The sequence below is a fragment of the Emys orbicularis genome, chromosome 4, assembly GCF_028017835.1.
Source record: "Emys orbicularis isolate rEmyOrb1 chromosome 4, rEmyOrb1.hap1, whole genome shotgun sequence".
NCBI lineage: Eukaryota > Metazoa > Chordata > Testudines > Emydidae > Emys > Emys orbicularis.
Window position 1 is genome coordinate 22,412,866 of NC_088686.1, and position 72,089 is coordinate 22,484,954.

Below are 72,089 nucleotides of genomic sequence, written 5' to 3' on the forward strand. Positions count from 1 at the left end.
GGCGGTGCTGACCAGAGCTGCTGCGACCCAGTGCCTTACATTCTGCAACCTAGTAATGGGTCGCAACCCAGAGTTTGAAAACCACTGATGTAGGATATGGTTCTACCCATATCTCTACAAGCAGAGGCAAGGTGGGGACTATACAATAGGCCGAAGAAAGTGAAAAGGAAATGGGAGGAGGACAGAGAGAACGAGGGGAATGGAGAAAATGGGAGGTCAGGAGATAGAAGAGCTAATTGCAATTTGAGAAGTTTGCATGGTTGACAAAAATGACATGTTTTACCCCTCACTGTTGGTAATCACAATAATTCCCATTATCATTCAATTGAAACTCAAATGTGAATGAGCAACAATATAACTTGTATGATTTTGAGAGAGCATGTAACTTTGTGTGGACTATCTAAATTTGTTACAATATTTCCAACATGCCAGTAGGGTATGTCTCTGCTTTTCTTTTGGTTTCAACTTTAGAACTCAAAAATGCAGTAACTTTTTTGAGGAAAAAATAATTTACATTTTTTGGAAATTCAAGGCACACTCTCTCCCTTCAGTATCCTCCTGGGGAGGCAGTTTCATATGAATGCATGAAAACCCATCTTAATTGGTTCTACTCTGTCTGTCTGGTGACTATGCTATTGTTTTGATGTCAGACTAAACACTAATTTCCTACTTTATTTTACTTGTGACTCATCAGGTGGAAGTTGGGATTTTATAAAAATCCAAAGCAAAGAATCGTGTGGGAGAAGGTGGTAAATGTTGTAACAATAATGTGATACAGGTCTATCAGCTACATGTATGCATGGAGCCCTACCCAGTCATCATATAAATGAATACAAAGGAGGTGAAAGATTACATTTTTACTCTGTAAGCAAGCTCCAGCCATTCAAATTCCAATCCACACCTCGTTTTTAAAAATATGATTTCCTACTTAGATTTATTTTTCCTTTAATAACAGACAGTTTAGCATTTCATAGTTTTGCATTCTACACTCTTATACACACTGTCCTTGTATTAGCATTAAAACACAAAAGACATAGCAAGACCTCCAAACACAAATAAATACCAAAAAACACAGTATACAACAAACTGAAGTACAACATATAATAATGCTATTGGAAAATTAAGACATGTTGCTTCATTATTATTATTATTAACAACATGGTTATTGCTGAGCAATAAATTAGACATTTTTAAAGTCTGTCTCTCCCCCCCCCTCTCCCCCCCCCTTAAAAAAAAAAGTACGAATACCACTGGTTACCAGATCACTTGCACTGTATCCTTACAGCTATTGATAATTAAGACAGGCAGAATATACACAATCAAATGAGGTTGGCCTTCTTTGGTCTTTGTTTTTGGATCGTAAAACTGAACGTAACAGGTGTACCATTCACTGAAGAGTATGAGATAAAATGTAAGTTACACAAGTTTTATAAACATTAATTTGTACACTCTTCTTGATTACTCATGTATTTTCCACAGATATTTCTTAAGAGAATTTCTTGGAAATGTCAGCTTTTAGCTTTTCCAATTTGTATGTTGTTTCGTGTGTTTTAAAGGTTATCCTACTTGTCTGAGAAGAATGGACCTACTTACAGCCCATCGCTTCTGAATGGGATATTAACATCCCCTAGTCACCACTAAATTATTGGAGCTTTATATCTCATAAGAAATCCTGAATTTCCCCCTTTATTCCCCTATAAAACTGAAAAGTTATATAACCCCTAACACAACAGCTACAAGGAAAATAAATGTGTGGATCATATGGTGCATCAGCAATGATGGAAGCCTGAACTTTTCCATTCCACAAGTGCAGATTATACAACTCGCTGCCAGTGAGACAGGTCATAGTTGGAAAATGTGTCCTTTCAAAAGTGAGCTACAACTGAATTTAAAGCTCAGAACACTCTATGCAGGAGAATGACCTTTACGTATGGCAATGCTGGTTTATCTCAGTAACCCTTAGACAGAGTCAAATTTTCTCACTGCGCATCCCACTGCTAGCAATGGTGCGAGTGGACACTGGCATTGCTAAGAAGTTAAAAAGTCCTGGTGGAACTGGCAACCAAATTAACAGTTTAGTTCCAAAGGACCAAAAGGTAAAAAAACACCACGAACAACAAACCCTTGCTTAAGTGGGTTGATGAACCAAAACCACAGAGTTGGGATCCAGATCTGAATTTACATAAATCCTGGGATATTGGATCAGGCGTATCTCTGTGACATTTAGATGTTATTTGAACCCTAAGGAACTAATCCTAACTTGGAGAAAATGTGGCCTAATATAGACACTAAGATCATGAAATGGAAGACAAAAGCTACAGTCTTGCTAATAAATTAGATGAGAAATAGGATTAAACAGATCCCTTGTGTGCTGTCTCTCTCAACTCTTCCAAAATTTAAGGGATGCCTCTGAATTTGCACCTAAAATTTCTCCTTGACCTTCCCCCATTTGGCACTGTCTTGAAGACTCAGATTAAAAGGCAGGAAGTACAGTTAAACCCTCAATTTTGTTGCTCAGCTAAACTGATTAAGAAAGGGTCACAGTAAAGGTTGACAGAACCAAAATAAATCCACTTAAACTGTTTTTGGTCCCCCTGCCTACTTGAGCCCTTAAAATCTATTCCCCAAAATGAGGGCACCATAAAAACAACAACTGAAAAGGACCGTGTTTGGTGACATGTGGGCTGTCACATGCATGCCCCCAAATCATGACAGCTCGTATGTTTAATTCTAGCCCTTACAGTCTTGACTGTGGGTCTTTAAAATATGTCACTTCATTTGTTTTTCAGTTCCTTTAAGGGATTAGCACATGAAAAGGTGAGGTCCAGTGGTCTGAACATAGTACTAGGAGACAGGAACCTCTAATCTAACCTTGGCTCCAATACAGGCTCCTTTTGTGGCTCTGGGCAAAGTCATTTAACCTCTCTACCTCAGTTTTCCTGTCTATAAATTGTGAATGCGTCTTGTGAGGATTAGTTCTTGTTTGTAAAATGCTTTGTAAATGAAAAGCACTACGTATTATACAGTAAGCACTAAGAATCACTATCAAATAGACCAAAGTCCAGGGTAGACTTTTTTTTGAAGTTACCATGATTTCTAGGTCAACAGAAGTTGAGAGGTATTGATTGAAGTAAACTACAGGAATCCCAGGAAGAGGTGGGCAGAGGACTAGCTGTTTTTCCATTTTCTTACCTTCCCGAATAAAAAAACCAATAATCTTTCGCCCCACCTCTTCATTCTGAGCTGCCCAGCACCAACTTTTTTTTTTTAAAAAACCCTGAATCTCCTGATTAGCTGAGTGAAAGGAAGGATGTGTGAACTAGACGCCACTCCATGGAGCATCCATATAAAGTTTTCAGAAGGATCCAGCAAGCTACCCACTTCCCACGAGACAAAGCAGATTTTGTGTGCAGTGTGCTGAGTCTTCATACCTGGAATGTGGGAATCCAGGGCTTGCTGCTATACAAGAGTCTCCCTTAACAGCAGCAAAAAATATTTGCATCAGTCAACGAAGACTGATTTGGGGGCTGGGGTTATTTTGACAACTTCTATATGGTCAAACAATTCTTTGCCTGATGACAAACCCGGAATATTTATAGAACACTGTAACAGTGAAAACTAAGGTACTAGGTTTGTAACTAAAATTCATTCGCTAAGATTTTTTTTCTCCCTCCACCTATTAATATATTTGCATAGTTAAACATCAAGGCATCAAGACTGCAGTAACATTTGATATAGTCAGGAGGTGCAGAATACTTCTCCACATTGCCTACAGGCTTTTCTGTCTTGCACCACAGAGCACCAATGTTATTAGAAACTGCATTGTTGGTGAAATGCCTATTCAGCATGATGGACTACAGTTAACAAATAGGTGGGTTTTAAACTCAGTCGCAGCATGCCACAATCAGGGCAAGTTGGTAGCAACTTGAGCAGTACAATCGTACCCTAACATTCATGGGTTCAGTACTTTAAAACTACAACTAACACAGTTCTCCATTACCTTGCATTTGAGAGATTCATCAGGCACATTTCATATCTTCAACTTTCCTTTTCCAAATAGGAAAACCAATTTGGAAGAGGAATTAAACTGCATCTTATCTTTATTTTTTTAAGATAACTAGCATGTTACCCATTACATTTCATTATCACTGAAGTTGAGCTACCCTTTTCTGTTTTCCTATTGCACATTCTCTTTGAGAAGAACAAATTTACAGTAAAAGGCTGAAATCAACATTGCATATAAAAAGTCAGCAGTTGACTTAAATTGTGAAGGCGTACATGTAGACAATAGCTAAACAAGATCCCTTTAAGATCAACAGAGAAGTAATGCAAACGCGGTCATGTATAAGGATCACAGATTGGTCTTTAAACGCTGAAATAGATTCATCCTGTTTGGAATTTGAGACTTTTTTTTTTTTAATAACAAATGCATACGTACTGTATGTATAGTGTACAACAGACAGAAAACTTCTGGTAGATGTCAATCTTTTTGCTAGATGTACCAACGGAAGTGGGAGATGCATATACATACAGTTAGAAGGTCACTACTGTGGAACAAACAGCAAGAGCATCTGGCTGTGCACGGCTAATGAATACTAAACAGCAATGACAAGATTCCATTATGAAGAAATTCTGTTTATGGTAATGATTAGCACTGTAACTCAAATACCATGGGCCCTCCACTGCATTCATGCAACTCCACTGAGGCTCATGGGGCTTCAAGGGTGTGATCTGAGGGCAGAATATAGCCCTATGAGTCATTTTTACAGATAGTCCCCAGAAAACTTCTGAAATATCTGGGAGGAAAAAAACCTGAATGTTCAGGGGAAAAATAAATGTTTAATAACCTTACTGGACCCACAGGGCAGTAAAGCACAAGGAATCGTTACCCTAAATTTGGATGACATTTCATGACCTTATTTCTCTAACTGCTACATACTTTCATTGCTGGGAAGCTGAAGGAACCCACTTACATATACAGCAAAAATCTCACAGTCCAGGGATATCTGGTGATTTCTTCAGATATAGGGATATTATAATTGATGTACTCCACAGCAGGATATAGTTACATTTTGCATAAGATTGTTGGATTCTGCAGAATTAAGGGGAGCAAACTGGAAATTCTGTGACAGCTTCACATCATTTTAAAAAATGAAAATACAGCTTCCATGTTGATTATCTTGATATTAAAATCAATGTATGCGTCAAAAGATTTTTGTATTGACAATACATTACTGCATTACAGAAGCTGTCAGAATGAAGCTGGAGGTTTTGGCAGCTGGGACTTCTGGCATCTGAGTAAGCATGGAATGAAGTTTGGAGAACTATGGATTAAATACACTAGCTGATGTTTCTGGTAAAATAACCAGCAAACAATTATTGTTGACATTTAAATTTTCATCAAGAGGTTTCAGAGTTAACATCACACTGAGATGAACTGGTGATTCAGACATCCCAGAACTATTATTAAGCTGTATGCAGACTCAAGAAGACTACACTATAAATTTACACTTGTTCCTGTTTCATTTTTTGTTTAAGAGCTTGAATTCAGGAGCATAATTCTGCTGCAAGACTTGTAGCCTGCATCTACAAAATTGCAAAACACACAGGGGCCTGATTATAATACAACTCTCACCTAAATCAGTCCCAGATTCAAACAGGATAGAAACTGTTCTTATGTGACCATACATTTTCATTTAAATTTCACAATACATATATTAGCAATGGGAGCAGAGCCCTTTGGACATTTCCACTTGGGAATCCTGTTTTCAGTAAAATTCTGTGATGCACATACACAAAAGCTCAGCTGCCTACATTCATGACTATTAGAATGGTATGCAAGTTGAGTGAACCTTTGCTCTAAAGCATAAGTGATGGGTTTACTTAGGCTGCCTGCATAAAACTGCAAGTGCCATATAGATCTTCTGCAGGAAGTCCTCCTTCTGTGCCGAAAGTGAAACATTAGCACAATAGCTTGCACCTGTTGTCACCTATGTACCATAAAAGGAATATAGTACCTAGACAGTGGAAGGCAAGAACAGGAAGACTGATTGTTATGGAATGTTTTGGATGCCAAGAAGCAGGCAGTATTCTAGCAGGTGCCTGGAAAACCCATGAAGACAACTTAGCATGCACTGTATATTTGTAACAGGAAAGTACTTCTTGCAGGCACAGTTTGTGAAGGCACAGCCATAAAAGACAATGGCAACAGAGACAAGCTGAACTACAAAGGCATGAATTCAACTAAGCCCTAGGTAAATATTGTGGCTACGCCCCCAAAAGTGGAAAACGGAATGGGTACAACCCTGACAGTCAAGACGACCGGCACAATTCCCTCTCATGTGCACAAAGGTGTACTAATTAGCTTCTCCCATTAGCTCTAAGCAGCGCTCAGATTTTAAAGTAGCACCCAGATGGCTGGTATATAGTTAAGTTATGCCATTGGACTTTCTATTTCCAGACTAACAAGCAGAAGTAGATAAACACAGTGGGTTGTAATCAGCACGTTTCAGGGCTGGGAAATGCTTGCTGCTGAAGTTCAGGCAGTTATAACAAAGAAACCCGGGCATTGAGCGTATACATTAATAGCCACTCAGAATTCTCAGATTAGTCAATTTAAAGTGCTGCCACCTTCCATGCACAGGATTGGGAGGAAGCACGACATCTTCCTTCATGTTAGCGTAGGGGCACTGTCAAAGTCCAAGCTCCATAGGAGCAGTGTGCATACAAATTTGGCACTTGAACATGATGGATTCCACAGAAGCTCTCGCAGCCAAACCTGGACTTTGGCTTCTATTCTGCATGTTGCAAATTATCTAAGGGCTCTGAAGACAAGGCTACACATTTTGCCTGAAGTCCAGTTAAAACTACCATTTCGGGTATTATAATTAATCTAAATACCAAGCTATGGTTTATAAGCAGCACATCACATTTAAGGCACATGTATGCATGCAAGCCACCATCATCTTTCCATTGCTTTCTGATCATATACCCTTAATAAGATGCAATGATCGCTAGTATAGAATGAACTTAGAGGATCATGACTGGCTGTTTTTCAGCACTAATCCTCTCCCCCCACACTGAAAATATTAGGTGTTGCACATTTATGCTGTCAGCAATATATATAGCTTGATTGGAAAGCATGAGGCAGAACTTTAAAAGCGTACAGGATTCCGTTTAGAACTCCAAAGTTCAACAAATGCCCTATTTTAGGGTGAAAACAATTATAAATCTGATAATGATGCACAGCATCCATGAGTGATTTTTCCTTAATTTTGAAATAGTGTCATTAACTACGACATATATTGTAGGTTTACATTTCTAAAGAGAAATAACATCAATAGTTGAATAAATTTCTTTTTTTATCACAAGTGATAACCAGTGTTTGATATCTTCTATTTTTCTTCCAAGAAATATCAGTCTATCAACAGCTTTAAAATAAAATGTTTTCTGTAACAATTATTAATAGAACTTTAAATAAAAATATGATTCTGATTTAGATACTTTCAAGAAGACCTGGATATTTTTCAAGGTCTTCTGACAAAGTAATTATTAAAACAGAGACCAGATGAGGCCTTAAAAAGACAATATACTATATTTCAGACACGATTGCACTTAGTTTTTCAAAATAATTATATCATAGTTGCAACATTACTTCATCATTTCTTCTTTTACTTAACATGCTGACAGTTTCCAGCTAACCCACATGTGAACTTTTTTGTATTCTAGTCTAAATGAAGAAAAGTCAGGTAATTTATTCAGCACATACTTTACATGTCTTTTCACCTCCAATTGACTAGATTAATAAGTTAAATAAAAAAGCCTCTCTGACTGTAATCATTATCCTCATGAGGGATAAATAATTCTTCAGAGTTTAAGTGTTACTAGTTCTATTAGAAAATATACCATGGTATGATTTCTTAATGTGTTGCTACTTTCGCCATTGGACCCTATGAAGTTATGCCTTCAAACTCTTCCTTCTGTTCCACAAGGTGGTCCTTTGTGCTTTAGGACCTCTGATTGAAGACAAACTGATAGAAAACCCCCAAATGGAGTTGTCTTCTGTTTAACTGCCTCCCCATTTATATGTCAGGGGTCTGGTAGATCCGAAGTATCCACTATGACTTTAATAAAAATAGTATCATCTTTAATATACGTTCCATTTTCTAGAACTGTTTGAGCCACAAAGACTGGGCAGCCAGATGCAATGTTCATTTCTCCAGTAGGCTTCTTGAAACTACTGCTGTTTGGATCTGGCTTGAAAGCATCTCCTAAGTGACGTCGAGAAGCTCCCTGATCCATTAGCATCAGAGTCACTTTCTGTTTAAATGGCCAAGGAAGTAAGGCATCATATTCTCCACGCATTATGACGAAAAACAATGACAAGTGCGTCCCTTTTCCCATGCCATCTCCATTAAGGTAAACTCTGGCACACATCTTATAGCCAAAGTATCCAGTATAGAAAGGCTGGCTGTACAAGGACAGAGTCTTCCCCATGACGGCCTCTTGTTTCCGACGTTTATAATCTCGAATTTTCCAAATTAATACTCCATTGTAACTGGCAGTTTCTAACACCTGGAATCGGAGGTCCATGTCAGCCAACCGAATATCATGAACACTCAGCATTTGATCGTGTCTACTTAGCTGTGTCTCTAGTACGGCTAGAAGAAAATGGAGAGGGGGTTTGTGAGAAAAAAATAATTTAACTTTTTTAAAAAATATATAGAATTAATAATCAATAGCACAACATTAATAAATAAATCTCACAATACTATAATAGTATAGAGTAAAATAGTATAAAGTTAAGAACCAACTCACATTTAGCCACATACAGTAATTTCCACTGCCAGCAAGCAATGATATTAATTGGCTCTTTTATAAAGCTGATATTTTACTGTATTATAGAGGAAGTTGGGAACTGCACTACACTTGGTAGAAATGTCAAGCACTCAAAACATCCAGCATAAATATAGTTCAAATCACAACGCAATATTGCTATAGCTAAAAAACAAAATTTGACATTTTTGCCTAATCAGCTGTTTGCCAAGAGTCTAATAATATTAACTATAGATTTATCATTGTGGAAACCTTTGAAAATGATGACAGAACTCATGTGATCCCATTTAAATGAAGAAGAACCGTGGGCTGTTTCAGAATCTTCATCTTTGCCTGATCCTTCACTGGGGATCAGCAGCAAATGTATTATGAGTAAAAGTTGAAAATTCAAGCTATGTCCTATTACTGATAAACAGTTTTCTGCACTACATGGTACTAAGTACTGCCATCTCCCCAATGTTTTGTTGTTTGTTCATTTTTTAATGGGTCCTTTCTTCCCCTCTCGTGGAAGATAATAGTCATCACTTTATTCCTTTGTATTTTACACTCTGGCAACGATAACAAAAATAGGCAGTGTGGATTAGCAGAGGTACTTACATGAGGCAGTTTTTTGCTAAAATTATCTTTACATAGTAATTTGTCTTTGAACCAAACAATATTGCCTGAACCCTTAAGAATGGTCTACACTGTACTGCTAACTTGTGGTTTTCATCACCTTGTTCAATGTGTGAGGCAATGACCTTATTATTCAAATAGATCTCATTGTGTTCTTCACATCAAACATTCCTCTGTACTAGACATAAAAGACTGTACATCGACATCTGGAAGCATATTTTCAAGTGAATAAAAATAAAAATAACTGATCTGTTCACTGAGACAATATTACTCCAAAAATACTTGTCAATACACTGAAAATATTTTATAAAGAAGCTACTGGAATCTATTAGCTTTCTAAGACCAGCTGAGAAAATATTTGCAATTAACTTTCAGTGTAATCAATACTATGTTCAAGAGAACAAAGTAAGATAGGAATGAAGTCTAAGGTACAACCGGGAAGGAAAATGTCATGCCTTTAACAAAAAGATTACACACCTAATTTCCTTTTCAATAAACTGAAGGATCAGTGTTACTGATGTTTTCAAAGGAAAATCACAATGGGAGTTACACTCAAAATACCTCATTTGGCTTTTTTACAGTAGCTGCTGGGTGGTACTTTACTCCATTGTGCTTACACTCACCTGTATTTCGAGCTCCTTGTCCTGCAGTTTTATCAACGCTTTCCAGTTCACTCACTCTATTCTGAAGGGACTCCACACTGCTCTTCATGATGTCTGCCTCCTCCCAATTCTGTCGGAATGGGCGGATCTCTTTGTCCAGTTCTTTCAATTTCTCTGCTTGATTGTCTATCACTCGCTTTATGAAACAGTAAAATTTAGTTAAAAGACAACCACCAGGAAAAGCTGGAAATAATGAAGATTATACAAGGATTGTGTCTGTGACAAAAACCATTTAAAATAAACTCACATCTCTTAAATGAACCTTAGTGGTAGCATAATCTAAAGGAACGAGGATGGGACTAAAACAGGAACAGTTTTACTACTGGTTCTGCCCCACTGATCTCCTGGGTGGCTTTGGTTATGACACTTAACCTCTCAGTTTCCACGAAGTGTGAAACAGAGATAACTACTTCAGAAGGGTGTTGTGACAAATGAACGTCTGAACAGCACTTTGAAATAAGAAAGTCGTCTGTATGTGCTGCTATTATTAGAGTACTGTCAGGATATCCAGTAAAAATAAGATTTAAGAACAAGTTAGAAAATTAGTATTTTGGCCTTTGATTACAGAAGTTGGTTTCAATAGAAGGTCTTATAATGAAGGTTTTATTCATTGTTGAGTTTAATTTGGGTGGGATTTTCAAAAGCATCTAAGTGATTTAAGAGACAAAAGTCAGTAGAACTCATGCTTCTGGTCACTCAAGCACCCTTTGCTCCTAAATTTAAACAGGCCATGCATCCTGAAGGTGCTCCCTGGTTCAGCTTTATGTTTACAGTTATTCATAATTTTAAAAAGCCATGAGGTTTTTTGTTCAAGAGAAGTGCAGAAAATCTTCTCATCTCTGAAGCAGGCACACTCATTTCATTTCTCACTACTCTATTTTAATAAAAAAATTAAGCAAGGAAGGAAGAGCACACCCACCAGATTGCTTCAAATCTAATACAAAAAATATGGAACGCTTTATACTGTCACAGCTAATTTAGAACAGCAGGAATTTTAGCCAGAACCATGTATTCAATTATAGAGTTAAAATGATAGTGAAAGTATTTGAAACAAGAAACTGCGTTGGCTACCAGCTACAGTTAAATTCCAGATCTGAGTTGATGGTTTCATATAATCTATCAGAGTTTATTAAACAGCCCCAGCAAATTTCAAAATGTTTCACTTCTACATTTTTTGTTTTGCATTTTAATACAAAGACAAGTTCAGTTTATTTTGTGTCTGCCTTCTGGGCAGATAACCAAGCATTCAATGTTCTTTGTGGGGATAACCCTAATGTCCCACACTTCATTCACTTCCCCTTTTGGATGTCTATTTTAACCATTCAGTTTCGGTACATACTGGAAATCTGTAATAATTAAATGAAGGCTTCAAATTTGAGAGTCTGCTGGTAGAATTATTATATTCTAGAGGTGTGTTTTATCTTGCTATATCTAAGAAATACTAAGCTATGTGGTATGTTTCAAGAATAACCGTTACATATTTTGAAGCATCAATGTAAAAAAAGAAAAAAAAAAAAGTATGTATGAATCTTGAAATGACGACTATGTGAAGCAAAGCTCTGTACTAAATCAAATGTGTGGATTTGTGCTTCCATCAAATAGATTAATGTCACTGTGTGTAGTGATGCTAATCACAAACTACGAAGACAAAAAACTTTATTTCACCACAAAAGACCACAGAGGGGAATAAAACAGAGAACAGCCTTGAGCTGTATATGTAAAAGGGAGCACACCATGAGATGGCCTAACCCAATTGTATAAGAGCATATCAACAAACTTAGACCAGGAGTTCACAAATTCAGAATCACACATAAATTTAAAATATACCCATAAGTTGACTCTTGACTTGTATTCATGGCACTAGAGTTAGACTGCACGCTCACTGGGACAGTGGCCATCTTTTTGTTATATGTTGTACAGTGCCTCACACAATGGGGCCCTGGTCTCTGACTGGGGCCAACAGACAATACAAAGAAAAATAATTTTCATATGAACCAGGCAGTGCCACTATGGGAAAAATACAGAAAAAGTATAGGCAAGGTTTTTCCTGGGAACAATGGCGCTAATATGGGAGAAAATTATCGGACTATTGTTTTTTTAGGAACAACTTTTTCTCCACCAAGCCATATTTAATATGGTATCCTTGACCACAATGCATCCAGGTTTTACGAAGAGAGTTTTGTTTATTGCCAGAGTGTGTTATATTTTATCCCTCAAAATTGTTCAGGATAATTCCAAATACATGGAAATAGGTTTGTAATCTATTGAAAAGGAGGCTCTGGGATCTTTTGCCTCTTCCCCTGCAGGCAGGCAGAGGATTTTCACACTGGGAATACTGAAATCTGAATTTAATGCAGCAGTGGAGAATTATATTTTCTCTAATTATGTCATTAGTCAGCATGCAGATGTCGCACATTGTACTCATAAATTTTCAAGCAGATATGAATTTTCTATATATGACTTTCTATTTCAACCACTAACTTCTCCAAATTATTAGCACACCCAGCTCTATGCCTGCATTAAGCCATACATGCCTTTTCTGAACACTGAAGTTGATGATTTTTAATTTTCTGTAGGTAGATACTCATTTGTTATAGATATTTTATCCATTTATAAAAATCTTATACATTATTTCTGGACCAGTCCTGACTAAAACTAAGCATGCTTCAGAACTTAGACCAGGGGCGGGCAAACTTTTTGGCCTGACGGCCGCATCGGATTCGGAAATTGTATGGAGAGCCGGTTAGGGGAGGGGAGCATGGCCCGGGACACCCCCCCCGCCCAATATGTGCCCCCCCCCGGGGCCCCTGCCCCATCCAAACAACCCTGTTCCCTGACGGCCCCCCAGGACCCCTCCCCCATCCACCTCCCTCACCCGCTCCCTGTCCCGACTGTCTCTGGAACCCCTGGCCCTGACTGCTCCCCGCCGCCCCATCCAACCCCTCCCTCCTTCCTGACTGCACCCCCGGGACCCCTGCCCCCATTCAACCCCCCTAGCAAAATTACGAATTTAAGCTCCCAGTCAATCATATCAAGAAGCAATAACTGGTTCCTTCATGGTAATTGTTCTTTTCCTTCTCAGCTTTACCATACACTATGCTAAAAGATACTACAGCAGTTCCTCTATAGAAAAAAAGTGTAAATCAATAAAGTACACCTCTACCCCGATATAACGCAACCCGATATAACACGAATTCGGATATAACACAGTAAAGCAGCGCTCCGGGGGGGCGGGGCTGCGCACTCCGGCAGATCAAAGCAAGTTCGATATAACGCGGTAAGATTTTTTGGCTCCCAAGGACAGAGTTATATTGGGGTAGAGGTGTAGTGCCTATGCACTGAACAAGTAGGATTTAATGTTTCCTAAAAAATATTTCAGGAGGCCAGTGAAATTGCCCAACTTCTTCTCTTATTCTCTGGCTATTACAACGCAGCCATATTGATATGGGATGCCAGGCCTGGAGATATAAGTTTCAGATTCTTGTCCTTTAATGAAAAGTATTGTCTGCCAAGTGACTCCACATACGAACAATTGCACTTGGAAAAAAACAACACCACTTGTGCCAGGAATAATGTGCAATGAAACTAAGAGGAAGTTACTCACCTTGTGCAGCAACAATGATTCTTTGAGATGTGTCCCCCTATGAGTGGTCCACTCTAGGTGTGTTTGTGGCCCCGTGCCTCTGATTGGAGATTTTTAGATAGTGTCTGTTCCGCTTGCACATGTGCCCTCCCTCCCTCGTGGTCTGCCTCGAGGCTAACTAGCACTGTGCGGGTGAATCACCCTCGGTTCCTTCTCTACTGTGGAGCCCTTATTGAGAACTCCGAAGTATAGGGGAAGAGGGCAGGTTGTGGAGCACCCATAGACACACACAGCTCAAACAACCATTGTTACTGCTCAAAGTGAGTAACTACTTCTTCAAGAAGCATCCCTATGGGTACTCCACTGTAGATGAATCCCGAGCAGCATTCCCAATGGAAGTCTGGGGTTTTGGAGTCAAGACTGTTATGGATAACAATACCGTGGAGCCAAAGATGGCATTGGAAGCTGAGTCTCTAGTAATCGCATATTGTTCTGCCAAAGTATGAGGAAACGCCCAAGTCACTGCCCTGCAGATTTCTGGGATGAGAACATTCTTAAGGAAGACAACAGAGGTGGAAACCGATCCCATAGAATGTATGTGGATTCCGGATGGAGGTATCAAATTACAAGCATGATAGCAAGAGTTAATATAGTTCGAGACCCATTTGGAAAGTCTCAGTGATATCACTGCGCCTTTTGACCAGTCCGCAATTGAGAAGAAGAGCTCAGTAGATTTCCTAAAGGACTTTGTCATGTCCAAATAAAAGGCCAAGGCTCTTCTAACATCATGTGTATGCAGTACAGCCTACCTGTTGTCACGGTGAGGCTTTGGGTAAAACGTGGGAAGGTGAATGAACCGGTTCATGTGGAAAGATGAGGTCACCTCGGGGAGGAACTTTGGGTGCAGCCTCAGCACGACATTGTCTTTAGAGTCCTGTGCAGATACAAAATTTGTATGTGCATCCGATCCGCAAACATGGTCTGCGGATATCCACATCCACGGATGCAGATATCTGTGGACATAAAGCAGATATCCGCAGACTTCCAGGCTCTAGTTATCTTTAAAGAAAATTGTGAAGTGGTGGTGTGCCATTAATGCCGCTATTTCCCCTATTCTCTATGCTGAGGTGATGGCTACTAGGAACGCTATCTTCATTGATAGATGCGTAAGAGAACGAGTGACCACAGATTCGAAGGGCTGTCTAGTTAGGCTCTTTAGAATTCGATTTAGGTCCCATGTGGGGTGCCTGGTGTATGGGAATAGGTTTCCTATGCCATTGAGAAATCGGTCACTGGATGGACGAAAATCAAGTATCCATCTATTTGTTGGTGGCAGGCCGTTACGGCTGCCAGATGTGCCTTGAGGTAGCTTAGAGACAGTAGGCCTCAAGAGGAGGGGGCGATGTAGTCCAGCACAAAGGGGAGGGAGGAAGATACTAGGACAATTTGTTTGGAATTACATCAAACGTGGAATTTTTTTCCATTTTTGTAAGCGAGTGTGGCAGGTAGCTGACTTTCTACTGTGTAATAACACTTCTTTCACCTTTTCAGAGCAGCAATTCTGTGTGTGTCAGAACCATGAAGGAGCCAAGAATTGAGCCACAGGATCTGTAGGTTGGGATGGAGGATTTGTCCATCATTCTGTGAAAGGAGGTGAGGAGTGGGCTGAAGAGGGATTGGTGGACACAGTGTTAGCTGTGCCAGGTATTGGTACCATGTCTGTCTCAGCCAGGTGGGAGCAATCAGTATAACTTTTGCTTTTTCTCTCTTCATTTTTTAAACAAGATTTTCAGCATCAGAGGAAATGGAGGAAATGTGTATAGAAGGTCGCTGTCCCATGGGAGAAGAAGAGCGTCTCCTAATGAGTGTTTCCCAAGACTGGCCTTGGAGCAATAGAGTGGGCATTTCCTGTTCAGGTAAGTGGCAATCAAGTCTATTGTTTGCGTTCCCCAGTGATAAAATATGCAGTGGAGTACTGTTGGGTTTATTTCCCACTCATGGTCATGTGAGAATTTGCGGCTGAGGCGATCTGCTGTTATAGTCTGTACTCCTGACAGGTAAGTGGCAGATATGAAAACATTGTGATGAATGCACCAATTCCATAGCTTTAGTGCTTCCGTGCACAGGGAGGATGATCTAGTGCCCCCTTGTCGATTTATATAAAACATGCACACTATGTTGTCTGTCATGATTTTCATGCAAGTGTCCTTTATTAGTGGAAGAAAGTGTGCACAAGCATTTCTGACTCCTCTTAGTTCTAAAAGGTTGATATGGAGAGTCGATTCAATAGGGGACCATTTGCCCTGAACTTTGTGGTTGTTCAAATGGGCTCCCCAATCTATTAGGGATGTGTCCATTGTCAAAAGTAATGTTGGGGGGGAAGGAGGGGGGTGGAAGGGCTGCGCGAATAAGATCCCCGTAAAGACGTTTGTTGGGTCTTTCTGCCATTCCAGTGAGTATTTGACCCTGCAGGGGTCTGTCTCTGTTTGGTGTGTAGACAGACCTCAGCCATACCTGTAGACACCTCACATGTAGTCTTGTGTGAGATATCATGAACGTGCATGTCACCATGTGCCCGAGAAGCTGGGGGCAATGTCTGGCTGGCGTTTGTGGGCTGGCTTGAACTGTCTCTATGAGAATGGCCAGGGTGTGAAATCTGTGTTGCGGGAGGAACGCTTTCGCTTGTACTGATTCGAGATTGGTCCCTATAAACTCCAACCGCTGTACTGGAGTCAAGATCAATCTTTGGCATTGATTTGCAAACTCAATTGTGGCCCATAGGGTGTTGAAGGAGCAGTCTCTGAGGAGACAGTTGTCCAAGTAAGGGTAAATCATGATCCCCACGGTGCATAGATGAGCTGCTACTACAGAAAGGACCTTGGAGAATACTCTGGGTGCGGATGAGAGGCCGAAGGGAAGTACTCTGTACTGGTAATGGTCCTGACCAAGGGTAAACCTGAGGAATCGTCTGTGGATGGCTGGCTCGATATATGGAAGTAGGCGTCCTGGAGGTCAAGGGTCAAGAACCAATCTCCCTGCTCTAGAGATGGAATAATTGCTGCTAGTGTGACCATCTTGAATTTTTGAGCCTTTAGGTAACTAGTTTAGTGTTCTTAGATCTAGTATGGCTCTCCAACCTCCTTTTCTCTTGGGAATCAGAAAATACTGGAAATAAAAGCCTTTGCCTCTGAGGTGTACAGGAATGGGTTCTATGGCTCCTAAGCATAGTAGATGATCTATTTCCTCTCTTTACAGTCTGGTGACGTGGATAGAGTAACCTTGGAAATGATCTCCAAGACCGATCTGTTGGAAGTTAAGTATTCCCAGTGTTGGAGGAAAAGATCGAGGTGACATCCAAAGGGATGTGAAAGGTCTATAGGTTGCAGCTGATGTGGGGAATGGTCTCTTGGGGCCTCAACCAAGGCATTCAAACTGGTGTTTTGAGGTCTAGGGCTGAGATTGTAAGGATTGAGTGGCGATGGTTTATGCCTTTGAATTCTAGGCTTCTTTCTCTATGGCTCATAATAATGCTGTGGTGGCAGGTATTGGGGTAGTTGGGATGTATGGGATGACGGAGGACTGAATTTCCATTTCTGTCCTGGTGTGTAGATCCCTAGTGAGTGCAGTGTGGCCTAGAGTCCTTAAGAATATGGAGCGAGGCATCGGTCTTGTCTTTAAAAAGTTTGGAGCCCACAAAAGGGAGGTCCTCGACTGTTGTTTGTACCTCTTTCGGCAGTCCTGAGAAGTGTAACCACGATGCCCATCACATCACCACCACTGTCGATACCAAGCAAGCTGCTGTTTCCGCAGCATCTGGTGTGTCTGGTGCACTGTTCTTCCTAACTGACCCTCATGTATGTTTGCTTGAAACTGTTCCCATTGTGCTTCTAGCAAATGGTCAATAAATGTATTAAGTTTAGCATAGTCCATGTGGTCGTACTTCCCCATTAAGGCTTGATAATTTGCAATCCTGAATTGCAAAGTTGTTGAGGAGTATGCCTTCCTACCAAATAAATCAACTCTTTTCCAGTCCCTGTCATAATGGGTGGATTTAATATGATGCTGTTGGCCATGGGAATTCACAATATCCACAACGATGGAGTTAGGTGGAGGGTGTGAAAAAAGGAATTCTGCATCCTTGGAGGACATATTGTACTTTTTATTGGCCCTTTTATATGTTGGTGCGATAGAGACTGGCATTTGGCAAATGACCGTAGCAGGATCTAGAAGTGCCTCATTGACTGGGAGGATGAGTCTTGAGGAGGAAAATGAGGGGTGCAGTATATCCACTAACTTGTAGTGGGTATCTTTCACTTCCACCAGCGGAATCTGTAGTGTGTCTGCCACACTTTTTGTGAGATCCTGAAATAGTTTAAAATCATCCACCATGGATGGTGGAGGAGGCATCACCACCTCGTTTGGTGAGAAGGAGGAGATATTCATTGGTGGTGTAACTTCCTCCTCTAAGTCTGGCCTCTTGCTCCCCAAAAGTTTCCTGAGGTTCTGGGGCTCTAGATACCGAAGCTGAAGGAGACAGTCTTACTGATTCTTGGTAGGAAACACCAAATGTCTGAGAAGAATGATGCCTGTGGGCTGCCCATGGGTCCCAGTATGGCCACTGGGGTGATGGAAAGGGCATGGGTGGTGGTACCCATGGGCGGCCATACCAAGAGGATTGAGGCTCGGAACAAGAGTGTAATGGGGAGTGCCCTGGTTGATGTAGAGATGGGCCATGGTGTGAGGGCTGTGAGAGGATACCATTCAGGTCACTATCTGAGACCTCGCTGTAAAGCGGTGGAGGAGACAAGGAGACTGGAAGTGAATGCCCCAGCACTGGTGGTGATTCCAGGGACCAAGATGGGCTCAGTACCGGGGCCCTGGTACCAAGCAGCAGGGACTCTGGAGTCTCAGCCACCATGCCATCACTAGAAAAATGAAACTCTCATGGTACCGCAGTGATTGGTACTGACAGGGCTTGTCCGTGTTGACTCGCTGGTGCTGACTTGCCAGTACTGAGGAAACTGGCGGAGATCTTGTGCGAGATGATCGGTCCGATGGGGGTTGTTTGGAAGTAGTCAGTACCGTAGGTTTCCACTTTTGTACCGTCTTCACAGAGACGGTATGGTCTTTGCTCTTGCCTTTGACGGGCAGTACTGCCACTACAGAGCCTGCGCCCTTCAGGTCTTTAGGCTTATAGGCAGTGTCTGCACCAGAGGACCCATCTGACCTATGGTACCATGTTTCGGAGCTGTTGGTGCTGCCAGTGCAGAGGTGACCAATCACGCCGTGAATCTCCTCTGGCTGGTCAGGAGCTCAGTTTGAGGGCTTGCAGCCCTCTTTTTGGAAACTTTGCGAGGGTAGTCAGATTTCCTCCTTGGCTCTCTCTCAGAAGTTGAAGGGTCCGGGGACGATCTTTACCATGGAGGGGATTCAGGACTGGGGTCAGATGTCAATTTAAGAGTACCCTCCAGGAGGAGGAGTTTCAACTTTAATTCCCAGTTCTTTTGGGATCTAACCTTCAATTGTTGGCAGAAGGTGCACTTCTGCGGAATGTATCAGTTTGTAACCGGTACTGCTCCCTGCAGGAGAGGCATCGCTTAAACACAGGAGAGCTGGGCATGCCTCTTACTGGGGACAATTCCCAGTCAGGGGGAAAAGGGGAAAAACAGGGATAAGGAAAAATGTATTTATTTTTTTAAATGGGGGGAAAAAAACTAACAGAAACCCTAAAAGCGAAGAAAAAAAACAACAATGGAAAGTCTAGTAGGAGCTAGGAAAGTGAACTCTAAAACTCTGAGGAAAAGAGAAAGTGGACTGCTATGTGCTCTGTCTCTGACCATGGGGGGTTGAGAAGGAACTGAGGGGTGGTTCGCCCCTGCAGCACTAGTTAGCCTCGAGGGAGAGTGCATGTATGGGCCAAACAGACACTGCTATCTAAAATCTCCTATCAAAGGTGCAGGGACGCAGACAGACCTACAGTGGAGCACCCATATGGACACTACTCAAAGAAATAGTTTAAAGTTCTAGAAAGACTTGGCTTTTCTAGAGCATTACTATCCATTGATGATGGAGATTTAACACTACATGCACAGGCTGCTTCCATGAAATGGTGGCTGAGAAAATAGTTTGTGACTCCTTTGCAAGCTGATGAAACCGAACCAAAGAAAGTATTAAAATTTACCTTGGAGACCAGTACAGAGAAAATTAGTCTGAATCAAAAAGTCCTAAGTCCTGAGGTTCCTGCCAGCATCCAGATGCCTTTTGATGCTTCTATGCTCAGAAGAACTGTTAAGAATGCTATTGCCGAAGTGTCTTGCAGAGCAGACAACAATACCAATTGTAATCAATGAAACACAGCTGTTCCCAATACTAAGGAAGTTTGCATATCAACTAATACTGATACAGTAACTCCTTGCTTAACATTGAAGTTATGTTCCTGAAAAATGTGACTTTAAGCGAAATGATGTTAAGCGAATCCAATTTCCCCATGGATAAATAGGGGGGATTAGGTTCCAGGGAAATTTTTTTCACCAGACAAAAAACTATATTTAGATAGACAGATAGACAGATAGATAGACAGAGTATAAGTTTTAAAACAAAATTTAATACTGTACACAGCAATGATGATTGTGAAGCTTGGTTGAGGTGGTGAAGTTAGAGGGTGGAAGAAGGTGGGGTATTTCCCAGGGAATGCCTTACTGCTAAACGATGAACCAGCATTCGGCTGAGCCCTAAAGTTAACATACTGTTGTTAATGTAGCCTCACACCCTACAAGGCAGCACGAATGGAGGGAGGGGCGACAGCATGGCAGACAGAGACACACACCCTGTGTGTGGGAGAGAGAGAGAGAGAGAGAGAGATGCACATTGCCCCTTTAAGTATGCTGACCCCACTCTAAGTACACTGCCTTTTTAAGTGGATCAGGAAGTTGAGACAGCAGCTGCAGCCAGCAAGCTCCCTCCGTCCTGAGCCCTGTGGTGTCCCCACCCTGCTCTATATGGAGACGGCGTAAGCAGGGGGGAGGGGGAAACCCGGACATTAGTCCCCCTTTCCCCTCCCCCCCCCCCCCGCACAGCAAGCAGGAGGCTCCCGGGAGCAGCTCCAAGGCAGAGGGCAGGAGCAGCACATGGCAGTGGGAGGAGGGACAGCTGAACTGCCGGCAATTGATAGCCTGCTGGGCGGCAGCCACATGGGGGAACTTAGGAGAGTGGGGAGCTGATAGGGGGCTGCCGGTCCACCCTGGTTCCAAGCCCCCACCAGCTAGCTGCAACGGTCTGCTCTTCCTGCAAGCAGTGGACAAAGCAGGCGGCTGCCAAACAATATTATAAGGGAGCATTGCGTAACTTTAAACAAGCATGTTCCCTAACTGATCAGCAACGTAACAACATTAACTGGGACGACTTTAAGTGAGGAGTTACTGTATCATACTGAAAGTTATCAGTACACATAGGACTTACATGCTGAACAATTAATGCCTGTCCAAACGCAGATTGTATAGCACTAAACTAGAAGTATTTGTGGCTTTGGTACTTCAATGGCTGCTCAACACTGTCTGGAAAAACAATAGCTCACAACAGGTAATTAATGGTTTCAGCTCCTATTGGATGACAGACACTGACCAAAGAGTTCACAGGAAATCAAACTAGGATATATTCATAGACTGCCCTTGCAGATTTGATGGAGACCAGGATTTCAGCACGTGGGAGAAATCAGACTGAAGTAACATTAAGGCACTATTTGGCTTGGAATAATGTACGTAGGAGATGGGGACAAATAAAGGGGGGGGGGGGAGAAACTCTTCGATCCCCATCTACCTCCAAAGGGCCATCTATTTGATTCTGATTAAAATTGATTTCTTTAAAACACAACCCCTTCTAAATAGAACCAGACCAGTGCCATGGCTTAAGCAAGTTTGAAAAATTACAATAAGTTGCCAAGACCTCATTAAACATTGCTATACCTTTCCCTAGATTTCGTCTCTCATCATTACCCATTAAGAGAGAGAACTGCATATAAAAAGAAGACTTTCAAGATAACTTACCTCATGCTAGAGTCATTCAGCAATGAATACAGAGGCACATAAATTTAAAGCACACCAATAAGTTGACTCTTCACGTTTATTCACGGCACTAGAGTTATAATCATAATTTTCCGATGCACCAGGAAGTGCCAAGATAGGAAAAATATAGAAAAAGTATGCCAGACCCTGAATTACTTCCACGGTGTTGGAATGCAATACTGCAAGCATGCCACCATATCTTAGACTACCACCTAAGCAGAGTTAGGCGGCATCACTACTTGAACAGGAGAGGCCAAGACATAGGTACTGTGGGAGGTAGTGCCGATGTTTCAAACAGATGGGACTTCTAGATGGTACTGAAGCAATGGCCCCAGCATGGTGGTTTAGGGACACTGTCCTGTTGGACATGCCAACTTTTGGAAGAGACATAAAACTGAACCTCAGCCACATTCTGCCTACAATACCTACATTTCTCCTGCAACATCAACTGGATATGATACTTTTACCTACATTATTTTGAAAACTGATGTATACTACTGCAGTGTGCAGTTAAAGCTGCTATGTTCCACTCTAGAGGTGGATGTATCAGAATCTTGTTTGCAATGATGCCTTTATAACAATAGCTTATAAAGGGATTCTTGGGGGTAAAAAGTGCTATATAAACATAAGGTACTGTTTTCTCTGAAAGGATCATGTATGAAGTCACTAGATATATGGGAGAAAACCATCTACTCAAATGCAGTGCAGAGACTTGTGCTGACTCTGTATAGGGGTGAATTTCACCCATGATGAATATCTTCTTAAGTTTCAATAAGGAGAAAGGAAATACAGAGTGAGCATAGGACAGTTTAAAGGGATTTAACTGGCCTTTGCTTCGAGTTTGGCAGTGGTCTGTTAAGCAGATTTTTGATTTACACAGCAGCAAAAAGTAATTAAATTCGTAGGATTACAATTGCTTCTCTGACTAAGTGTAATTTAGCTTTAAACTATTTTTTTAAAATTAGCTTTTCAGGTAATGCATTTTTTTTTTAAATGTGGGTTAGTCAAATTAACGTTTTAGTGAAAACTTTATAAACCCATCAAGAGATTTACATATGAAAAACCAGCTACTGAGCAGGAAAAAAGGTATATTTCAAAATTTTATTTTATAATAAATGTAAATGCCTCCTTTTGAGTGAAATAGTTTTTTTTTGTAAATTAGAACACCTCACTTTGCAAGTGTAAAGGCACAGAACAGAAACTACTGTAATTTTTGTTTTAACGGGGAGAGTCTAAAATTCTTACCTGTAAATGATGTATTTTAGATTCATTATTCCGCAGCATTTCCTTCTGTCTTTCAATTTCTATTTCAAAGCTACAAATCTGATTATGTAAAGTTTGTATACTCTTGTTCTTTTCCAAACTTTCATTCTGGAGCATGGCCACCTGGAAAAAATTCTACAATTACTCCTGCCAAAACTTGTGAAAAATACCTGCAACTTCATTTTTTAAAACTGTCCTAGAGTTTTCCCCTTAAGCTCAGAAGAGAGATCCTAGCAAAATCTCTCTCCACGTCTAGAAGACTACCAGAAAAATCTGAAGTTTCTAATAATTTCCCCCCCGCTCCCACAGTGTTGTACTGACACAACCTGACCTAATAAATGAGAAAAAGTGATATGCAAAAGTAGCAATAAATCTTACTTATAAACACAACTGTTTATTTGGGTCACTATTTAATAGGTCAGTGTCCAGGATTTCGACTCACTCCCTGACATGGAGGTGGTTAGCTATTCACAGGAAGCAGCCTATTTAGTTCCAGATTGGGGTTGGTGATGCTAATATTGCTTAAAAAGAAATGCCAAAGAAAAGAAGCACTGAAAAGGCCTATGTAGGAAGGAGAAAGATTTAGTAAATACTACTCTCTCAATCTAAGTCATTTAATTGAGCTCACCAAGTATGGTAATTGTCTGGGAATGGATGGCTGTGTACTAAAGAAAGGTAGTCAAAGCAGCTCAACTAATATTACTGTAGATGGAATCTGTGCAGTCCAGAGCAAATCCAAAAGCGTCTACTAGCACCCAAAGAGACAAAGAGGATGCACAGAGTGTTAGTGATGATATTCTTTTTCTGTCTGTGAACACCTTTTCATAAATCTTATTTGTTTGTGACTGGTTTTCATTTTAAACCATCAGCCATGTTGTTGGAATGCTATGGGGAACATCTAACAGGCGCCGCAAGGGGCGTATAAAAGAGAGTAAGCAATCTATTCATCACTAGTTTTGTTGCTTGTATGTGCTACACTTTTACACAATTTCCTTCTTGCAAGAAGTGTGCATGATCTATAGAAGAGACACAAGGTGGGTGAGGTAATATCCTGGGACCAACATGGCTACAATTACACTGCATATATTATCTGTAGGTTATTCAACAAGAAAACTAAAAGTATCTGACATCTAGACAATGTTTGACTCATTACATCTCAGCATTGCTTCTGATAGACAGACGATACAAAACACCATTTTTGATCCAATTAAACAAATGTGAAAGTTCCTCTTTCAGACTAATTATTTTACACCACATTCAAACAATAAAACTAAACAACCCCAAGACAACCTCTAGTGCTTCTCAGGTTCAGACACCTTTGACTTATATCATAAGGTGGGCACGACTCTTGGTGCACCACCACTTCTGCTGTTTTAAAACCTTGTTTCAGTATTTTCTGCTGTTGTCACTTTACTGCCAGGCCCAGAGTCAAGAACTAGATCTTTACAAGGCAAGATAAGAAAAAATGATTTCCATTCCCGCAAAAGTCGCTGAAGACCCATACAAATTAACAGTGCTGAAATCTTAAGGGGACAAGATCCCACCTAAAAGTTATGGATGTTGGAACAAGATCCTGTACCTCAATTCTACAAGGATACAAGAGGGCCTAGTAGAAATAAGACATGAAGCTGATTTTTTCCCCTTGCATTAAAGAGAGAGAGAGAACTGCCAGTCACGGAAGGAAAGCAAGCCTAGTGTATTGGGGATATTTTTCAAGAAGAGTTTAACCATGTGAAAGTTTGCCTACCATATAAATCAGACCACCTGGGTAGCTACTCTAATTTGTGCATCCAACTTTTCCATAATGAATCAGAGTTCTTTACTTATCAGTGACATTTCCATTCCCTTTCTTTCATTATTTCCTCTCCATACCCCCAGATCACAAGCCAGTTGCACTTGTGCTGCTGGTATTATATTTCCATTTTTATGTAAGGTACAGTATATGGCCGGTCTTGTATTGAGATTTTCCATGCAGTTTACAGGGCCATATCCTGCGGTCCTTAGTCAGACAAACCTCTCATTACACCAAATGTAATCTGAAAGTAACTCATGCATGAATAGAGATAAATAAATATACAGGATTTAAATTTCATTTGGCTTGTGCCTTTTGAATTTGAGTACATCAATTTTAAAATAAGGGAGCACAAAAAGAAACAAAACTATTATCAGTATTTTATGTACTGTACCTGAAATCAAGAATAATGAATTTCTTCACTTACTAGTCATATTTCAATGTTACAGTGGATGCTATTTTGCTGTCTTCCAAAAGCATTTAATCAATTAAGGTATTATTTTACTATTTCAGAATTCTATTATGGGAAACCAATTCACACGCCCAAATAAGAAATGAAAACATTTCTCATCCCCTACAAGATTGGATTAAATAGTTATCTCCACATTTATATCACATGACATGGCTTTTGTATTTAAACATACATAGCAGGATTTATTAGAGAAGCTACAAAATTTGGATTGAGTCACGATTCCCCGCATCCCAAAATTCCAGGGTATTTGGATTCAGGCTTCTAGTTTGTCCCCACTACAAAGAAAGACTCAGGTCATGAAATTCAGATTCCCCACTACCCAAACTTTTGATTTGATTCATCGCTCTGCTTTTTGTCAACAGCAATATTCACTTACTGAGGTTATCATTTAGCACATGCTTTGGAAGGGACAATATACAGCAAGCCTGAAGGCTTTCAGTTTGTACACCATTTAGGTGTTCTGTGTCATCAAAGAATCATCCTGAATGGGAGCAGTTAACTTCTTTTATTTCCTTCCATTCAAATCCAATTAAGTACATAGGATGAAATTCTGGCCTCACTGAACTCAGTGGACGAAACTTCCATTGGCTTCAGTGAGGCCAGGATTTCACCTATATTCTTCAGCAGAAGTTCTCTCTCTGCCCTAACGCATTCAGTGCCATGAGTTACTTTAACTGGAAGGAGAGGACACTAAGTCACAATCCATTTTATTACACCTCTTGACAATAAAATCACTGACATGTGATGTGTGGTTAGCTATTCTGGTAACTTGGCACTGTCCTGGGATTTCCAGTGATTCAACTCATTTATTATGTATAGGAAGAAGTTTACAAAGCAGGAAGTGCAAAAAGACAACAGTGATAAGCAATTAAGACTGAAAAAAAAACTGCACTGAGGCATTTATTTTCTTACCACTAAAAAAAGAAAAAAAGAGATATAGAATTGCTCAACAGTTTTTAAATGATACAGCACATATCAGTGCAATTACAATTCTTTTAAAGTGCAGTATGGAAAATAAGAAAAATATACTGTAAGTCACAGGGAAGAGGCTCTCTTTAATTATGTAAAATAAATTTTATAGCTTGACTCAAATTAGCAAAAAAGGAAAGAAGAATATGAACCTGTATTTGTTAAAACTGAAACATTTACTACACCTAAACTACACCACTAAATTATGGGAATTTCTTCTTAGATTTGAAGGTGACGGTAAACTGAGATGTTGTTCTCCTCTGCAGTGAAACTAAAATTTACACAAAGAAATACATCTGAATAAAAGCACGCTAGAATCCTCTTGCGCAAAAGAAATTGTTTTCTTGTTGGGCTCTGAAGAAAAATGCTAGCACAACAGGGAAATTGCTCTCCACATAGTTCAGTGAACTCTGGCAAATAAACTTCTGTAGACTGAAGTTATAGGCTTACATCTCCATTTGCCAGTGGGCTCTCATCTGGATTGCTTTACCTTTCTCTTACTTTAATATATGCCTTCACTTGATCCCCTCCCACTCCAAGACAGGCTAAAGAGGCTCCGGACTTTTCTACTTTTAGATTTAGGAGAATTTGTTCAGAAACATTGGATTAAAAGTAATTCAGTATTTGGTTAAACTATCAAAATAATGTTTTTATTTAAAACACTGAACCTCTTAAGACCTGTTTAAAATATGTTGACTCATTTCACTATTGATTGGATGCAGCATTGACACATATTTTAAATTCAAAGCCTACGAAAGGCCTGCGTTCTAAACAAAACCTAAATGCTCTAAATTAAATCATTATTCAAAGGAGTTGAAGCTGTTAGGGAGGTGATCTGCAGCATCTGGTCTCCCAATAAATTCCCCCAAGTCCCAAAAACTCTTTAAAGACAAGAGTTCCAAGGGAGCATTGCACAACGTGAACTTAGTTAGATCCAGCATCAGAACAGAAACCAGCCTGCCTGAGAGTAACAGCATGTCAATTAATAAAAGTCTCTTCAGGCCAAGAAGCTTGGAGAGCTCTTGATAAATTTAAAATAAAAATGAAGCCGGTTCAGTATGTGGAGTTTTCTAGGATCTGATCTCCAGAAAAATATACAGGTAGATGCAGCTCCTAACATTGCAGTACTTTTCCTAATGGTCTCTTTCATAAGAAAAAGAAATTGAAGGAGAAATTTAATGTCAGCTGGTTTGATAACTTGAATATTAAAATACTAAATTCATAGCAACACGTGAATAAAAATTACATATTTACTCGTGAAGCCAATTTTCTTATTTTATTTTATTGTAATAAAAGTGATGTTACATTGACTCATTTTACAGCTTTTTGAGCCTACTAGTGCTTTAGCTGTATTTCCAAACAGCTTCTGAACAAAAGTGTTTTCCTCTATTTTTATAGAATTTAAAAAAAATTAATGAAAATTAAAGTGAGTAGAAGATATACCTTATTTTCTAGAGAATTACTCCATTCTTTCAATAAATTTACATGCTGCACTGCTGAGCTGGCTTCATGTGCTTTAATTTGCTGATTTGTTCCCTGTGACAACAAAGAATTTATACATTTTAGCCAATTTCACTTTTTAAAAAAAACCAATAATATAACACAAGAATATAAAACCAGCCCTACATATATTTTGGTACACGGATGTACTTTACAAAAATATAAACAGAGGGGAAATCTACTTGGGAACTTATGAAAAAGTGAGAAATACATTTAAAATCAAGTGTTTTATCCAATTGCTGTATATTTCCAATGTACTTATTTATCAGAGGAAACAAAAATGGAGAAAAGATTTACAAAATGAATGGTTTTAGAACCATCTCTATAATTTTTATACTAAAGAAATCACAAAACAAGTCATATAACTCAAACATCTGATTCCACAAATAATAGGTTTAATTAACCATTTTATAAGTTACTGTAAAGTTTCCATTGATGTGAATAGGAAAGAAAAACAGTTAAGGTAAATTTATCATCACTGGAAACTGCCAATTTTGTAGAATCTGCCGACTAAAATAGTTTACAGTGGCTAATTTGCCATTATACAAAGTTAGCAAGACACATCCATTGTTGCTTTATGATGTTCAGATTTCCTGCCCCTTCACAATCTGCAAATGTCGGTACAAATAACCACTGTAAGTTTACAAAACACACATAGATAATATACAGAGTACATAAGATGCAGATCATGTTACCTTCTACTTCACACTATACTTCTGCAAATGTTTTGCAATGCAGTTTATATCTGTTTAGATGCTAGATATGTTGCAAGCAACTGGAAAAGTTTCAATGATCTTCAATGTATATACTCTATATAAAATATTCAAAAATATATATGTGGATATATGTACATATATACACACATATACATACATAAAAAGAATGAACAGTGATACATAAGACATAACAGTGGGCAGTGCTACATCATTAATTATTTCTACAGTTGAGAGAGCAACTGTGTGTTTAAATTGTTGAATGCTTTCTTTTTTACACTGGCAGAATATTAAGGGCCTGATCGAAAGTCCTTTGACATTAATGGGAAAAGACTCTCATTGACTTCAATGGGACTTAAAACAGGTCTTAAGATATCAATGGGAAAGAAGGTTTATAGGAGTGTTGCACACGTACACAAAGATCTAGTTTCATGGGTCACCGTGAGCTTCAAAATTATGACATTTAATTTGATAAATTCCGTTTTTCCTGTCAGCAGCTTTTGAATTTTTACTGTAAAACTGTCAGAATTCGCTGACACTCTCAGATGCATGGTATGAAAAGTAAGATATTGCAAATATGGAAATAACAGTGTTGAAACTATACTCAAGTTTTTTCTTACTTTGTGGTGACTTCTAGGATTTAAGCTGTAATTTTTATTAATTCTATGCTGTGGTTTGACTATGCACCTATATGCACACACACATATATACATATGTATATATGAATGTACATAAAATAAACATTCTAAGTGGGCCCACCTATTTTTAATCATAGTGTATATATTCACACGCACAAACAGAAGAAATTAAACAAATTTAATTCGGGGGAAAAATTAAATACTTCCATAGAACAGCTGAAATTACTAGACAGCTTGTGGAGAACAAAAAAATGACAATTTTTCTCTTATTTCAAAGAAGAGAAAAGTTAAAGTTCTTAATGTAATTATGTCTTCTGATCTCAGACATCTGTAACTGGCTAACTGAAATCCCAAGATATCGCCAGTATGTGTATGTACTTTTTATAATTTTACATATATAAAAATATATGCAAAAATGAACACCTGCTGCATAGTCTTAATCACTCATGCAACTGGATGAATGTTTCTTAACCAAGAGTAGAGACGTCCAGAACTTTCATGTCAAAATGTTAAGTTTTCTTATTGCAGACTTTCATCAATTGGGAAGTATAACTGTTATATACTGACCTGAAAAGTGCAGCCATAACGCTTAAAACTACAGGTACTTGGGGCATTAATACATTCTGACAAATGTGCATTCAACTGCAATAGGAAAAAAATGTGAGTTTTGGCAGAAAACGTTTGCATGATAATGCTCAGAACATATAAAGGGCACAGATTATCAGATTTGTATTGTGTGCCATTTGTAAAACATACAGTACATGTGTGTATATTATCTCCACTCTGACTCAGAGTGCATAAACGGTATATACACATGTAACCACACGCACATGCCAATACAATATACAGAGAGACACATTTAATATACAGTGAAACCTCCACTGAAGACCATTCCTATAGGCAACCCCATTTAAAAACAAAACAAAAACAAACAAAAAAGAAACCCAAGGCTTTCCATACATTTTTATTTGATTTTTAATTTAAGGTCAATCTTTACTTGACAAATGATTTTTGCTGGTCTGTTGGGTAGTCACTCAAGACCAGTTTCACTGTAGTAACATACGACTTTTCTAACTCTAGTTTCATTAGGAACAGATTGTCAAAACGTGACATGCAATTCTCAATATCAGAATTTAAAATAAAACAAAACTAAACAATGAAGACTGTAAACAAATACTGCATGAAACAGACAAATACTTTATATCAGGGTGCAGCTGAGTCACTTTTATAATGCAGTACACAGGATTCAATGTTCTAAAGTAGGAAAAGGCCTGTATTTTGCACAGATCCAATATTCTGAATGATGATAAACACAGAAAATAAGTTGTCCTTTAAAATAAAATCACAGAAGTATATACGAAGAGCCGTAATGAAATGCAGCCATTTTTAGGGGACAGGGCCGCAGATAGATGCAAACTGCCTAAGAGCTGGAATGAAGGGCCATTTTGTAAAGGACACCATGACAAACCTCACCTCTTCTGACAAGTGCCTTAAGACCTTTATTTCCATACAGAGCAGAGAGGACCTAGGGGCCAGATCCTCACCTGGTGTAAACTCTTATACCTCCACTGAGTTCAAGATATTTAAAAAGACCCACACATAGTAAGCCCTCTGGTACTCAATTCATCCATCTCCAGAAAAAGGCCTGAATGGATCCTGCCTCCTTATGAAACTGTGGTGCTAAAGAAACAAGGTTTTTCCAATCTAATTTTGAAATGTTTAACTCATCCCCCTCTGCCATATGCAACATCTACTTTGTTTTAAACACTTATTGTAGAAATTCACAATGAAAATTCAAAAGAAACATTTCAGAAAAAAAATTAAAATCAAATAAGAAAAAGTACATGTGCTATACGAGATTTAAATGGGGGCACTGCTTCTTCAACTTCCTCAAAACTAAGGATTGTGCCAACCAGTAACCATTTAACATATTAAGAGTTGCTATATTACCTATACATATAGGTAGCAGTTCTGCAGAAAAGGACCTAGGGGTCACAGTGGACGAGAAGCTGGATATGAGCCAACAGTGTGCTCTTGTTGCCAAGAAGGCTAACGGCATTTTGGGCTGTATAAGTAGGGGCATTGCCAGCAGATCGAGGGACGTGATCGTTCCCCTTTATTCGACATTGGTGAGGCCTCATCTGGAGTACTGTGTCCAGTTTTGGGCCCCACACTACAAGAAGGATGTGGAAAAATTAGGAAGAGTCCAGCGGAGGGCAACAAAAATGATTAGGGGTCTGGAGCGCATGACTTATGAGGAGAGGCTGAGGGAACTGGGATTGTTTAGTCTCCAGAAGAGAAGAATGAGGGGGGATTTGATAGCAGCCTTCAACTACCTGAAGGGGGGTTCCAAAGAGGATGGAACTCGGCTGTTCTCAATGGTGGCAGATGACAGAACAAGGAGCAATGGTCTCAAGTTGCGGGGGGGAGGTCTAGGTTGGATATTAGGAAACACTATTTCACTAGGAGGGTGGTGAAGCACTGGAATGGGTTACCTAGGGAGGTGGTGGAGTCTCCTTCCTTGGAGGTTTTTAAGGCCTGGCTTGACAAAGCCCTGGCTGGGATGATTTAGTTGGGAATTGGTCCTGCTTTGAGCAGGGGGTTGGACTAGATGACCTCCTGAGGTCCCTTCCAACCCTGATATTCTATGATTCTATGATTCTATTTCTATAATAAAATATCATGTTCACTTTTTGTATACTATTTGTACACTATTGAGAATGGCACAACACAATTTTCTCAAATTGTTAGGCAGGCATTTGCCTATATCACCTTAGAATGGTTGTCCCTAGTTATCCAACTGGGCTTCAGATTCATTTTCTTAACATCAGAAAAAAATGAAATAATCAACAAAATGATGCAGGGATAAGATGGCAGCTGGTGAAAGTCCAACCCTACCAACAATTTTTAGAATCCAATTCCGCCAACCCTTATCATCAAGCCTCGTGCTTATTGATGTGAGTTGACCTATTGTTTTTAATGGGACAATTCACAGTAGTAAGACTAAGCACTTCATTCTTAAGTCCCTCACTACTCAGGACAGCATTTAAGCATTTCTTATTGACTTCAGTAGGATTTAAGAACATGTATAAGTGTTATTATGAAAAGGAATGCTTTCCTGAATCAGGATCTCAGTTGGTAAATATATACTGGCAGAAATGAGCCCCAAAGGTGGCCCTCCACTTATGTTATTAGACAGATGCCTAGATCATCTTCTCAAGAGCATAATGTTTATTAATATGCACAAGGCCTACTATACATTTTAGATTGCACATTCCTTGGGGCAGAGACAATTAGAAAGTGCCTAGCACACTTTGGGCACTAAATATGATTATTCACTTATTGTAACGCTAAAATGATGTATTCCTATATCAGGAAAACATAACCCCAAAAAATCTAATGGAGTATCAGTGAAAAAGGATACCTCAAAAAATGAGTTTAAAAAAATGAATATTTTAAGGAGTGCTGGAGACAAATATGTGCTCTCCATTCTAGATCATACAAAAGGATTTATTTTTAGAAAAATATGCACATCAGCCTTTACAGATACTACTAACGGATCAAACAAAGGAATACATTCAGACACCACAAGATACAAATGAAATTTATCGGCTCAAAATATTAACTGAATTTTCTACATATGTTAGAAGCTTCAGTAGCCTGTTGCACCTGATCACAAGAAATGCCATACTGGAACAGACCAATGGTCCATCTATACCAGTATCCATTCTCTAATCGTGACCAGTACTGGAGGCTTCATGGGAAGGTTCCAACCTCCCATGATGCAACTAGCAAACATCAAAAGGAAATTTCTTCTTTATCTCAGTTATGGATAAGTTTTATCCCAATCGTGTGAAGTACAGACACTAAATATTAAATCCTTTCTTGAATAAGATTAAACTATTTACTTAACATTTATCCTGTGGCAGTGAGTTTCACAGTGTTTCCTTTTAGACAATTTAAACTTGGTGCCTATTAATTTCATCAAAAGTGCCCTCTTATCCTTGTATTGAGTAAGCATTTAGCTGATTAAGCATCAGCTAAATCGGTTTAACTGAAATATTTCTATGGGCACGTCTTCACTACCCGCCGCATCGGCGGGTAGCAATCGGTCTATTGGGGATCGACTTATCGCGTCTAGTGAAGACGCGATAAAATCGATCCCTGATCGCTCTGCCGTCGACTCCGGAAATCCACCGCGGCAAGAGGTGGCAGCGGAGTCGACGGCGGCGCAGCCGCGGTCGACTTGCCGCCTTCCTCACAGCCAGGTAAGTCGACCTAAAATACGCAACTTCAGCTACGCTATTCACATAGCTGAAGTTGCTATGTGCTAAGATACACATAGCTGAAGTTGCGTATCTTAAGTCGACCCCCCGCTGTAGTGTAGACCTAGCCTAAAGCATCTATACCAGCATGATATCTAAGTGTCAGGCCCTTCATTCTCCTCCTTTGCAAATTTAACAGTCCGAACAATATTTTTAATCTCTCGCATGGACCAACTCCACACAACAGCTGTTCAGTATCTGCTATAATCTTTTCTGAGATGAGGAGACAAAAATCAAAACAGCATTTAAGGTCAGGATGTACCTCTGGCTTGTATGCCATATGAGACAGCTCTAATGTCAGTATATGCTACTATATTTTAGGTTTCTCATTCTATTTGAATATTGAGACTTGAAGAATACACGCTGCCTAACACTATCCAAAGGTTCTGCTCTACTGGCCTCGATAAGTGCTTCTAACTCAGTTTTCATTAAGAGAGAAAGCAAGAAAGATAAAAGCTAATCTTTTTTGACACGCCATGTGTAATAAATACAGAAAATTAAGAAAGTAATTTCTGAAAGATAATTTCCTAAGAAATCACAAAAAAATTATTAAAAAATTATCACACTTAACTGTAGTGGTAGATAAGCCTTTTCTTTAGATCTCACATGGTAATAAGGAAATGGCTTCTGGCAAAATTCTTGCGAGATCTTACTAATAACAAAGTTCTAAGCTGAACACTGTTGAATAGGGATTTATTTAATATTTCAGCACAACTCTGGGCATGACTTCTTACCTCACTCCTCAAGAGTGATGTAACACTGCATTTATGAGGACATGAAACCGCGACAGAAGGGCAGTCTGTATCTTCATGTTTCTAAAAGAAAAAAGAAAAAAAAAGCCAATTACAATTTATACTTTATCTATATTTAAAATTACAAACCATTTTATAACAGGACTTGCCTGAAAAAAGTAGTAACTTACCATGCTATAATTAAATATATATATTTACATGGTGCTATACAGTGTGCAGTACTGTTAACATTGCAACATTGTATTTGTACAATGTTTGGAAGGAACAAACACAGATGTTACACTTTCAGTTGATATGAATTTCTCAACTGTTTTTGATTCAGAAAAATAAGGGATTTATCATATTTTCCTGTGGAAAGAAGAGCAGTTTCCATCATCCTTTATCAATGAAACCTCAATAAAATCAAAGTTCTCTATCCCATGAACCATGTAGGTGAGTGCGCATTATTGGAAGAGAGGATAATTGCCAACATGATATTCCTTCCAATACCACCATACAGTGCATTGGAAAGCTCTTCAGATATTTATGCTTCTGAATGGCAGAGAACCCTGTAAATCCATCTACTCGTATTCACTCTTTTGACCATCCTTTAATTTTGAGTCTCTTTACCATTTGATACAGAATTCTTGCACTATACATCAAAATACTGAAGCTTATTTAAAGCTTCTTTTGATCAAACCACAGTGCATTTTGTGTGTTCATCTCCTACTTTACATCCATTTCTCACTATGTCAGACAGGTCTAGAAGACTAAGGGATAGACTGAAAGTTTACTCTTAGCCCACAGTAGAGGGCACCATGTAAATCACTGACAATTCTCTCAGGTTCCAATCTTGCTTCAGGTGGTGAGTAATCCGCTATTGGTTCATGGCCCAAATCCATGCTCCCTGAAATCAATGGGAGTCTTTCCAATGACTTCAACACACATTTGATTTTAGTCCCTATTCCAGGAGTAGAATACTACTACTTCTATTTTGATCAGCAGAACTCATTCCTCGCCCCTGGGCACCCACTCTCCAGGGAGGCTGCTCTCAACTCTTCCATATGATGTGAGATGCAGGTTGCACATAATCTTGACTTAAATTAGGCTAGGATAACAAGGTTTTCAGAATAGCAAAGGCAGCATGCAAACCCATTTTATAGCAATTTTACAAATTCTCTTTTTCTGTATAATACTTTGATTCTTTAATAATAAAATACAATTTTCACTTCTATTTTTGCTTTGAAGAATGAGCAATTTTGTCTGCCAGAAAGACACAGTGGACTGTAGAACATGTTGTACTGCACCAAAAGCTTTTTGTTTGCTTCAAATAAAATGAAATAAAATTGTGTTTAGAAATGAATTCACCTAGGGAGATAAAGCATTGCAGTACAGACTAGACAAATACTTGCAATTAAAATTTAAAAAAGCACAAGTCCATATGACTATCTAAATAGTCTGTCAGCCGCAAAGGGGATTTCCTACGCTGCAGGGCAGGCAGATTCTATGAAGACGAGAACCGTACATGAAACAAGAAAAATTATTTTTGTTTCCATTTGCATACCTTTGGTTTTTTCTTTGTACAGTCTCGAAAAAATGTTTGTACTGCTTTTCATTTTCTGTTCAAGTCCCTGAAATGCCTGCCTGACTCATTAATGTGCTTATAAACCTGATGGTCTGCACAGGCCAACAGAGATGAACTTAAGCTCAGGGTGAGCAGATGGATTGCACAAAGCAAATCTCTCTTTCATCTAACTGAGTGGTCTGGTTACAACCAGACTAAGTCTTGGTACTCAAGTATAGTCAGGTAATGTTCCAAAATAAACCCAAATTTATCAGCATTTGTATAATCTCACAGACTACATTCTTCCAGGCTTTTAAAACAATGTCGGCACAAAGGTATTTACTGCTTGATCAGTGGCTGATCTCTGCTCCTCCAGGATTTTAACGCTGTGGCTATTGTTGCGCTCCTGAAAACACCAAAACCACCACAACTGGAAGCTGGTCCTACGTAGCAAACTATTAGTTTCATTAATATTTTGAATATAGGAACACCTAACACTTTTGATTTGCTGAACTCCTACAACAAGCAGGCATTGGTCTAACTCTACAAAGGTTCCTGCTCTCCCCTTTTTTATGCTTCAGTGCTTCATTTTAATCACAATTTTCAACAGAACTGAGAAGTTTTTGCATTCCCCTCCACTAGTCACAGAGCATTTGCTTGCCATCTATAACACCACTTGCTACATCCGAACACTCTTGTCACTTTTCTTTAACCTTACAGATCCTTTCAATTCTGCAGGATAAGCTCTTAAAAGTTTAATTTGAGATCTATAGATTGTTAAAATAAAATGTTGGATGAAAAGCAAGAGAAGGTTTTTCCTATCTGTGCAATCTGCTCCTACCATCTGTGATCAGACAAATTGGAAACTAATCCTTAGTGACCATAGGCTCTCAAGGGGACAAGACACTTCTTGGGGATACCCCAATGTCCAGGTCAGTAGCAGCTGGTACAGGTATAGGAAGGACTGTACTTACCAACTTGCTCTTGTTAAGAAGTTTATAAAGAAGCAAAATACGAAAAGGACTGGCTAATCCCTCAGATTTTTACTACATGTAAAATTAGACATCTTAGTATACAACTCAATTTAGTATGAAGTGCATTCCCTTTGTGGACCCTGAAAAAATACTATGGTCTCTGATGAAGTTACACTTTTTAGAATGCTCTCATTTTATCAAGTTTTGGGGAAAATACTTGCTAAATTTTTTTTCCTTCCCCCCCCCCGGAACTACAGAAAACAGTATATGTAAATCAAAAATAACTGTTGGTCTTGTTAAAGATAGGAATTAAAATATAAAAATACAACTCTTGAAAGATTGAAGTCTAATAACATAATTATAGACAAAAATGCATAACTAAGTTGTTTCAGGAAATGCAGCAAGAGAAGCTGAGAAACTTCTGCTTCTGTTATTCAAATCTCACTGTCATAAGACTAGACCTTTTAATTTTTCTGCTCCCTGAATAAAAAAAAAAAGAGATATTCAGGAACCCAGGCTGCGTTCAATATGAACATATTTAAAGAATCACTAAGATTTACTCTACAGACACAATATTTAACCCCTAAAAATTAAGTGCAGAATGGCTTTAGACATCTCAATTCGACTATATCCCCAACAACTCCAACCTACAGATAGCAGACTTTCAAGTTCTCCTTTAACAGACAGTTTTGAGAGCTGAGTGAACAGAAGGAATGATCAGCTATATAAAAATAAGTATAACCAAAACTGTAGCATTGTTGTAACTTCTCTCTCCCTAGTTACAATGATGTACTTAAGTTACCTTATCTTTGTTAACTTTTTTTAAAAAACAATCGAATCAGTAAAAAGAACAGGAGTACTTGTGGCACCTAAGAGACTAACAAATTTATTTGAGCATAAGCTTTCGTGGGCTACAGCCCACTTCATCGGATGCATAGAATGGAACACACGGAAAGAAGATATTTATACATACAGAGAACATGAAAAGGTGGAAGTATCCATACCAACTGTAAGAGGCCAATCAATTGAGATATCTTCTTTGTGTGTGTTCCATTCTATGCATCCGATGAAGTGGGCTGTAGCCCACAAAAGCTTATGTTCAAATAAATTTGTTAGTCTCTAAGGTGCCACAAGTACTCCTGTTCTTTTTGCGGATACAGACTAACACGGCTGCTACTCTGAAATCGAATCAGCGTATCTGAATAAAAGGAGTATTTTAGAAAGTCATCCACTGGTTCAATATCACTTACTAAATCTGGACTAACATGGGAGAAAGGCATCAGAATCTCTCTATTGTGTAGCCCGTATATAACATCTGCCTTTCTCCCATATTTTATTTATATATTTGCCTCTGTATAGTAATGCCTACAGGGTTAGAGGCTAATATGCCTCTATACAAATCACATTAAATAAATCACCAATGCCTCCTGTTAACCCACATATATTTGCTTTGTATTTTCAAAAATACACCCTTGTGAGCTTTGTCCTCATCTAACAGTAATAGCTAAAAACATAATTACTAGAGAGTGGAAAGTTCTAGCCATTCTCTAAGAGGTCCAGGGAGTTGTAGACATGGAAACATTGCACAAATATATAAAAAATAAATACAGTGAATATATATCAGAGTGGGCTCAATATCATAAGATGCAGTGTGTGATAACATACAAAGCCAAGTCACAGAACCTCCACAAATTCTACCACGCATGACCAGAATGGTAGCCCCAATCTCTATCCTATAGTTCTATCCCACTTATAACACACTGCTTACCAGACACCCTACTCTTGGGCCAAAAATAATAATAATGCTTTCTAAATATGATCGCATATGGTACATGATATGCAGAGACAGTAAGTATTATTGAATTTGATGTCATGTTCATTTTCTTCCTTGCCAGCTTATACAAGAGTATCTAATTCCCTGCTACAACTGCAAAGGTGACGTAAAGCTGTTTTGGATGAGACAGCACCCAAACAAAGGAAAAATGATAATGTGCTATTCCTCTGAAACACATACTCCTGCTTGATGGTATATTGTTAGGATGGTAGATTTGCACAATATACCAATTTAAATAGGATGGAATAGAAAAATGTATGCCAAAAAATTACTTTAGTATTGCAGTTGTTCCCTGCATCATGTGAAAAATGTACTTTAAAAAACAACAACAACAACAACAACAAAAACCTGGTTCTTTCTATTTCTGGCGTTCAAATGTTTCCTGTTCAATTTAATTTATACTTGGGTTGTGACAACTTCCTCGACAGCAAGTATATCTTGACAGTTAGAATATTTTCCTTTTGAATTCAAAAGTGCTGAAGAAATTTTGCCTTATTTAAGACTGAAAGCCCAATACCTCGGATGGTTGCTGAAAAAGAAGCATGTGAAAATTGGTCATTCTACATTACATGTAAGATCTGATTTTAGTGATGGAAGAAAACACTGCACCTGTAATGTAATCATTGGGACTTGGCTTTTACAGTATTTACATGTAGTTTCCCGATATTTACAGGTCTTTTCTACATGGTCTGGCAAGTCCTTCCGCAATATTTTCTCTCTGCAATCAGCACGGTGGCATGAAAGTTCTTCGAACTGACAGTCATTTCTCAAATGCATCTGTAAGATAAAACAATCAAGTTAATGACATTTTACATGTTTCTTCTTATCATACCCATGAAAGATAACTCTCCCAAAATAAACTCAGGACCAGAGTCTAATCTTAGATGTGCACCATGTTGTACCTCAGAACATCTGCTAACGCTGTTGTGCATGACTACACAGTAATGGATTTACTGAGATACATATTTCTGAAGTTAGAATCTGACCCTCAGATGACTGCTATATTATGTCTTGAAGAGCCAAAATTTCAGATTATCTTAGATATTCAGAAGTACCAGAGGCGTCACAATTTCAAGTGTAAGTGGAAATACCTTTATATTAGAGGCCCAAAACTGGTAACAACGAAATATCAAAAAGGAATTCAAACTAAAAAAGAAAGTATGTGAAATAGCAAAAAAAATAGCGCAGTGAAAAACCACTTACATATCAGCCTTCCAGATCTGCAAAGCAACTGCATGTTACAGGTTTTCCAAATGAGCATCTAAGATTTGTTCTTAAAGTCTGAACATTATAGCCAAAAACTTTTCCAAATGGAGAGTCTAAAGTTTAGGCACCTAAATAAGTAGCCTGATTTTCATAGACACTAAGAACACAGGACTCCTACTGAAGGATTTTTAGGCATCCCAAACCGAAAATTTTGGCCTATGACTAAGATTCTTTATGGATCAATTAAAAGTAGAGTTTCAAAAAAACTATTCTGATCACTTCTATAAACAGTCAGATTAGCTCACATCACTGATTAATCAGGAAGTTGGTGGATTAAAATTGAATTCTGTAGATTTTCCCATTCTTTAATTTGAAAGAAAGCTTGTGATGGCATCACAGTACTTACCAGTAATTGTGCCAGTGTTAATAGTTCATTGCAGCCTTTGTTTTCATTTCTGCAATATATCTGAAGGGCAAGAAGCTCTCTCCTACAGCAGTTATCCTTAAATACCTGAAATTTGAAGCCACTTTGTTTTAGAGATTTAAAAACAGTTGAACATAACTTCAAATAAAGTAAAAATACTTTTTAAAACAATCCCACAATAGCAATATTAGTTCATTCAGGCTTTGAGTGCAGGGAGCTGACTGACACTGGAAACCAGAAAAAAATCCACACAATTCACAGACTGAGAGGCAGCCTAACAAAGAAAAAACAAATAGGGCCTGCCTCTTTTTTTATTATTATTCTTTCTGGTATATGAAGAGGACTGAAAGCCTTCCCACACTTCCACTTTTTGAATTTTAAATATTTTTCTGATTGTTTCTCACATTGGACTAATTTCTGTTGGTGAGAGAGACAAGAGCTCTGTGTAAGCTCGAAAGCTTGTCTCTCTCACCTACAGAAGTCACTCGCGGCTGGGGGAAAGACTAGGGGTAAAACATAAATTTTCCCAAATGAGGAAAGAACAGAGTGATTAACACAGAATAAAAGAGAGCATCCTATATGTAGTAACAAAGCATACATCAGAGCACAGCATGCCCAGCAATAAAAATAGATATACCAAGACAGCGAGTAAATAGTTCCCAGTTAGAAAGACCACAAAGGATTGAACTGAGTTGTAGAAAACTGAAGAGAGAGAACAGCAATAATCAGACAGGTACTTATCTATTTAGATATTTATATGTCCCTAAACCATAGTATCCAAATAAACACTATTCTTTTCCTTCCTTCCTATTCTTTTTTTCTTCCTTCCTATTCTATTGAAGATATAGCTTCATTAGTGTGTCCATATATAGAACATACGAGTACATGGGCTTTGTTAAAGAGATGACTTTTGCATTTAGTTCTTAACCCAGCGAGGTCAGTGGTCTTTCCTATCTTTTACAGGTATGAGTTCCACAGCTTAGGCTGGCTCCTGTGAAAGGTCAGTATCTTGCAAGCCTCTACTTATTGGGCAACAGTTTCATATTCCCAGTGGACCATAGCTGTTGTTTGGGGTCGTGGAGGGAGAGGTGACATCTCAGCTATCAGGAACAATTCCATCAAGGGCTTGGAACATCAATACAGAGACAGTGAAGTGAACTCTGTATTCACTTGGAAGACAAGGCAGAAAGAAAGCAGCAGAGTAACGTGCTCCCAGCAATCTGAATTAATACGAGAGGTTGCTACACTGTATGCTATGGATACTATTTTTAAAAAAGAAAAGAAAACTGGGTGTGGCTTCATTCCTAGATACAAGCTGCAATAAAGCAGGTCTGGAGATCATGAACACATGGATAATTATGGTTAGTTCTGAGTCCAATAGGAAAGAGTACAATCTTTTAGTCAGCTGCAGTTTGCCAACACCTCTGGCTACTTTACTGGGAAAGCAAGCTTATAATGCTGTCAGTACTGCAGAGATAACATACAGTAGTAGAACTTCAGAGTTACCAGAATTATGAACTGACCAGTCAATCACACCCCTCATTTGGAACTGGAAGTATGCAATCAAGCAGCAGCAGAGAGAAGACCAGAAAAAAAGAAAATACAGTACAGTGCTCTGTTAAACGTAAACTACTAAAAATATAAAGGGAAAGCTGCATTTTTCTTCTGCATAGTAAAGTTTCAAAGTTGCATTAAGTCAATGTTCAGTTGTAAACTTTTGAAAGAGCAACCATAACGTTTTGTTCAGAGTTCTGAACATTTAAGGGTTATGAACAACCTCCATTCCCGAGGTGTTCGTAACTTTGAGGTTCTACTGTAGTTGCATGAGAATTATTTTGCCTACTGCAACAGTAATAAAATTAAAGCAAAATTCTGATCACAGAATCTTCACTGCGATAGTTAGATGAAGCAGAAAGATTTTTGTATGCTTTTCGGACACCAGGTTAAGTTTAATGAGCTGGCACTTTTTCCTCACACAAATCTACGTAACATGGATTTTTGTAATTTTTTTCCAAAATAATTCATAAACAATTTAAAGAGGCTGCAGTTTTGCATATCATAATAAAGATAATGGAAAGAGATTTTTGAATAATTTTACAAGGTGTTTCGACAGTTCTGTAAAACCTTTGGGCCGTTCCATTTTGTGAAAGCAGAAGTTAGTGTGGAATTTCAGTTTTACAGAAAATAGTCATGACTTGCACAGTAAGTCTGGTATGTGTTCAATAATCCACGTTCTCCTTAGTTTCCTCCCCCTGTGCTGGTAGGAAAAGTTGAAGGGATGGGAGGTTTCCCAGCATATATAGCCAGGTGTCTGTCTGTTTGGGGTTTTTTAGGTGGGAGAGGTAAGGGGGAAATGTTACATTAAGGTGATGACCTGGCTGGACATTTTTATTATTATTAAAAATTATCTGCTTGATAGCAGCAACTAGGAACCCCAGCATGGCAACCACATCAGGGCCCCATTGTGCTTGGCACTGTTCGGAGAAGTAACAACAGATGACAATCCCTGCCCCAGACACCTCATAATCTCTATGGTACACAAAACAAAATGACTGTAGGGATGAGGTAACAAGATGAACAGAGTCTAGCACAAAAGCTATTTTTAAAATAAAAAATAAAAATCTGATTTAACTTATAGATACAGGAAATTGGATATAGATGTCATTAAATGGGAGGAAAGCCACTGCGGAAGACCTAAACCTAAGTGCAACAGATGTGTTTCTACTAAGGGGTCGCAGTGATAGGAACCCTGTATAGCTAGCTACACTGTCTACAACACAGCACTCTGCAGAGCTCTCTGCATCCTGGAAGAGAACAATTTTGTGAAAAGGCTACGGAGAGATTGTTATATACAACATCTCTCTCGAGAGAAAGGGAGTACCTACATCAGTATAGAACTCATCTCAAAGCTTTGATAATCAAGGTGTCAGAACTGAATAAATGGTAATTACTATTCAAAAAGAACTTTCTTTTACACTGATGAAACATTACGTAGTCAATACCCTGTTTAAAGTGTGGGTGAAAAAATGGAAAAAAGGATGTCAATGAAATAACCTTCTTAACTGTGCACGTAAAGCAGTGGTCTCCAACCTTTTTACGCACAAGATCACTTTTTGAATTTAAGATCAATCCAGGATCTACCCCGCCCCTTTCCCCAAGGCGCCATCCCATTCGCTCCATTCCCCGCTCCCTCTGTCACTCGCTATCCCCCACCCTCACTCACTTTCACCAGGCTGGGGCAGGGGTGCGGGAGGGGGTGTAGGCTCTGGGCTAGGGCCTAGGGGTTCGGAGTGTGGGAGGGGGCTCTGGGCTGAGCCTGGGGCAGGGGGTTGGAGTGCAGGAATGAGGGGTGTACGTTCTGGGAGGAAGTTTGGGTGCAGGGGTCATATGGTCACACTGCACCTAATCTCATAGAATCCACTGGACATTTCATGAGTTTTACTTTTTATTTGTGTCATTTGTGGTTTACAGATCCAAAATCCTTCAGGGATTGTCATAAATCAGTGTAACATTCTCAATTGTGGGGTATGCATTGGTTGAGCCTGGGCGGCAGGGGGTTGGGATGCAGGAGTGAGGGGTGCAAGCTCTGGGAGGGAGTTTGGGTGCAGGAGGGGACACCAGGCTAGGGCAGAGTGTTGGGGTGCAGGAGAGGGTGAGGGGTGCAGGCTCTGGGAGGGAGTTTAGTGCAGAAGGAGGTTCCGGGCTGTTGCAGGGGATTGGAGTGCAAGAGGGGGTGAGGGGTGTGGGCTCTGGGAGGGAGTTTGGGTGCAAGAGGGAACTCAGAGCTGTGGCAGAGTGTTGGTGTGCAGGAGGGGATGAGGGGTGTGGGAGGGAGTTTGGATACAGGAGGGGGCTCTGGGCTGGGGCAGGGGCGTGGGTGCGAGGTGCAGGCTCTGGCCAGGAGATGCTTACCACAGACAACTCCTGGTAGGTGGTGCAGCGGGGCTCAGGCAGGCTTCCTGCCTGCTTTGGCCCCATGCTGCTTTCAGAAGCAGCTGGCTGCTGGCACATCTCTGCAGCCCCAGGGCGGGGTGCGGGGGAGGCGGCTCTGTGAGCTGTCCCCGCCCCCAGCCCCATCCCTGCAGCTCGGTTCCCAGCCAATGGGAGCTGCAGGGGCAGTGCTTGCGAGCACGGGCAGCACATGGAGACCCGCTGCCCCCCTCCCCTCCAGGGGCCGCAGAGACGTGCCAGCAGCCAGTCACTTCTGGGAGCGGCGTGGGGCCACGGCAGGTAGGCAGCCTGCCTGAGCCCCGCTGCGCCAGACCAAGATCAGCTCCTGGACTGATTCACCTGGAGTGGCACTCGGGTGAGCTCGGAGGAACTCGGGGCCATTCGGTCAGAATCGGAGGCGACTTTTAGCTGCCTGGAGATCGTGATCGAATGGCAGAGGCTCCAGGATCAACCAGCGTAAAGGCTTCCAATCCTGTATGGTTACTACTTTGGCATGCTGTAAGACATACTAGGCTCAAGTTGTACAATAAAATTTTTTCCCAAGAAAGAGCATTATAACGCTTTAAAAAAAAAAAAAAAAAAGATTTCTGCAAAGTAGAAAAACACATTTTAAATAAATCATAGCAATTGAATATTAGGAATAAGAAACTATTTTAACAACAATACCTTATCTTTAACTATGTTCTCTTGACACGCTGTACATTTTGGATTAGAAGAACTGGAGAGAAAAAATAGACAAATTATTTTCTATCCCACTTTGAATTTTCTGTATTTATCAGATTTTAGATTGGTGCAAGTAAATCAAAGGCGTCTTGTTTAATTATAATTGCTCAAAGTATTTAAAAATATTAATGATTAAGAAAGTATAGCTCAATGAAAGTTAGTATAGAATCAAATGGAACAAATACTGCTAACATTAAAGAAAACAAAATATAAAGTAATCCTTCAAGAGAATTTGAAAACTGAGTAAATAGTTGAATTCAACTTCCACTTACAATGGAAAACTCTTTTTTAACTATTAAAAAAAAACGTATTTAATAGCAGCATAAAATGAAGTACAGACTTCCTTTGCCAGGATTTTTCTTCTTTCTTGTTGTGATGGTCCTGAATATAGTCATTTTAAACATCTACTTATTTCTTCATAAGATACAAAGATCAATTTAGATGCCTTTACACACCATAAATTATGGTAACAATATGAACAGCCACAATGGATGAAACCATTAGTCCATTCAGCCTGGGGGACTGTACCTGGCATTCCAAAGGAAGGAAAAAAGAAAACAACAACAGCCATAATGCTTCCAGCCAATTGTTCAATGCTTTACATGGAAAAAATAACATCTATTCCTAACTTCTACAGCAGGGCTTTGGGGCTGTGCTCCGGCTCCGCTCCCACTCCAGGCAAAAACCTGCAGCTCCACTGCTCCAGAGCTGCTCCGGGCTCCAGCTCCGGGCTCCGCTCCAAAGCCCTGTTTTACAGCACGCCTGATCCAGCAGCTCTGGTTACCTCTCAGTATTTCAGCATGCATAGACAAAACGATTATTAGTGTCTATTACATACCTAGCTCTTTTTAAAAAGCCAGGCATAATTTGACTCAATCTCCTATGTCAGTAAATTCTACAGCATGATTATATAGGCCATGAAATATTATTTAAAGGAAACCTAAATTTACCTCATGCCCCTCCCCCCGCACACACACACACTTCTCCCAGTAATCTTCCCTTGATTATTAATCCCTATTCCATCCCTTATTTGTACAGTTGCCTTTATTTGTGTTTGGATTGTAATCTCTTGTAGAACAGGTAAATTATTCTATTTTTATAAAGTGACTTGTACAGTATAAATAAGTTATTGCTGTTAATAATATTATGGGTCACTAAAGGAATGACTGATCAACTGTTGCTGTCATTCAGGTTGAATATTCCAATCAAATCCTACCCCGTCCCAATTAACTAATCCTACTCCTTGTAATTGCACATGGTATGTAAATCTCAACATGCTTCTGAGTATCTTCATTGCCTCACAGCTTCAATATCGCCAATATTTTTCTTAAGGAGAGGTGAACAAAATTGGAGACGGTATTCCACATGAGGGTATATACTGTGTGATACAAGGTCATCATTTTCCAGCTTTTATTGAATGCACTCAAGCATCCTATTTGCTCTTTTAAACTACTGCTGCATACTGAGCAGATAGCTTCACTGAAGTTTCGCCTCAGATGACCCTGAGAGTGCACAGCTCACTAGCATATAATCAGTGTGTACTTAACTGTATGTTGACAGTGGATGTGAAATATTTGTAACTAATATCTGTTATTAACCACAGACAACTGCTTCCTAAAAATGTATATTCAGAAAAATTACTAGATTTCTTAGCACAAACAGCAATTTATCAGAAAATAATATACGTATCAGAACGACTCTTTTTCCTATTATAAATTCGATGCATTGAATAGGAGAGAGAAAAGGATTTGTTACTTAAATGTATCTAACTCCACTAGCCCTGCACACTCAACCTCTGAAACAATGCTCTATTTCCACAATGAAATATAGTCTGTTGCATACACCGAGCCAGAATAGTTATGGGGAATAAGTAGAGGGAAAAAAATTCCCAAATTCTATTTCCGCTCCATTCCTGGTGAAGGGGGTGGCCTGGGGCAACTCACTTCTTTCCTCTGCTGCAAGTTTCCCATCAATAAAAAGAGGATATTACTAAACATCTACCCCACAGGTATGCTGCTCGGATTAAAGTTTGTGCAATATTTTGAACATGCTAAGTGCTATGCATTTATTGTTATTTCAAAACTCGAACTAACGTGTACCGAATACCATCAGCAGCAACGTATCAGAGATGAGATGCAAATGAAACATATTTAAATTGTCAGGTATTACTAAAAAGCTAGATTATTTTTTTTTTACCTTTAAAAATAACAGCTGCATTTTTATTCTCATGTTACCATGAATAGTTGCATAACTCAGCATTCTTATGAAAAAATAAACTAATAAAAAATTAATTTGTTATTTTGCACTCTATCTCAGGCCCTATAATATTTAAATTGCTAAAAAAAAAAATTTACATGCAAGACAAGATGGAAAAATAAGACATTTGTTTAACCTGAATTTTCAATCATATTAACATTTTTAACACAGTAAGAAACACGTACCTTAACAATGCATTAATGCAGGTTTCACAGAATCTGTGGCCACATTCCGTCTGTTTAGGATTGCACAATATGAGATGACACTTTTCACATTTATATTTGTCTTCCACTGTGTTTACAAATTTCTCTTTATAACCGCCTTGTTCTGGAACATAAATTGATCCTGGAGTATGATCAGGGTTCGCCCTTTGTTGTACCATTTCTACAGACACAGGGGGTTCTGTCTTTTTACTGGTGTCCATATTGTAATAGGTAATTTCTGTGAAAGAAAAAAAAAGCATAAGGCATAGCGCTCTACAGCTCTAACAATAACTCATCAGTGCATATAGGCATACACATACTTTCATCTTTCTACAAACATTTGTAATAGCTGTAAAAAAGTGATAAGTTTCTCTATACACATTTACATACACAAATATAAAAATGCAGGTGCACATAGGAACATAGATAGGCAAAGTTAGCATATTTGCATAAAATATTAAAATGTGGTAAATTTGTAAAAGTATTGTTCCTTTTTCAAGGGCTCTAAAAGGCCAAGAGCCAAATACTAGTCCTGCGAGCAAAACCTTAATTACCTGTGGAAAACACGCTGGGATTTGTGCAGAGGGAGTAGTGAAAGACACACATTCCTCCTTTCATTCGGCCAGAAATGTCCCCAGTACCTGCACTGCTAGGCCACAAGCACCACTACTGGCTGCGGCAAGAAGCAGCAGATGCAGTCTGCCTCTGCCCTCAGTGTAGGAGTTTGGGAACAGTGGGTCCACAATGTGCATAGAACCACTTGGCCACACCCTTGGCCCATCAACATTACTCCTCTCTGATGAGCAGCACCAGATCACAGCAGAGCTCTGTATCACACAACACAGGGGACATGGAGTGGACTCCTCCACTGTTCTGGCTTTTCTGTTGCATTTTAGGCCGTGGCTACACTCAAAACCTCAAAGTGCTGCCACGGGAGCGCTCCCGCGGCAGCGCTTTGAAGTGTGAATGTGGTCGTGCATCAGTGCTGGGAGAGAGCTCTTCCAGCGCTGCAGGTACTCCACCTCCACGAGGGGATTAATTTACAGCGCTGGGAGCACGGCTTCCAAGGGAAAGAGATCAGGTGGTACAAGTCCACTCCCCAGAGGAAACAGGTCCACATAACATGACTGCTCTGATAATGCAGCGGAACGCAGCACAATTGGCCTGTTCAGGAAAGAACTAACACAGCTGAAGACTGAATTACTGTATCTATTATGGCAGAGATTGTGATACTTTAAGGTCAGTGTACGAAGAATTGGCAGAACAACTGAAGGGAGAATACATTTGTTCAATTTAAAAATGCTTTAAATATAGTTTCCCAACCTATCTTGTGCACCAAAAATCAAGAGATGTTAATGGAGGACCTAGGCAAATACAGGAAATAGCATAAACTGGGCGTTAGAGAGTACCTGCTTATTTACAGGAATGATGTATACATGAAAAATAACAGGAGTACTTGTGGCACCTTAGAGACTTGTTAGTCTCTAAGGTGCCACAAGTACTCCTGTTATTTTTGCGGATACAGACTAACACGGCTGCTACTCTGAAACCGATGTATACATGGTTATCAACATGGAATCTTTCTACCAAATCTTTCAGCTTTGCGACCAGGGGCTGCTAACAGGGAGTTTCGCAAGGGAGTTCTCCAGGTGAAGGAGGAGCTAATACAGCATCTGTGGGGTAAGTGACTGTCTGTAGTGTGTGTTTGTTTGTGTTTGGGGGTTACTTGCTGTGTGCTGAGCTTGTGTTTGTTTGTTTGGTTGTTTGAGGGACCGTGTGCTCTGGCTGGCAGTTGGAGGCAGGTTTGAAAGCTCGAAGCCTCTGGTAATTGGCTGAGCCTTAATCAGTGGGCGGGGCATTCACTCAGGCCAGGGCTTTATAAAGCCGCGCACAAGCGACCAGGGAGCTTTGCGACCAGGGGCTGCTAACAGGGAGTTTCGCAAGGGAGTTTAGAAGGGGAATGGGAAGGGAGTGGGAGTCCCTCGCCAGCCGTAACCCCATCCCCGTGGCCCCCCCCTAAAACCTATAAACCAAACCACATTCCAAAACTCCCTTCTGTAAACCACCCTTTCCCTAACTAGGATACAATGCAGGCAGAAGCCCAGCAGCAGAGTGGGGGCTATCCAGTTTATTGCACCGACTGTTGCATGTATGATTACCTGCCCTGTGGGCGGGTGGCGTATGTGTGCAGTCGGTGCAAGGAGCTCCTGGCCCTCAGAGACCATGTACGGACTTTGGAGGCCAGGGTGGCGGAACTGGAGGAGCTGAGAGAGGCAGAGAGGTATGTTGATGAGGCTTTCCGGGACACTGTAGAATTGTCCCACCTCCGCTTAGACAGCACCTGTGCTGTTAAGGAGGAAGAAGGGCCCAGGGAAGTAGAGCAGTCAATGGGAGCAGAGGGAAACTTTCCCGTAGTTGGGACCCTCCTTCCAGATGGTTCTGGGGTTGCCTCTTGCACTGAGGTTGCCTCTCCGGGGGAGGGAACTCCAGTTTCTAGGAAAAGGCAGGTGTTAGTAATGGGAGATTCGATTATTAGAAATGTAGATAGCTGGGTCTGTGATGACCGGGAGAACCGTATGGTGACTTGCCTGCCTGGTGCGAAGGTTGCGGATCTCTCGAGGCATCTAGATAGACTTATGTGTAGTGCTGGGGAGGAGCCGGTGGTCGTGGTACATGTAGGTACCAATGACATAGGGAAGGGTAGGAGAGATGTCCTGGAAGCCAAAATTAGGCTGCTAGGGAAGAGACTGAAATCCAGGACCTCTATGGTGGCATTTTCAGAAATGCTCCCAGTTCCACGCGCAGGGCCAGGTAGGCAGGCAGAGCTTCAGAGTCTCAATGCGTGGATGAGACGATGGTGTAGAGAGGAGGGGTTCACGTTCATTAGGAACTGGGGAAACTTCTGGGATGGGAGGAGCCTATACAGGAGAGATGGGCTCCACCTAAACCAAAGTGGAACCAGACTGCTGGCACTAAACATTAAAAAGGTTGTAGAGCAGTTTTTAAACTAGGAGATGGGGGAAAGCCGACTGCTGCAGAGGAGCGTGTGGATCGGACACAGACTTCTCTTAGGGGAGAGTCTGATGATAGAGAATCTCCAGGTTATAGTCAGGAGCAGAGGACTGAAAAGTATAATGTAAGGGCCGGATCAGATGATAAACAGCCACATAAAAAAGAATCTGGCACATCAGAAAAAGGCAGGCTAATAAACAGGGACAAGTTTTTAAAGTGCTTGTACACAAATGCCAGAAGTCTAAATAATAAGATGGGTGAACTAGAGTGCCTTGTGATAAAGGAGGATATAGATATAATAGGCATCACAGAAACCTGGTGGACTGAGAGCAATCAATGGGACACAATCATTCCGGGGTACAAAATATATCAGAAGGACAGAACAGGCCGTGCAGGGGGAGGAGTGGCACTATATGTTAAAGAAAGTGTAGATTCAAATGAAGTAAAAATCTTAAGCGAATCCACAGGTTCCATAGAGTCTCTATGGATAGAAATTTCATGCTCTAGTAAAAATATAACATTAGGGATCTATTATCGACCACCTGACCAGGACAGTAATAGTGATGATGAAATGCTAAGGGAAATTAGAGAGGCTATCAAAATTAAGAACCCAATAATAGTGGGTGATTTCAATTATCCCCATATTGACTGGGAACATTTCACTTCAGGACGAAATGCAGAGATAAAATTTCTCGATACTTTAAATGACTGCTTCATGGAGCAGCTGGTACGGGAACCCACAAGGGGAGAGGCGACTCTAGATTTAATCCTGAGTGGAGCGCAGGAGCTGGTCCAAGAGGTAACTATAGCGGGACCGCTTGGAAATAGTGACCATAATACAATAGCATTCAACATCCCTGTGGTGGGAAGAACACCTCAACTGCCCAACACTGTGGCCTTTAATTTCAAAAGGGGGAACTATACAAAAATGAGGGGGTTAGTTAGACAAAAGTTAAAAGGTACAGTGACTAAAGTGAAATCCCTGCAAGTTGCGTGGGCCCTTTTTAAAGACACCATAATAGAGGCTCAACTTCAATGTATACCCCAAATTAAGAAAAACAGTAAAAGAACTAAAAAAGAGCCACCGTGGCTTAACAACCATGTAAAAGAAGCAGTGAGAGATAAAAAGACTTCCTTTAAAAAGTGGAAGTCAAATCCTAGTGAGGCAAATAGAAAGGAGCACAAACACTGCCAACTTAAGTGCAAGAGTGTAATAAGAAAAGCCAAAGAGGAGTTTGAAGAACGGCTAGCCAAAAACTCCAAAGGTAATAACAAAATGTTTTTTAAGTACATCAGAAGCAGGAAGCCTGCTAAACAACCAGTGGGGCCCCTTGACGATGAAAATACAAAAGGAGCGCTTAAAGATGATAAAGTCATTGCGGAGAAACTAAATGGATTCTTTGCTTCAGTCTTCACGGCTGAGGATGTTAGGGAGATTCCCAAACCTGAGCTGGCTTTTGTAGGTGACAAATCTGAGGAACTGTCACAGATTGAAGTATCACTAGAGGAGGTTTTGGAATTAATTGATAAACTCAACATTAACAAGTCACCGGGACCAGATGGCATTCACCCAAGAGTTCTGAAAGAACTCAAATGTGAAGTTGCGGAACTATTAACTAAGGTTTGTAACCTGTCCTTTAAATCGGCTTCGGTACCCAATGACTGGAAGTTAGCTAATGTAACGCCAATATTTAAAAAGGGCTCTAGGGGTGATCCCGGCAATTACAGACCGGTAAGTCTAACGTCGGTACCGGGCAAATTAGTTGAAACAATAGTAAAGAACAAAATTGTCAGACACATAGAAAAACATAAACTCTTGAGCAATAGTCAACATGGTTTCTGTAAAGGGAAATCGTGTCTTACTAATCTATTAGAGTTCTTTGAAGGGGTCAACAAACATGTGGACAAGGGGGATCCGGTGGACATAGTGTACTTAGATTTCCAGAAAGCCTTTGACAAGGTCCCTCACCAAAGGCTCTTACGTAAATTAAGCTGTCATGGGATAAAAGGGAAGGTCCTTTCATGGATTGAGAACTGGTTAAAGGACAGGGAACAAAGGGTAGGAATTAATGGTAAATTCTCAGAATGGAGAGGGGTAACTAGTGGTGTTCCCCAAGGGTCAGTCCTAGGACCTATCCTATTCAATTTATTCATAAATGATCTGGAGAAAGGGGTAAACAGTGAGGTGGCAAAGTTTGCAGATGATACTAAACTACTCAAGATAGTTAAGACCAAAGCAGATTGTGAAGAACTTCAAAAAGATCTCACAAAACTAAGTGATTGGGCAACAAAATGGCAAATGAAATTTAATGTGGATAAATGTAAAGTAATGCACATTGGAAAAAATAACCCCAACTATACATACAACATGATGGGGGCTAATTTAGCTACAACGAGTCAGGAAAAAGATCTTGGCGTCATCGTGGATAGTTCTCTAAAGATGTCCACGCAGTGTGCAGAGGCGGTCAAAAAAGCAAACAGGATGTTAGGAATCATTAAAAAGGGGATAGAGAATAAGACTGAGAATATATTATTGCCCTTATATAAATCCATGGTTCGCCCACATCTCGAATACTGTGTACAGATGTGGTCTCCTCACCTCAAAAAAGATATTCTAGCACTAGAAAAGGTTCAGAAAAGAGCAACTAAAATGATTAAGGGTTTAGAGAGGGTCCCATATGAGGAAAGATTAAAGAGGCTAGGACTCTTCAGTTTGGAAAAGAGAAGACTAAGGGGGGACATGATAGAGGTATATAAAATCATGAGTGATGTTGAGAAAGTGGATAAGGAAAAGTTATTTACTTATTCCCATAATACAAGAACTAGGGGTCACCAAATGAAATTAATAGGCAGCAGGTTTAAAACAAATAAAAGGAAGTTCTTCTTCACGCAGCGCACAGTCAACTTGTGGAACTCCTTACCTGAGGAGGTTGTGAAGGCTAGGACTATAACAATGTTTAAAAGGGGACTGGATAAATTCATGGTGGCTAAGTCCATAAATGGCTATTAGCCAGGATGGGTAAGAATGGTGTCCCTAGCCTCTGTTCGTCAGAGGATGGAGATGGATGGCAGGAGAGAGATCACTTGATCATTGCCTGTTAGGTTCACTCCCTCTGGGGCACCTGGCATTGGCCACTGTCGGTAGACAGATACTGGGCTAGATGGACCTTTGGTCCGACCCAGTACGGCCTTTCTTATGTTCTTATGTACCATGCAGAATCAGAGGGTAACTAGTATCTGAAATATGAATGAACTTTTGGTAAAAGTACATGGGTATCTCCTAACCACTTCTATTAGAAATGAACCCTTGTGGTTACTCATGTATTTCACCTTCCTTAAATTGAAAGGGGCCCAATTCTCCTCTCTTATACACTAGTGTATCTCCACCAACTACAATGGCAGTAATATACCTTCAATTCCAAATATACCACACTGAAAACAACCCCATAAAAACAAAATTTACTTTATACCTGCACGTGCTATTTATGATTTCCTAGCTCCTTTTGTTAAATATGATATTTATATTTGTGATTAAACAAAGGTTCCTTGTAGTCCATTTTTGAATTTACAACCTCACAATTCACCTGGCAAGAGTGCAGCATCAAACACCTACATATAACTTAATTGCAGAATTAAGCAGTAGATTGCATGGTATGGGAGAAAGAGCTCTTATTCAAATACTAGTTTCTAGAATAACTGGAGTATAAAGAAACCAGACCAAGTCTGCTGCACTGAAGTGTTCTTCAGAGATCAGAGGGCCCGGTGTCTTGGTAAAACATGATTTGAAGAGGTATCAAGGAGGAAAGAGAGACAGTGTGTGTTGGATGAGAACTAGAAGACTTGCACCAGAACTCTGTGGAGAGCAAACCTGGATTGCCCAACATAGTGAATAGGGCTGTAATCAAGCCAAGAGAATAACAAGGCCTGGCAAGGGTCTCAGCAGCAGGCATAATGAAGAATGAGCAGACTGTAGTGATACTGAAAAGGAAAGTGCCAGGACTCCATGAGGGTGGTTATGGGGATGAGAATAAGAAGAAAGTCAGAGGTAACTGAGGTTCAGAGTCTGAGACAAGAAGGATAGAAGAGCTTTAAAGGTGAGAAAGAAGTTCAGTTTTGGAGACTGTTTTTGATTAGTGAGCAGTACAGTTGAAGATGCACTGCTGGACAGAAGGAGGTGAGATCAGTGTGAATTTAGGACCTATCTGTCTGGAGGTGGTTGCTGAAACCATGCAAGAGGATGAGATCACCAAGAGATAAAAAGAGGAGAGGGCTGAACCCTGGAGAGTGCCCAAAGAAGGATCTGAATGCGGGAAGGAGTTGGGAAAAGGAGCCACTAAAGTTGATACTGAAGAAGCAGTCCTCCAGTTAGGAGGCCCAGGAGAACAGAGCTCCACAAACAGGAGCAGTAGAATGGTAAAGAAAAACAATGGAGAACAGGCAATCAGGGTTTAATGCACAAAAAATGGTATCCCAATGAAGGGAAGAAATAAAACTAAATGAAGATGTTCTAAAACCTAAATAGTACTTTTGCTTCACCAAGAACTGAGCAATTAGCCACAACAAGGGGGGGAAAGAGGTAATACTCAAGATTCAACCAGAAATGCATATTGAACATAGAACAAGCAGCAGGTGACAGTTTCATAGAGATATGAATCTGCTTGAAGGCTGGATTGTCAGCTGGCAAATGAGACTTCATACTGATATATCTACACAAGGCCCCACAGGACTCCACTTTGTGAAATGACATATATTGGACATCTCTTCAAAAGAAAATTATCAGTAACATTCCAGTAAACAGTATCTTGCTAGGTAACTCTCCTGAAAGTGAGATATTTTTTGCCTTTTTTCAAGAAAGTTTGTCATACATGAAAAGCTAAAAAAAAAAAAAAAAAAGAAAAAAATGTTCAGCATCTGGTAGCCAACTGGGTGAAGAATTCTCTTCTCTAGCACACTAAACTAGAAAATTCTTACAAAGCAAAACAGTTGAAACCATCCACAAAGCACTACAGTAATAAACACAGAACGGATTTAAAAGCACATTGACAAGCACTTTATTATACTGTAAGGGCTGTATTTCAAAAGGGCAGGGAATTCATATGAATACTTCACATTAGGTGCTCGAACTGACTAATTGCATGCATGGGGTACTTTCACCTGCATATGAATTAGCTAGGTGCATATGCAATTAGAGGTAAACACAAATGTGGGTAATACACAGATCTCAGCTTTTGAAAATTTGGCACTACATTTTTGTTTATACACCACTACAGATCATGGTGCCTTTTTTCATTTGGGCGAACTTTAACGGAAGGACTCAGTTTACATCCACTAAGCAAATTTTTCAAAGGAGATGTAAATTTCAGGCACAAGGTTCCATCTAGGTAAGTTACTATTGTACCCACAGTACAAAGAAGCCGACTTCCAGAAAACAGAACCCCTGAAGCTAAGAGCAACAACTGATATCTCAGTTTTCCTGTGTGCCTTATCACTCAATTAAAGTGACAGCTGTTTCAGGAACAAATTCTTAAGGACTCAATAGCAGATCTCCATTAGAAAACACAAACTGGAATCCTGTAGCATGCCTGTGCACAGTATTTTTCAGAAATTACAACAGAGCCGCTAGTCATTCTATGACTAATCCCATTTTACTCACTAGAATTCTGGTGCAAGTTCCATACTACAAGGATTTTCATTTTTGTCCCCATCACAGATTTTACATTTTGCAGATACTTGCAGCTATCATAATAGTATCAGCTAAATCAACATGAAAAGGTGATGTACAAGTAAAACCTTTAGGAGTGGGAGGCTCTTACTTAATTCACAAGGGCAAATCAAATTTTAAGTCAGAGTAAAGATCTGGGCAGACATGACTCCAACCTTTGAGCAGCTGAGCTTAAACAATAACATAAATCCAGGGTGCTAAACTATATTTTAAAATTTATATGTGAATGTAGCTTGTACCAAGACCTGTGGGGTAGCGACTAAGACAACAGCAGAGAATAACCTGGAACTTCAACTCATGCTACTCATTGTGAGGTCAAATCATTAATAAAAACACCACCCTGCCAGATGAAGTACTCAGTCTGGCATGTATAGCTGAGCTCAGCTGGATGACTCACATGGCTCAGTTTTGGAGGGGATCATTAGTGTCTCCGAACAGGGGGGCAAACTGCCAACAAAACCTCAAAGATCCAATACTATGGTTCTTGTTCAATAAACCATTTCTTAACACAAGTGTCATCGTTATCTATTACCCAGCCTCTAACTTCCCTTTTCTGGGGAAAATAATTAAGAAGATAAGTAGTGGAGAAACTTTCCATTCTTTTAACATCAGACAATCACGTTTCAGACCAGGACAAGTATGGAAACAGCAATATCAGATGTCTCTGCTAGCTGTGTTACATTTTTCAGTACCCTTTGATACAATCAACTACAAGGTGCTATTTACATCTCTGCTGGATTTGGCAGAGGTGGAAGTAATTGCCTTAGAATAGTTCTGCTTTTTCCTCTCATAGAAATAGAAGACTGCTCTTCCTCTTTGAGGGCTCTCCTTTGTGGTGTTCCACCAGGCTCTGTCTTGTCACTTCTCTGATTCAACATGTAGATGAAGCCTTCGGAGGAAGATAATGAAACATGGGCTACAGTGTCTTCAATGTGCTGAAAAACTAGACTCTGTTGTTGCTTGAACTTCACACATTTTGTGTTGTTTAACCTTAAGTTTTTAAAAAGCATGTAGACAATCTATAAAGGCTCATTTTGTATACAAAATTTAGGCATGTGCTAGAGTGTAGCTTTCGATCAGTAACTTTTAATCATTTAATGCTCTAATTCAGGAGATTCTATCTCCAAGCTAATTGCTAAGCAATACCATTTTATTGCTCAAAACTATACTGTGTATCATAGGGCCAGCTTCAGAGTCCTTAATTTGAAGCTGCCCTAGCAAACATCTAGCACAGACTTTATGCTTATTTGTGTAAGGATTGAACTGCAGATTGTTGAAATGAAGAAGAAAAAGAAAGAAAGAAAGAAAGAAAGAAAGAAAGAAAGAAAGAAAGAAAGAAAGAAAGAAAGAAAGAAAGAAAGAGAAAAAAAGAAAGAGAAAAAAAAAGAAAGAGAAAAAAAGAAAGAGAAAAAAAAAGAAAGAAAGAAAGAAAGAAAATGAGTGGAGAGAACAAACAGAACTATCTTCCTGAACATGTAAAAGAAATATAGTTTTATAATTACAAGCCTATATTAGCACCAAAGATTAGAAACTGGAAGCAAAAGTTATCTGCTGACACAAGAGTGTTCCAGGAGCTGGAAAGCACGGGGATTCCCAAACAAGGAACAAATGGGTAAAATAAGGAAAACAGTTCTCACCCGTAAAACAAAAGATATTAACAGTCCAAAAAAAAAAAAAAAAAGGTATAAAAGTAATATCTGTTTAAAAGATCAGAAGAGATGATCAACGTGGAGGTACAGTTATTTACAAACAAATTTACCCTCAATCTTTGAGGAAAACAATATCTATGGGCAATTTTGTAATTCTCATTTGAGCTAAGACACCCATATTGGGAATTATGACAAGACTAAGACATGCAGACCTCTTGGGGGGGCCAAATCTTTCTATGCAGCAATAATCTATATAAAATGTTTTTGTGCGTCACCTCTAGCAATATTAAAAATATTTTTCAATGTAGAAATATTCATTCTGCATTCACATCAATACTAAGTTTTAATAATTTTCTTTATCGTTCATATACAGAGCCTCTTAACCATAAAATATTCAAGAAACAGTGTATACCCATGACAATCTCTCTCAAAAATATTATCCTATTACGGTACCTCCTGAAGGCCTCAATAAAGATTAGGGTGCCAGTGTTTTAGGCACTGTATAAGAATAAAGTTATTTGCAGAATGCAGTGAACAATAGGAATATTGCAGATACATGTAGATCTAAAAGTCCTGGTCTTACTACTCATGTCCTTTTAAACTATAACAGGAGGTACATGTAATGACCAAACATCTTACTAAACTATATAAGGAAACCATGATTAGTTGCACTAAATATGAATAGTTATATTTCCAATATTTAAAGGAAATGTGAATGATTTTTCTTAACTAACCTGCTATCAGTTGTCAATGGTTACAAAAGTAGAAGAAATTAAAAAAAACATTAGTTCCAGTTAAATAATTATGTTAAACTACCAAAGAAGAGAATGATTGAAGACAGACTAATTTAGTTACTGTTTAGGCAGGAAAAAGTTATCTGATCAAAATCTTAAGATTTGTGCTTGGAACAGAATACAATTTCTTCAGTGGTTTTCAAACTTTTTAGGCTGCGTAGCCCTTTCCAAATAACGTAGTCTACTATGTACTCCCATATGAAATAGGGTCATAATATAAATATGAAAACAGAAAAATAAAAAGGTCTGTAAGGGATAACACGATGCAACACAACCTACAAGTCCTAGAGTGTGTTGTCCTGGATACTACTATTATTATAGCCAACAATTTTATTATATGTACACACTTTCATTTTGGATAAAAATAGTCCCTCATACAAGTTTCTAGTTGTTGATTAGATGCTAAATTGTACTATATAAAATGCGTTGTCTGCCATTACAGGATTTCTCACACATACCCCGATAAGAGCTCATGTACCCCAGTTTGAAAACTACAGAATACAGTAGCATACCTCTATATCCAAACAGGAAAAGGACATCTAAGCTTGGACAGGAAGCAAAAGACAACAGAAAAATGAACAGTGAAGCAGTATCCTTTCAAACAATGATGTGGATCCCTTCATCTACAAAATAAGCAGAACAAACACCAGCTTAACTTCAAATCAAAATAGGTTTTTTACTGTGTTTATTTTTCAGAATTATCTCAGATGATCAGATAATCAGATTGCTAGATGTTTTTAGCCTTTTAATTTTGTTGACAGATGTCAGTCATATCAGTCTTTAAGAATTACTCTTAGATTGCTTCAGTATAAGGTTACCATGAGCAAGCTAAGACATTTCTAACTTAAATTTCAGAATTCCTTATTTTATCAGTTATTTTTGTTTTTTCATATTTCCCTGTTATACAGGGATTTAAGGACACCTCATTCACATTTTTATTAAATAGACCCACACATTTTCTTCCACCTTTAATTTCAGAAGCAAACCTAAATAGGAGACTACATATTTTACAAACAGAGGTCTCTGCAGGGCAGAATATGCATTATAATCAATTACAACTCATTACAGTGACAAAGTGACAGGAAATTTCATTCAGAGAGATGCTTCCACCACTCTCATCAGTCCAGTACATACAGCAGAATACATATCTTTTGCTTAGCATTTTCCCTCTAGAATCCTCAAGCATAAGTGAGGATTTCTTTATTATAAAGATTTCTTACTGTAGACGACCATTCCTACGATATCCTACCACCAATACAAAACATACACAATAAAAGATTCTGCCATGCACCATTCCTACCCATCAACCAAATGACAGTCAACTGCAAGTCCCACAATTTAGTGGAAAAAAGACAGAGAAAAATGTAAGTATCTTGCATTGTAGCATAAATATATCTAGGCGATGATGGACACGTCAGAGGAAAAGAGTTCTAAAGCCAAAGGATCTTCCACTGAGGTGGTCATAATTCTTGTTTAAAAAAACCTTTAAGCAAACATCACACACAAATTAGAATCAGGAATTAAATCCAGGGACAACAGTAAGAGTATTCAAGCGGCAGCAAACAACTGCCATGGCATGGCATGGCAGTCTTTTAAACCATCTGAGGTCATTGTCCTATCTTGCTATAATATTTACAGAACCTCAAATATTTTCCACCAGGTGGACCAGAATCTCATACTAAACATACATTTTTGAAAGTGCATGTTCTTTTCAAAGCTATCGTCCCAACTGACATATCTAATACAATTGTGTTAATGTACTTACACATTAACTAACAACTAGATATAAATAAATGAAAAGGGGCATTTTCTCTACCCTTGCATTCCAAGTATTAGTGGGAAAAAGCCAAAAGTTCAGTTTTTAAGACAAAAATACACTGATTTTTTTTTTTTAAACTAACAACAGGTGTTTGGTGGGAGAGTTTCCCTACTATAGCATAATCTCCCCCACTCCCCTCTCTATTTAATCAAAGTTTTGGGAAACTGCCATATTTTAAGCACCATTCCCTATTTTTATATCATATCTGTAGGATCAAGCAATCAAAAGTGAGAAATCTGCAGCAACTAATATAGCTAAATTAAAAAGTTCTTGGGGAAAATGGTATTCTTCCTCATTTCTAACCATCAATGCTGGTTATTAATTCATTTCAGATTAAAAAGAGGGTGAGTTATTTCTATCTTCCTCTGTTTAATATATAAACTCAAATTCCTATACACAGATGAAAAGAACACGTAGATTTATCACAGATCTTTTTTTCCTGGTTTTGGGGAACCCTTGTAATTTAATGATTTAGGGTGAGATTTTCAAATGTGCCTAACCTCTATAGGCATCCAATCCCCATTCAAATTTCAATGAGTATAGATAGTGACTGTGAAATGCTCAGGGAGATTAGAGGAGCTATAAAAATAAAAGACTCAATAATAATGAGTTTATAACCTCAGGATGGGATGCAGAGATAAAGTTTCTTGACACCTTAAATGACTGCTTCTTGGAGCAGCTAGTCCTGGAACCTACAAGAGGAGAGGCAACTCTAGATTCGTGAAGCACAGGATCTGGTCCAAGAGAAGAATACAGCTGAACCGCTTGGTAATAGTGACCATAATATATTAAATTTAACATCCCTGTGGCAGGGAAAACACCACAGAAGCCCAGCACTGTAGCATTTAATTTCAGAAAGGGGAACGACACAAAAATGAGGAAGTTAGTTAAACAGAAATTAAAAGGTACAGTGCCAAAAGTGAAATCCCTGCAAGCTTCATGGAAACTTCTTAAAGACACCATAATAGAGGATCAACTTAAATGTATACCCCAACTTAAAAAAAACATAGTAAGAGAACCAAATAAGTGCCACCGTGGCTAAACAACAAAGTAAAAGAAGCAGTGAGAGGCAAAAAGGCATCCTTTTAAAGTGGAAGTTAAATCCTAGTGAGGAAAATAGAAAGGAGCATAAACTCTGGCAAATGAAATATAAAAATATAATTATGACGGCCAAAAAAGAATTTGAACTGCTAGCCAAACACTCAAAAAAATTTTAAGAACATCAGAAGCAGGAAGCCTGCTAAACAACCAGTGGGGCCTCTGGATGGTCGAGATGCTGAAGGAGCACTCAAGGACGGATAAGGCCATTGCGGAGAAACTAAATGAATTCTTTGTATCGCTCTTCATGGCTGAGGATGTGAGGGAGATTCCCAAACCTGAGACATTCTTTTTAGGTGACAATTCTGAGGAACTGTCCCAGATTGAGGTGCCATTAAAGGAGGTTTTGGAACAAATTGATAAACTGAATAGTAATAAGTCACCAGAACCAAATGGTATTCATCCAAGAGTTCTGAAGGAACTCAAATGTTAAATTGCAGAACTACTAACTGGTATGTAACCTATTATTTGAATCAGCTTCTGTACCAGATGACTGGAGAACAGCTAATGTGATACCAATTTTTTAGAAAGGCTCCAGTTTTGACCCTCGCAATTACAGGCTGGTAAGCCTAACCTCAGTACCAGGCAAACTGGTTGAAACTATAGTAAAAAACAGAATTATCAGACACATAGATAAACATGATATGTTGGGGAAGAGTCAATATAGTTCTCGTAAAGGGAAATTATGCCTCATCAATCTACTAGAATTCTTTGAGGGGGTAAACATGCATGTAGACAAGGGTGATCCTGTGGATATAGTGTATTTAAATTTTCAAAAAGCTTTTGACAAGGTCCCTCACCAAAGGCTCTTAAGCAAAATAAGCTGTCATGAGATTAGAGGGAAGGATAAGAGGGAAGGTTCTCTCATGAATCAGTAACTGTTTAAAAGATAGGAAACAAAAGGTAGGAATAAATGGTCAGTTTTCAGAACAGAGAGAGGTAAATACTGGTGTCCCGCAGAAGTCTGTACTGGGACCAGTCCTATTCAACATATTCATAAATGATCTGGAAAAAGGGGTAAACAGTGAGGTGGCAAAATTTGCAGATGGTACAAAACTACTCAAGATAATTAAGTCCAAAGCAGACTGCGAAGAGTTACAAAGGGATCTCACAAAACTGGGTGACTGGACAACAAAATGGCAGATGAAATTCAATGTTGATAAATGTAAAGTAATGCACATTGGAAAACATAATCCCAACTACACATATAAAATGATGGGGTCTAAATTAACTGTTACCACTCAAGAAAGAGATCTTGGAGTCATTGTGGATAATTCTCTGAAAACATCCACTCAATGTGTAGCGGCAGTCAAAAAAGCGAACAGAATGTTGGGAATCATTAAGAAAGGGATAGATAATCAGACAGAAAATATCATATTGCCTCTATATAAATCCATGGTATTCCCACATCTTGAATACTGCATGCAGATGTCAGCACCCCCTCTCAAAAAAGATATATTGGAATTGGAAAAGGTACAGAGAAGGGCAACAAAAATGATTAGGGGTATTCAACAGCTGCCATATGAGGAGAAATTAATAAGACTGGGACTTTTCAGCTTGGAAAAGAGACGACTAAGTGGGGATATGATAGAGGTCTATAAAATCATAACTGGTGTGGAGAAAGTAAATAAGGAAGTGTTATTTATTTACTCATAACACTAGAACTAGGGGTCACCAAATGAAATTAATAGGCAACAAGTTTAAAACAAACAAACAAAAGGAAGTATTTTTTCACACAACGCAGAGTCAACCTGTGGAACTCCTTGCCAGAGGATGTGGTGAAGGCCAAGACTATAACAGGGTTCAAAGAAGGATAAATTCATGGAGGATAGGTCCATCAATGGCTATTAGCCAGAATGAGCAGGGATGGCGTCCCTAGCCTCTGTTTGCCAGAAACTGGGAATGGGAGACAGGGCATGGATCAGTTGATGATTACCTGTTCTGCTCATTCCCCCTGAAGCACCTGGCATTGGCCCCTGTCAAAAGACAGGATACTGGTCTAGATGGACCTCTGGTCTGACCCGGTATGGTCGTTCTTATGTTCTATGCTAGTACCTCCCCCGCCCAAGAAAAAATGACCTGGTAATTTCTGAAAAATACAAAAATGATGAAGATCAATAGGAAAATGTAACATTTAGCTATAAGCTATACAAGAAAGACAAATTATGATACAACAAGAGAGGATTAGCTAATCGTATTTTGTTTGAAAGAAACTCTATGGGTAGCATTTCATATTTATCTATTATAGTGATTCTTGCATGATCTTCTGGTACTGGTCACTGTTTGAGAGAGGATACTGGGCTAAATGGATCTCTGGTTTGATCCAATATAGCCTTTGCTATGTTCTCAAATAGCCAGGCTATGTTTCACCATGATGTTTAAGAGCCCAATTCTGCACCCATTAAAATCAATGGCAAAACTCCTATTCCCTTGAATGGTGTAGGGTCAGGCCCCAAGAGGCTCTTCCATGACTTGAAAAAATACAACAACAACTAAGCAGTTCTGACACCTGAATGCTCTTGCAAGGGAACACCCATTCAATGAAACAGAATCACTGACACTTTGTATGATTCCCATATTTCAGATTACAGAGTGACTGAAATGTAGAAAGTGAAGTGAAATTTAAACATAAAATAATTCTTTGCCAAGTTTTATGTTTATAATATTTTTTTCATTTTCCTTGGCTAACAAGAGATTCTTTATTGCCTAATAAAGCTGCATGTGTATTGGCTGAATGATTTTAAATGTTTTGTAACAATATTAAATAAAACAGCATCACATTGTGAAGAGCTGGTTTTGGCAAGCATATTAAACTGGGTTTTCTGTTGATCATGGAAGCTGTCATTTCCAGTATACTTACAGCCATGCTAACCAAGACTGATCATTTTGATATTGTTTATAAAAGAAAGCTTCCCATTGAAGTGTCCAGTAATTACATTAATAAGGAAAGGTAGGAATATGAATATTTATAAATAATTTTTGTATTAATTCTAGCTGGATTATCCAGTAATCCAGAAACGATATAAATGAGCTTTACTGACCATAAAACTGGACAACTCTCAAAAACCTAAGTGCAACCCTGGCCAACTGAAATATTTTTTCTTGTTTCTTTCTTAATTTAAGGATTGAAGAAAACAATGGTAGATGGACAAGCAATTTAATGTGATTTAGGAAAGCTCACTTTAAAATACTGTTCAAACATTAGTTTTTAAAAACTGTCTATTTTTATTGTAAATGGTGGCATATGCAATGCCAGAATATCTTAATATATTAAGATTCTGCCTAGGGCAATGGTTAAAAGATTTTTTTTTTATTTCAAGCTACCCTTGCTAACTACAGCTCTTTATTAATCATTATTTCATAAATACATAATCTCAATGGGCTATGTTTTTTGAAATTCAAGAAATCAAAAGCATTGTTTAAAAAAAAAATCAGACAAAGATCACTCATGCTTTGCATGTCTGGGTCACGGTACAAATATTCATGGATAAAACATCCTGTCCTAGCCAGCAGAAATTGCCTTCCTCAGTGTTCTGAACTCCAACTTGTGTTCTTGTTTGTAAAGCAGATAGAGACTGAGAGGCATCCTCACTCCACCTAAGAACTTAACCCACAGTTGGAATTCAGAATACTGTAGAAGATATTTAGTTGAAATGTTTGTCTAAAGAGTTGGAGAAATTAAATCTGATCAGATTATCTCAGGACTAGACGCACTTTAATCTCTACCGTTGCTCTTCTGGGGAAAGTCCATGATTGAGTCATGTCTGAGGAAGTGGATGAATGCACTTAGCTGTTTAATCTCCTGGCCCTGCACTCTAAGGGAAATAGCTAACCGTTGCGAAACATAAAAATTATTATACATATTTATAAAGGCATTCCTTAAGTATCTAGGCACCATAATAGACTAATGACCATTTCAAGTTGAACAGTTTCCTATTACTGAAGTAACAATCACCAGTTTAGGGGAAAAATTAGCAATTTCCCCGAGTTCTAAACAATTTGTTACAGTTCATACTTCCTCAATTCTCTGTCAAATCCCATAAATCTAATCCTACAGCATGCTAAAACTTTTTCATCACTGTATTCATTGGGTATCATACAAATCATTAATTGGTGTACCACAAAGGATAGGCTTAAGTGACAACATCTAAAAGGGACTGGTAGGTATGGTTTTGTGTGTATTCATGCCCACTGTGGCAGGCAGACAGTAGTAAAATTTGAACTATTCATTAAATGAGCTGATTAGTCTCAAAAGCATCAGACTCTGATGGGCTCAGCAAAGGAATTTGCTTTCTAGGTGATCCAGAAAGGAAAAAATAGACTCAGACAAAAGTGATGGTGCACCTCAAGTGTGTGTCTGTTTTAATGGTCCTAGACAAGGAAGCATCATCTAACTGGTTGGAAGAAAGTCTGGTTCTCCTCCTTCTGAGGTGAGCCTCCAAGGTATTTGGGCCTGGATTTTATATGAAATCCTTGCCTGCAGAACCAGATTAACCAATACCACCAAACTCCATGGAGCTACAGCCTCATACTGCCATGAAATCTCCCTGCAGCAGAGCACCCCCAAAGTTCCTGCCCAGCTGATGTTCTTAGTCTGATTATCTTTTTCAGTGAGTGCAATTATTTTTCTGTTCAGCAAACTGGTTTTTAAGTTTTCATTCTCTAAAACAAAATTTAATTATCTTCTCATTCTGCCTAGTGGAACAGTAATTGAGATAATATATTATTAATTATTATTATTATTAATTCTTTGAACAATGTCTTGCTCTTTACATCACCTGGTGGTATACATAGAGAGCTACCCCTGCACTGTTCATTTCTTGGAAGGATGCAGAAGCTGAGCCAATCCAGTCTTAAAGTCCAGTATGTAGTATCTTGGAATTCTTTTGTCAACTCAGAGATATTTTAAAAATACAAATACCAAACATAGTATCTGAAACAGAGAACTCAGCACTACCATGGTCATACAGCAAGACCATAGAAATACAGAAGAATTCTGCAGAGATACAACAGACTCATTATGCAGATTAAAAGTAACAGGAAAATTGTCTCCTCTAAAGTGCACCAAAATATTACTAAATCTAATTTAAAAATGCAGGTGATGTTTAACAGAATTGTCCTCCTATGAAATTTTAATATTGCATACTGTAGGGGAAGCCAATTAGTGAGTATCAGGGGGTAGCTGTGTTAGTCTATATGCACAAAAACAACAAGGAGTCCGGTGGCACCTTAAAGACTAACAGATTTATTCGGGCATAAGCTTTCGTGGGTAAAAAAACAACACCACTTCTTCAGATGCAACTAGTGAGACAAATATTCTTCAACTACATATATGAATTTGTTTAAATTTAAAGTTTAGATAAAGTAACATATATTAGAAATACCTATGTTAAAACCTAAAGTGACATATGCACTGACTTACACAAGGGGTTACTTCAGCAAAGGCTTCTCGAACCTATATCCAGAGCTCAGAAAACAATGCACTATAGTCACCCTAAGGAAGACTGACTGACTGACCGACCGACCGACCCCCACTCTCCCTGGGAAACATTATCTAAGATAGCTCTAGTCTTCCATTTGCAATAATTGGTTACTGAATACCATAAACAGAAGACCAGCAAAAAGAAATATATAAATTAAAATAAATAATTTGTTAAGCAAAACACTGCACACATTGGCAAGCAAATCAAAATACAATTAAAATGTTTTCTTTACATTAAGGTGGCTGGAGAAAGTCCTTTCACACTCAGTGTACATTAGGACCTTCCACATTATCTTTCAGGTAGGCTTTTGTATAATTTTCAAGAGGTCTTCAACTTGGCCCACAATAATTGTTTACGCTTTTTCTGGTGTCCTACAGATGTAAATACGTCCAACATGATATACTCACAGTCCTGACAGAAAAAAGGATAGGTAAAGCAATTTCCCATTCAACTGATTGCTTACAAAACAGTGGTGAAAAAACTCTTTTTATTCATTAATTTAGCAATATGGCCTGCAAAATTTCCAGTCTCAGCTCCACCTCATTTAAATTGATCTTTTGACTGTGCTGCTTTCAAAAATTCGGTTTTGATACTGTGCTGCTGACTATCACCAGTTTTAGTATTAAGAGAAGCTGCGACTTCTTTTGTGGGTATTCCAGCAGAATCCAATTGAAATCTATTCTTGGGCTGTAGGGAAAAAAAAGAACTATTTTCCTAAGACATGCTGAAATAAAGTTTCAGTTTCTCCTTTTTTCCATCTTTTCTGGTATAGCAATAATATTTTGTTATTGAAGGTCAATTTTCAAGAGAAAAAACAATGCCTTGTGATTTATCCAAACATTAAATTGCATGTGGCTCTTTCAAGAACAGAAATCCCCATGCCCATTTCTTTTCTTTTTAAAAATTTTCTCTATCTCGAATTCTTCTCTGAACACCAAAACCTAGATTTAAAATGAGAAAATATGGCTTCTACATTGAAGATTCTAGACACTATCCCAGGGAGAGGTGGGTTAGCTACTATCTTTGCTAGCATCCAACACAAAGAAGAGAAGTCTTTGTTTTATTTGGTTTAGACATATGAAAACACACAGTGTTGGTTGTCAGGTCTTTACAAATGATGGATACAAATTCCCCAGGCAAAGAATTGTTGTTTACATTCCCAATAAATAAACTGGAATAAATTGCCTAGGGAGGTTGTGGAATCTCCATCTCTGGAGATATTTAAGAGTAGGTTAGATAAATGTTTATCAGGGATGGTCTAGACAATATTTGGTCCTGCCATGAGGGCAGGGGACTGGACTCGATGACCTCTCGAGGTCCCTTCCAGTCCTAGAATCTATGAATCTATGAAAGGTTCAGTAAAAAGAAGGTCTTCGTCCTGAATTGTGCATGCATGTGACCACTTTCCTGTGTAGAGCCATTTTACTATGTGGAATCTCCCAGCCTGACAGCCGTGTGTTCATTGCCCACGTTCTCTTTGGGTCCTGAAGCAGGAAAAGCTTTGCTAATATTGCCTCCACATCTACCAAAACGGGGTTGCCTATATAAGGCTTGGTAATTCCAGGATCTCCTCAACTGTTATTCTGCAGGTTTTAGATCAGTAGATATTGTTGGTGTTCCCCAAGATGCAGCGACACTCGTAGCATTCGTTTTGGACCAGATAAGGACCAAAAGGATTAGCATCTCTGAAGGTTCATCTCCAATGTTGTACTTGGAGAGTTAAAGTAAAAATAACAACACTCTTATAGAATCATAGAAATGTAGGGCTGGAAGGGACCTTGAGAACTCATCAAGTCCAGCCCCCTGCAGTGTGGCAGGACCAAGTAAACCTAGACCATCCCAGACAGGTGCTCGTCCAATCTGTTTTTTAAAACTTCCAATGATGGGGATTCCAAACCTCCCTTTGGAAGTCTATTCCAGAGCTTAACTACCCTGATAGTTAGAAAGTTTTTCCTAATATCTAACCTAAATCTCTCTTGCGCCAGATTAAGCCAATTACTTCTTGTTGTACCTTTAGCGGCCATGGAGACAACTGATCATTGTCCTCTTTATACCAGTCCTTAACATATTTGAGAACGGTTATCAGGACCCCCCTCAGTTTTCTTAAGAAGAAACATGCCCAGTTTTTTAACCTTTCCTCATAGGCCTCTGTTGCACTTTTTGAAAATCTCAAAAGTGCTTTACAAACGTTAATTAATTAAACGTCACAACATTCTTCTGAGGTAAATATTATCCCCACTTTACAGGTAAGGAAACTAAAGCACAGAAAGGGTAAGTGACTTGTATATGATCACAAAGTCAATTCAATCAATTCAATAAATCGCAATAAGTCGCAGGCAAAATCTTTCATTCCTGGATCCCAGCCCTTTGCCATAATCACAAGACCATTCTTACTCCACTCCCTTGGTCTTGTAACTATACATGATGATAGAGTTAAATAAATAAATAATCGTGTGCACCTATCAGTGCACCTAGACAAGAGAGATTTCAGGATGTTATGATGAATCTTTTTCAGTTATCACAAGGAACTGAGTAAAATACTGTTCTTACCCTCAGGACCGTGTATACTGTTTCCTGATGGGCTTTGGTTCTAATAAACCAACTGTCCACATAAAGGATTAAACAAATACAAATATAATGGTGGTGGGAGCAGCAGCCATAGAGAGTAAGTATGAGAGAGCTGTATAGTCCAAAAGAAAAGATCGGTTGTAAGAGTAAATGACCCAAGGCAAACCTGAGAAATCTCTGATGACTTGTGACTATATGAATATATAAACAAAACATTACATAAAGTCTATAGTGTCCAAATAGTTCAGTTGGCTGATGCCAGCTTGGATAAAAATTCATCCATATGGGATAAAGTTCTTCCATATCAGGGCCCAGAGGAGAACATGTTTGTAATGGTGGATGTTAAGCATGATTGATGGATTTCCACCAGAGATGCTCAGAATAACTGTGCTAGCAACAAGCATGTTGGAAAATGGTTTCCAAGTACATTTCTGGGAGAAACGTATTTGACAACCATTTCTGAATAGCTGTGCAGAGCAAGCCATTCTGACAAGGCCCCAGAAAAATAATTTGTCCCTCATTAGAAGACCACCCTTAAAAGGCATAACATTTTATTTATTTTATTTGTGCCTAAAGCCACAGGGGTCTTCTACTAAAACTAATGAGATGATGATATTTTCTGCCAAATGAATACTGAACAGAGCAATTTTATTTAATACATTAATGGCAATTTAGCATTTAATAATGCATTTTTATTTTAAAGCACTCAAACCTGAAGGTCTCAGAGCAGTCTGACGAAATCGTTACTGCAGCGCTTGGAGATTCCTTGGGGATTTATGTTGACAGGCATTTGTCTGCTTGTATTACACAGACCCATATAAGGATGCTGCAGATATGCAGGCTGCATATCGACAATAGCTTGGGAAAATGCCAGATAAAAGGTATTCAGGCGACTCCCACTATTTTATGACTTGTAAGTCCTTAAGGCAAGACATTAGAGTCTGTAGGAATGGAGGAGAATTTAATTCATGCTGCTTCAACTATGTTTATTCTGACAGTAGCTAACCATGACTCCCAAGCTTTGCCAAACAATCTGTATTATAAGTTTGGGTGGAAGTGCTGTCTAGTGTTAGAGCAGGGAACTGGGGTTTTGTTGCAAATTCGATTGATTGGCTATGTGACCTTAGAACCTCTGTACTTCTGCTTTCCCTATCTGTAAAACAGGAATAATAATATTAATCTTTCACCACATCCTCATAGGAAATGTGCTATACAAGTGTGAAGTATTATAATTATTTCTGGCATGTTTTCCTAGTGAGACTTCAGCATGAGGAGTTGCTCACCCAGCCTAAATCCACAATCTTCTTCAACTGAAGTCTGGCTAAGGAGGGATTTTTTCCTCTCTCATTCACTCAAGAAAATAGGTAATTTCCTGTCATGATAATTCTGTACACGACGCTGCATCCTGAGGCTCAGCAACTTACGTTAAGTAACACAAGTTCTCTGGCAATATTTAGTGGATTGAACCTAGCAGATCAGAGCAAATTAATCACTCTCCTTTTTTGGGTGGTGAGGGGTAAATGGAGTGAAACAAAAAGTCTTAGAGCCCGAGGGGGTACACAAGTCATCATTTTTGCTTGTTGATCCCATCTGACCTTCCTGGGCTCAGAAGCAGAGAGAGTCCATTTCAGTATCTGAAAGGCTATCACATAACCCCCAGATAAAGAGCATTTGATTAAAATGGATCCTGTGCCAGCAGTCTGGATTCTGCTTCCCTCTTGAATTCATACATACACATATACTAGGGACACTTACAACTCAGTATTTCCTTTGGTTTTAAAATTTATTGCCTTTCAAATTGTATGTCCCCTTGTTCTTGAACTATGTGACTGGTTAAACAGAAGCACCTGATTAACCTTCTCTATATAACTTCTATCAGTTCTTCTCTAAGGCTTTGTCCACCCCGATGATATGCCCAACTACAGCCATCGCTGTCCAGCCTCCATCAGCAGTGATGCACTGTGCAAACATGTAAGGCTGCTATTTGCACAAGTGAAGGTTACCCCTGTTTGAAACTAGAGTAAGCTCCACCAGTGTAAACAGTGCTCATTCCTGTCTACAGCAGGGGTTTGCACCACTGCAGCACATGTGGTGGATGGCCATCTATGGCTGAAATCAGGGAAATTCCACAGTGAAGACAAGACTTTATTCAACTCCATGCTAGACTAAACTGCTCCAATCTTTTCAATCTCTCTTCATATGAAAGTTGCTCCTTGATTCTAAGAATTTCTAGCTTTCCTCTCTGGGCCATTTCTATTCCTTCTATAACTCTGAGAAGTAACTGAACATAACATACAAGTGAGGACATCTTATTTATATAGATGCATTCTGTTTCAGTACTTACTATCCCATTCTTTATATATACAACATTTGTTTGCTTTTTTTGAAACCACGAAGCCTTGATCATATGTTTTCATTCAGCTGCCCACAATGAAACAGAAGTCTCATCTTAAACTTCTCACAAAAAGTACAACATAATGCAACTGCCTCTGGGGTATAAAGTCCAGACAAAAAAATTGATACTGCAAAATTGTGCAGCAGAGGGGAAATTTTGGTCAGACACTAAAGTAAATCTTTACTCTTGCAGAAAGTTCTATTAGATCTTTAATGGTAAAAAGACTCCAACTGCAAGGCAACCTCCCATTGCATTT

At 39.2% G+C, this 72,089-nt stretch overlaps 1 protein-coding gene across 5 annotated transcripts; it reads right to left on the minus strand.

The window, feature by feature from the left end:
* Window positions 1-8,088: 8,088 nt before the first annotated feature.
* On the minus strand, window positions 8,089-47,529 carry TRAF3 (TNF receptor associated factor 3). 5 transcript variants are annotated; one of them, XM_065403711.1, is made up of 10 exons: window positions 47,276-47,529; window positions 44,778-44,829; window positions 40,143-40,247; window positions 39,140-39,307; window positions 34,162-34,242; window positions 29,670-29,744; window positions 27,695-27,787; window positions 23,001-23,141; window positions 10,074-10,248; window positions 8,089-8,660 (listed from the first exon to the last, which is right to left on the minus strand). In XM_065403711.1, exons 1-10 carry the CDS (start codon window positions 47,512-47,514, stop codon window positions 8,089-8,091), a joined length of 1,701 nt encoding a protein of 566 aa, XP_065259783.1. In that variant the 5' UTR covers window positions 47,515-47,529. The 5 variants fall into 5 exon arrangements, with proteins under 5 accessions (XP_065259783.1, XP_065259785.1, XP_065259784.1 ...); XM_065403713.1 differs by lacking the exon at window positions 34,162-34,242 and having other exon boundaries at window positions 47,276-47,514; XM_065403712.1 differs by lacking the exon at window positions 29,670-29,744 and having other exon boundaries at window positions 47,276-47,514.
* Between the last annotated feature and the right edge of the window lie 24,560 nt (window positions 47,530-72,089).

Bases quoted from the DNA above. Each gene is read 5' to 3' on its own strand.
- TRAF3 (XM_065403711.1), bottom strand. From the start codon at position 47,514: ATGGACACCAGTAAAAAGACAGAACCCCCTGTGTCTGTAGAAATGGTA. The intron at 23,142-27,694 runs GTATATCTTCTA...AATTTTTTCCAG, and splicing joins GTAATTCTCTAGAAAATAAG to GTGGCCATGCTCCAGAATGA. The intron at 10,249-23,000 runs GTAAGAATTTTA...TGTTTCATAAAG, and splicing joins CTAAAATACATCATTTACAG to CGAGTGATAGACAATCAAGC.